Here is a 60,948-nt window from a genome sequence, read left to right as displayed (position 1 = left end):
TAATTTTTCATCTTTTTATTTGAAATTTTTTGTATGATTTAAATTACGTTAAATATTTTATAAAAGAGTAACAGTATAAATTTAAATATGAGACATTTTAAATATAATTAGTAATGATATCTCAGAGTCTCAGTAAACCATGTCTACCTTATTGCAAGGAGAAGTGAGTCAGATATACACAAGTCAAAAGAACCATAGTTTACATCAGTGTTTGAACTCCTTTATAATTTTAAACAATTTAATTATTTTACATTTAAAACTTATAAATATATATTTATAGCTTTAAATTCAAATGGGTAGCAATATGGCAGAGACCTATTAAATAACCTATAGCATAGTGCAAGGAAAAGTTAATATTGGAGAGAGAAGCTGAAAGAGTCCCATTCTTCATCATTTAAAATTTTAAAACTATTCTATTTAGTAAACTAAAATGTGATGCATTTTAAACAGAATGAGTATCGTATGTAGAAACGCATGAAACAATCTCTATCCTAATGCCAAATGGAACATAGAAAGAAAGTTTGAAGGGACTATAACCTCAGAAGGCTTGGATGTCATCATTTATTGACATTTCCAATAAATGACTTCTATTACTGAAATTATATCCACATTTACTCTCATTTCATCGGAGTCATATGGTTTGAGATCCACTTAGAATCAGAAGACACAAAAGTGTGGGGCACCAAACTAGAGCAAACAGAAAAAGTCCAGAATTTCATACAATACGTTTATATTCATTTTCTGTCATAATTTAAATATTTTAGAACAAATATATTATCAAAAAATTAAATTTGCTACATTTTAAACATAAAAAGTGCTTTAACATATTCAAGACATGAATAAATCTCTACCCTGATGCAAACAGAAGTGAGTCGAAAGAAAGAATTTCCTAAGCCGTAATTTTCATCATTTTGTTTGCCTTCAATTAAATCATTTACATTCGTTTAAAATGTATAACCATAAATTAATCAAGCTAAATTTCTTAACTTTTGTAACAAATAAAATTATTATACACTAGACGCCATGTATATAGGTTCTAAACATAAATGAGTCAAATATAGATAAACATAAAGAACCATAGTTTTCACCATTTTATTTTAATTTGTTTCACTGTTTAAACACACTAAGATATTTTGCAATTTTTTTTTCATAAAGTTGAATTTGATACATTTTAAATATAATTAGTAGTCATGCATCAGAGAAACTGTAAGCAATTTATACCCTAAAAAAGTAGAAGCGAGTAAATCATAGAAGCTGAAAGAGCCATAGTTTTTATTGTTTTATTTTTGACATTGTTTTCATTGTCCAGATATTTTTAACTATAATCAGTGCATAAACTTGAATTAGACATCTTTAAATATAGTGACTAGTCACATATAACAGAGCCATAAAACAATCTCTACCCTGATGCCAGCAGATGTGAGCCAAGGAGAAAGAAGCGGAAAGAACCATAGTTTTAATCCTTTTCTTTGTCCGTATTTTCATTTTTAAATAGGTTTAAATATTGTAAAGATGAATCAATATATACGTTGTAGTTCATACCTTTGAAATATAGCTAGGAGTCAGAAGCAAGTAGAAGAGAGCCAATGAGAGAAACTGAAATAACCATAGGCTTGGTCGTTTTATATAACCTTATTTTCATTTATTAATATGTTTAAATATTTTATAAGAATAATAATTCGTTAAAGTTTAATTGTATACCTTTTAAATATAATGAGGAGTCTTATATCAAAGAAATGAAACCACCTAATGCAACTAAAAGTGAGCCAATGAGAGAACAAAAATGTTCAAAGTCATCATTATTTTGTTTTACTCCGCCTCATTTTTAAAGTAGGAATAAGTATTTTATAAAAAAACGTCAGTTCATTAAGTTGAACTTATGCCTTGTAATACAAATTAGCAGTCATTTATAAAAGACTGGGAAACAATATCTGAACTAAAGACAAGAAAAATGACTCAACGATCGAGAAACCAAAAGAATTGTATAATTCATCACTTCAATTGACTTGACTGTCATTTTTAAAAATATTATAGAACAAGATGTTCATATGGTTAAATTGATGCACAAAAACCAAATGAAATAACAATATGTATATTAAAGACTTAGCAGTCAATCTATACCCTAATACTAGTAGAAGTTAATGAAAGTGAGATGATACAAACAAAACCTTAGTTTTCATAAAATTTGAAACAGTTTCCATTGCTGACAATAATAAATATGTTTGAATAAAAATCAGTTCACAAGTGTAGATCTGTGCCACTTTAAAGATAAATAATGACATATATACAAACCCTGGAAATAATCTGTACCCCCAATGCAAGTAGAAGCGAGTCAGCGAGAGAAATCAGTTCATCATGTTGCCTGATCTGATTTTAATTGTTTAAATCAGTTCATAAAGGAAAAAACATATTTTTAGAGCATAACTAATAAATTGGAGACACAACAATTAGTCTCTAACCCTAATGCAAGTTGAAGCGAGTGAAAGTGAGATAATATCAAAGAGCCACAGTTTTGGGGATTTTGTTTGACATAGTTTCCATGCTACATAGGACAAATATGTTAGAATTATAATCAGTTCTTAAAGTAAAATTTGATCCATTTTAAACATTATAAGTCATGTTATAGTTAGACCCTAGATATAATATGTACACGAGTGCAAGTAGAAGTGAGTCAATGAGAGAGAAGATGAATGAAACTAAATTTGCATATTCTTGCCTGAACTGATTTCAATTGTTTATATCAGCTCATAATGCAAACTGTTATACGTTTTAAACATAATTAAATATATATTGGAGACCCAAGAAATAATATCTACTCTTATGCAAGTAGTACTGACTAAAAATAAGAGAAATGTTAACAGAACTATAGGTTTCGACATTGTGTTTGACTCAATTAACCTTTTACATAAGATAAATATATTAGAAGAAACTCAGATCATAATCATAAATTTAAATTTAATATATTGGAAACAGAGTAATTAGTACAAGAAAAAGTGAGTCAAAGAGAGAGAAGGTGAAGGAAGAAACAAAATCATAATTTTGGTAGATCTTATTTACATCGTTTCAATAGTTCATCAAGTAAGATTTTTTAATACCTTTGAAATATAATGATTTCCAGAAAATAATTTCTTCCCTAATACAAGTAGAAGTGACTCAAAGTGAGACAATGTCAAAGAACTATAGTTTCCATCATTTGGCTTCACGGGGTTTCCAATGTTTACATAAGATAAACATGTTAGAAGAAAAATCAGTTCATAATTTTCAACACAATGAGTAATGATGTATAATAAACCCAGGAAATGATATCCCCCCTAGTGCAACTAGAAGTTAGTGAAAGACAGAGAAGCTGAAGTATGGTTTTCATCATTCTGATTGATCTCGTTTCAGTTTTTAAATCAGTTCGCAGGGTTAATTTCAATGATGAGTACTTATAAATCAGCGTGCCAGGAAACAATCTACACCTTTTTTTTCAAAAAAAAAACAATATCAACTCTCATGCGAGTAGAATATCAAAGAGATTGATCGAGAATGTCAAAGAACCATAGTTTTCATTGTTTACCTTAGATCATCGTTTTAAAGCAAGAACCAGCTCATTAATTCAAATTTTGATACCTTTCAAGAATAATATGTGAAATCTAGCAGGATCAGAAAATTCGATCAAGAAACATATAAATTCACACAACTCTTCAACCATGAAACCCAGAATCTCAGCCACAAATTCATGAACAGAAGAATAATTTTGAGAATGAAACCTTCTAGCTTGCTCAAAGTCGAGGGTTACGATTCACCAAATTCATGTGTAAAGAAACTTTTTCTCCGAAAATTGACCCGAATAAACAAGAACAAATCTCCTGAAGTTTTTACAACAGTATGAGATTCATAATTGGCAAGAGAACGACGATGATGTTACCTGGTCACAATCGTCCACCGATTAGATATGTACAGTTTTGGGTAGTCGATGATCTTCCGTTTATCGGAAAAATCCGAACTTCCCTCGCTCGCTCCTTTTCTTGATGTTAGACGGATCGCCTCACCTTCTTTAAAGGAGATCCACCGCAAACTTCAATGTTCCCCAGATGAACTGACACCCAAATCGGAAGGCTGTTCAACTTCTCCAAGAACTCGATCGCCTGGATCATCCACTGGTGATCTTCCCTCCGGGCCAATGATCGGGGATCGGCAGAGGGGGCAATTGACGTGAGATCTGAGCCAAGTGTCGATGCAATCGACGTGGAATCCATGGAGACAGTCGGGAAGAACCCGGAGCATGTCCCCTTTCACAAATTCCCCCAAACAGACCGCGCAATCCGAGCAATCGATTCGATCAACTCCAGTCTGATACGGAACTACGGCAATCGCCTCGATCGCCGACTGCTCCAGCCCCGCCGTCTTGATGCACCACACATGGTAGGGTTCTTCAGCGGAAATCCCCAATCTGAGGTCCCGGAAGACCTCGCCATCGCCAATTTCCAAATCCGGCGGCTCTTCCGCCACAAGAAATCGGCGGCGACGCCGAAATTTCAACCGGAATATGATCCAGATCGAGAATCCGAGGAAGGATACGACGAGGAACGATCCGGCCATGATCAGGATGATCGATCGAAATCTCGTCTTGTCTACTACCTCGATCATCGACGAAGCTACTCCACCAACTCCCGGCGGCGCCGCGATCTCCGCCGCGGATTCCATAGCCGGCGGCGGCGAGAAGAGGATCATCGCAGAGAGATCTAGCGATTTCTCTGCTCAGTGGAAGATGATCTGACGATCTTCCATGGCCCCTTGCTCCATCTCTCTCTCCAAGTCAACTCTTACTGCCGTATTTATAGGCTCAGTTAGGAGATAGAAAACATTTTTTATTCTGGGGAAAATATTAAACAAGTAAAATAACTCTTTGGCTTACAAGATCATGGCTTTTTTATTCTGGGGAAAATATTAAACAAGCAAAATAACTGTTTGGCTTTCAAGATCAAGGCTTTTTTATTCTGGGGAAAAATATTAAACAAGTAAAATAACTCTTTGGCTTACAAGATCAAGGCTTTTTTATTCTGGGGAAAAATATTAAACAAGTAAAATAACTCTTTGGCTTACAAGATCATGGCTTTTTTATTCTGGGGAAAATATTAAACAAGCAAAATAACAGTTTGGCTTTCAAGATCAAGGCTTTTTTATTCTGGGGAAAAATATTAAACAAGTAAAATAACTGTTTGGCTTTCAGGATCAAGGCTTTTTTATTCTGAGGAAAATATTAAACAAGTAGCATAATTGTTTGATGTACAAGATCAAGGCCGGCGTGCTACTAAACTACAAATTCGGCCCGTGGGAGTTTGTTAGAGGCTACGGACCCTGAAATGGGATGCGCATGGCGTGCAAGAATACGAGGGAATATGCCGAGACAGTTCTAGCCGTATGTGTTGATGGAGGATAAAGTCAATGCTAGTGCAGTCTTCAGCCAATCAGATGGACGATGTCACCCAGGAGACGATTAACTTAATCTCGACGGGGGGGGGAACGTGGGACAGATGATGTGTTCTCATTTCGTCATCGTCGCAATTCTGTTATCAGTTCTGTTCAGATATTCGCAGACATGTGTGTTCTGTTATGTTCGTTTAAAACAAACAAAAAATTCACACAAAGGAACCACACAGGGCCATGTTCGTTGTTCTGTTCTCTTTTTGTGCGAAAATTAGAACAAATGTTCGAACAATTCACACAATCCGAACAAAATTTGCACAATTCTCACATGTTGTAAAATTCGCACAATATGACCAAAATTCACACAATTTGAACAAAATTCGCGCACATTGTAAAATTCGCACAATTTGAACAAAATTCGCACAATGGGTAAAAATATGCAATTCAAACAAAATTTGCACAATTCGAACAAAATTCGCACAGTTTTTAAAAGTCACACAATTCGCACAATCCAACCGCACACGGGTCTGTGCGATGTTCTGTGCGAATTCGCTTTTGTTCTATTCGGATAACCGAACAGAACGAACAATTCGCACAAATTTGCACAAAGAGAACATAACAACCATGTTTAGTCATTCGTATGTGATGAAGTGCAGAAATGATTCCCTCCATCTCTCAAGCTCTCTCGCTCCTCTTCCCTCTCGTTATTGATCTTGTCAGTCTCAGTCCCCGCATGATTCCTGAATCACCTCTCACTCAGATTGACAAGTGATGGCCAATGATGGAAATTTATCTTGAGGAAAAAGCTAATTACTCATTTATCTTGAAGAAAAAAATAATATATTATTTATTTTTAAATAAATCTACATCCAGTTAAGAGGATTGCCCCAAAGGCCCTGAAGAAAATGATGTGGAACAGTAGAAATGCATCACATGGAAAGGGTACACAATTAAGTGGTGACCTCAGCCAGTGGAGTAATTACTGGAGATGATGACCATCAATCCGTGCCTGATGATGAGTTCGAAGGATGGACTGTATTCAGAAGACGTGGATGATTCCCATGATGGATGACGGGCCTTTAAACAGCTTGCTATGACTTAAAAAATGTCAATGATTATATCCATCGTTGGTCAACTATGTTATTTTTCAGAATTTTCTTCTTTTAAAATACCTTTGGTGACGACCTATGCGCCCATATCTGTAGGAAAAAATAAATATTTATTATTACCATATGTTCTATGGCATTTAATCTTGCCATGGACAGTACATTTAAGATTGAATAAGAGATGTTTAATGTTAAATAAAGAAATAGTAAATGTGAATTTGATTGAAAGTTGTATACATAAATCTATATTTGTAATAATTAATCCAATATAATATAATTTTTTATTATTATTTCATGATTAAAGTAGGGACCTATTACAACCCAAGAAGTAATAAGCACTTGGGCATGCACTTGTAAACCTCCTATTTGCCAATATAAATGTTGGCCTACTTCTACACCTGATATATCATATAACCCTTTAACTGTGTTAATGGAACCTAATATCACATTCATGCTGTCCCCTGAGAGAAATCTAACTTAAAAAAATAATTATTCTGATTTGATTCAACCATCTCTTTCTCAATTGACCCATTTTAATCATGTGGTTTATTTTGGATACTAAGTAAATAATATCCCGAGTCCGAGTACTTTTTTTTTAGTTTTTTATGAAATACTGGAACTAACTGATCCAATTAATCAAATATATATGGAGTTTATCAAACTTACCATAAAAGAAAATAGATAGACCTTTCTCTTCGTCTCTGGTAGATGGATCTTCTGAATTGGAAAATATCATTTGGGTTGATATTCTCTCATCTCTCTCTAATGTTAGCAGCAAAGTGATAACAGAAATTGTTATTCTCTAATGGTAACGTTAGGTTCCCAATTGTGTGGATTCAATCCTCTCAATTAATTCTATATTTAGATAAATTTTATTTAAAGTGTGATAGATATTATCCCCTTTAGATGGCACGGAAGATGCTTGAGTTATTACAAATCTTAATCAGTTGGATTATGTGTGTATTGACTTGCATAATTTATTACAAATGATACATCAGGTTGTGTGATCTTGATTTATTAAAGTGCTCTGGAAACGCTTTTGTACATATCGGGATCCAGTTCAGCAATGGCAATGTGCTATTTTTTATATAAACGAGGGCATGTAGGGTGATTTACAGTCACACATTGATTTTGTCAAGAACCAAACCTCTGTTTGGACTGTGATAATTGATAGCTTGAGTTGCTGGACCAAAGTCCCTAATGGGAGAGAGGATTTAAGAGTAGGTAGGAGATTCTCTACGACCCTTGAGTGAGAGTTGGGAATAAGGATATCATTGACATAAATGAGAAGAAAAGTGGGTTTTTACTGGTGTGGTTCAAAAAATAACCGAGTATTCATTTTAGAACCAACAAATCCCATATTTTTTTGAATAATATAAGTGAGTTTTAGGACCATTATTGGAGAGATTGTTTAAGACTGTAGATGAAGTTTTAAGCAGACAAACATGAATAATTGTTGAGCCATAGCTTCTTTCAAGTTGGTATCTTGATTCTTACCTGATTAAGAATTAGGGAAGTCATTTTCATCAAATAATACATCCGGTGGGATTATTAACTTACCTGATTTTTGAGACAGGCAGTGAAATGTAGCATGTAGCGAGCTGTAGTGTAAGAAGACAGACCTTTATTATCTGAAAGCCAAATTATTTTGAATGCTAGCTATGATAGCATGTGAAGATTGAAGATCCAGAAAAGACAGTGGTAGATCAAATATGATGAAGAAGTAACACTAAAAGAAGAACTAGAGACCGAAGTATAGGATACAATCAATCGAAGAGATGAAAGAATAGATAATAAAAGGTAGTTGGTGAGAGGTAGATGGTTCACTTAAATGACCAAGTGATGTGATTCAACATTTTCATGTTGAATTGGGATGCTTACATGATTTTAAAGAGAAAAAAGTTGAATATTTTATTGGATTGGGTGAATTGATATTGATTATAATTTTTATGTGAGATAGGGGGACTTAATTGAATTAAAATTGTGATTGAGTTGAGAATTCTATTAGGTGGAGCCAATTTGAGTTTGTAGTAACTCATCTAAATGATTTGACTAATTGATGTTTGGATAAAATTGACAACGATGAATTTATAAGTGACTGCTTATTTATTTTTCCTCCTTACAATTTATAGAAATAATCATATTAAAAGAAAATATCCAAGGAGGCCTAGATTTCTGGATTGATAGTAATCACTATCCTGACTTTTGGAAATTTGGGTATCTGAGAAGGAAAATGACTATTTTAGGGCAGCTTTTGTGGCATTGTTTTGGGGTGCATCCACCTAATTGGTTTGACATATAGACATAAGAGGCAAGATACTTGATAGGGACATTATTAAATGTTTAGGCTCTTGGAAAGGATAAATATCAATATAATCCAAACATGTATAGACTTAATTATATCTAGCTCCTTATCTCAGCTCCTGCGTTATTTTTTTGTTCTTTATTAAGATTTAAGCAAAGGTCAAGGTTTTATAAGATGACTCAATATAAGGAAAAAAAAAAGGAAGATTTTAAATAAAAACCATTTACTCAAATACTTGTTGGATGAATAAAGCAAAAAAAGAACTCAACTGCTTTTGTGGAAGCTCAGTCGGCTAGGCCTTGCAACTGGTATCCATGAGGGTAAAGAAAGTTACTTATTCTATGTGTATCATGTATTTTTATGATTAAATGATTGAAAAATATTCTCATGCAGCGGAGGTTAGTATCCAATTCAATATTGATTTATAAAATAATGGATAATCAAACTACTTAGGGGCGAACATGTTCCACCCTTGACTTGCTTCTTGGGAGAGTCTCTACAAGCCGTTCACATGCCTGGCCTCTAGATGTCTTTGCACGATGAATGTGATGTTGGATATTCTCTTCTTCTCCACCTCCTCCTCAAGATCTAGTTGATCTTCTCACCATCAAAACTTTCTAGTTCAATGATAGAATGAAAGAGAATGAAGAAAAGGGGTGATAACACACATCTTTATTAAGCCAATATGCCAAAATTTGCATATATGTATCTTATCAAGCTTATATGATTAAATCTATTTTTAGAATGATCTTTTGAAATTATTTTTGGCCTTTTCAGGATTTTTATGAAGTTATATATTTTTTAAGTATAAATATGATTTTTCCTGAATGTTTGATTTTTATATTCATGAATATATGTTTTTCAAAGTCAAAAAACATATTTAATTGTATTTTTTGGGAGTCATATTTCATTTTATATTAATTAAATAATGATTTTTCAGGGTTAACTGTTGAGTATGCCATGTGTTGTTGTCTGCATCATCGAAAGGTGATGACTCACCATTTCCACAATGATTCGGGCACGTATAAGTCAAAAACTTCCATTGTGGCATCATAAATCACAATGCCATCAAGGTCACTGACTGACTAAAAATATATATTATTTATGGTAAATTGCATTGCCACCAACATTAAATTCCTCATGATATTATTTTTCAACGTCAGGATCTATATTTTAGTATTTTTTAAGATTTAAATTTTACTTAGTGGAATTTATTTTTTGTCTTATTTCCCTCTTTGCCACATTTTGCCATTCGATTAGATTGAATGGGGACCAATCGAAGGTTTTGGAATGATTAGAGCAGCTAGTCATTACAAAAAGATCCGACCGTTTCATCACTAATTGCCATACCATAATGCCCAATGGCTAGCTGAGACCATTTTTTTTATTGTAGGGGGTGAGGTGGAAAAAACACACTGTTTATTAAGTTCAGTAGCAGAGAATAAGAAAACAATGCTATTTTAATGTGTCATTATATGTTTAAAAAGTAAGAAAAATGGCAGCTCTATATGGCATTATCGATAAACTCAAAATTAATGTAAAATCATGTCGTTGAGAAATTGACTTATTCAGTAAAATTTATAAACCTATACTCATAAATGATTTAATTAGATAGTGACGAGTAAGGGTCATCTCCACAGGAAACATATGTTAGAAAAAGGAAATTCTCTTGCTTGGGTGAAGTTGAGGAGATTAGGAGAATTACATCGAGCCTACAAGTTAGTGAATTAGGGAGAGATAGTGGTTATGACAGTGTTAGGAGTCTAATTAGGGTTTTATAAATTAAGGTTTATGATGGATGAGGCTGAAGGATGAAACGAGGTCATAACAATGGTGTGATACTTAGTGGATACGGTGATGAAGGTGGTGATATCGAGATACGATGATGACTAAAGTAAAGAGGTATTGATGTTTGGCTTAGGTGAGAAAGCTAGAGGTAGGCAATGAGATCATCATGGTGTAAGAGGAGATGTGAAATCGGTGAGAGTGGATGATAGTGGACAAGGATGCAGTGGATGAAGGATGGTAATATATGAATGGGATGAATGGTGAAGATGGTTAAACTAACTAAATGTGTTGGAGATGTGATCGAGTGCATCCAAGCGGTGCCAACGAATCATCAACAGAGCCGTCATCGTCGTCATCAGCATCACAGCCGGTCCGTGTCCAGCCCGACCGGCACGCCAAAGTGTCTGTGAAGACGCTCGGGTTTAAATACCCTGGGTAGAGCATGTCTGCGTCCGTATCACCGTGTTTTAATTATCTGTTTTTCAGTTGTTTAATTTCATGTTCGTGCTCATCATGACGAGTTCACCGTACTCATCATGACATGTCCGTATTGTCACATTTTCATCCATCGTTTTATTTCGAGTCATTTTATTATTTCCCCATTTTTTTCATTTTCATTGTTGTAAAGGGATCCCTTATTGGGCCCCAATGTGTATTGTGTATTGGGTCCACCATGGCCCTTTATAAGGCCATGATGGACCATGTTCTTTCATTTTCATTGTTGTAAAGGGGTCCCTTATTGAGCCCCTATGTGTACTGTGTATTGGGTCCATCATGACCCTGTTCTTGTGGAGATCTGGATTTCCTTGCTTGGCAGTTACTCCTGTTTCCAGATCTCACCCTAGAGAAGAGAGGAAGAAGAAGAAGAAGAAGAAGAAGAAGAAGAAGAAGAGGAAGCAAAAGAAGAAGAGGAATAAGAAGCAAGAAGATACGGGAGGTGCGACCCACTCCGGGTGTCCATCTCGTGGCGCCCCTGTTCTCCGGAACGGTCAACAACACGTCCGGGGTGTTCTCTTCCTTTGCCGGGCAACTCTGCCGCTGAAAGTCTTCACTTGGCGGTCTACACAGTACGCTACGAGTGGGACATCACACTACATACTCAACGCACGGCGGAATGCCTGTGTCCACTGTCGATCACGTCTCAAAAGTGGGGTTCGCAAGTCGTGACCGGTGGATTTTGGTCGATCTGGCTGATCTGGAGGTCGCCTTCACCGTTGGACTTGGCATCTTTATCTTAGACGAGAATTATTGCCGCCACGAATGCTCTCCATCGACCTCCTTCGGCGACGACCGTCGGAATAGCCATAGTGCCAGCCAGGCCCGTTGAGCGTGACCCACCGTGGGTTGAACGAGAAGGGAATGAATTCCCTGTGGCCCCAGTCAGCGCTGACGGCAGACGGCGTTTGACGGACTTCTGAGTCCAGTCAAACGACCCTGCGATGAGTCTGCAAGGTGACCGGGAAAGTGCTCCTCGGCCGATCAGGCCACCCATCCCTTGCGGACAAGCCTTGCCGTGCATCAGTGGACGTTCCTGGCCGCCTTTGTGAATGACCAAGGACTGGCCTTTTACGACCACGTCCGGCTTTCTACTACGGCCAGGTGCCATCAACGAGCGCCAATTCCTGAACTGTCCCATCCGCTCACGCATTACCTGCTCGGGAGCGTGCCGATCCCAACGACCACACCCCTGTGCTGTCGGAACAACGCACGGTTCCTTTGGGTCGTTTACTTGCTTGCATCTGACCAGGATACCATTCCGAACCGGCATACCCGAAGTTGTCCCCAACGGGAAACGGCCGAGTACTGGGCAAGACCTCGCCTCTCTCTCCCTCTCTTTCGGCCCTCGTACTCCTCCAAGTGCTACCCCGCCGCATTTGAGCCGCTAGTCGAGCTATTTTGGCCTCTCCCCGGTGTTCTCCATTCTACTCTGCCCACGACCGCAACTCGCCGCTATTGACGAAGACATTGACAATGAACGAGGCCTCCGACGAGGTACGTCATTTCTCTTGCTGATCAGTTATATTACCTCTTACAGTATATTTTCGACTACACTCCTTAGCGCTCGGGTTAGATTAGGTGAGAGAATCACATCGAGAAAACTATGAATTGAGAGTTTTCCTAGGTTCGGGTCGAGCCTGCCCGTTACGTGCTAGCCCCGATGAAACTATTCCGTTCGGCGCTGTAGTCGCCATCATCACTCCGACGAGGGTCAGATGGTCACCGTCATCGTCATCGGATGCCCACTTCAGAGCTCGAAACTCGATGAACCCCACTCGTTGGCCCTGCACGTACATTTCATCTAGGACAGTCGCATCACATAGTTACATTCACTTAGCGAATTACCCGTCGGACGACGCCATTGTTGACGTCCGACATCAATATGATTCAATTTAAGGCGAAAGGCTAAGCTTAAATTCTCTATATTCCACAGGGATCAAGGCAGCTTCCTTCTTAAGATCAACCTTCCCACTTCTCTATTGAATCTCTCCGAGCACTAGAGACACTTGATGGACCTTCAAAAATTTACTTTCTTTCAATCTGCCTCTCTTGGAGAAAGTGAGCTTAAATATGTTTTTTACAAAGATCGGGGGCTCAAATTATAGATCAACATGGATGGAGAGAGGACATAAAGGGGAAGCTGCCCTTGAAATTTTAGCTAGATCCAAGTTCTGGATCATTGGATATCAAGCATGCAAGTTAGATGATTCCTAGTTGTTGATTTAATTCAAATATTTCTTTCTCCTTGTCCTCGTCAGTGCTATCACGTCATTTGGTTAGGGTTTTTGTCTCATATGGACATTGATTGGCTGAAATTTTACCTCGTCATCCACGATCAACGTCTCTCATCATGCCTATTGGCATGTAAGCGTATCTCTCATCATGCCAGAAAAAGACAAAAATGAGTAATCAGAGTGTCTTATTAAATATATGATAAATTAACCATCTCGCAGCTGACGTGACAGCACGTCAGCGTGCGCCACATTAGGGTGTTCTTTTTTAATCAAAAAGAGAGTGACACGTGTGCCACGTGTACATGTGGCGCCATATGTCGCATGACACACAAGCGCTGCCACACTTTTTGACCATTCCAAAGAAAGAGAAAATAAATAATATTTTAATTGGCTTCGCCTCAGTCCCTATAACACATTTATGGAAAGAAATAGGCCCTTTTTTGGATTGGTCCACGTTACCCTGCGCCTAAAAAAGTTAGAAATGGTTTCATTAGTATTAAAAACAATTATGGCATCGCTAATCGCGATGTCATAACAGCTTAGTTAAATGATTGGTTGATGCCAATCTATACTTAATCTTGATTCGTCGCTGTTCAACGAATCAAACAGCGACACGTGGATTCGCCAAGTAAATGACCTAAAATATATTCTAAATTTCATATTTAATAAAATAAAGGCCAACAGATATAACAAATATATATCTTGACTTAGAAAAATCATATCTTTACAAATTTAATGTCAAAAAATTCCAGAAAATCATATTATGACTCAGAAAATCATGCATGTATAGTTAAATCAAAGCAAATAAACACATAAATATGGTCAGACTAAGCTACTAAATGAATGTTATCAATCATCTGATTAGATGAGAAGGAAAATGACTAAACATGGCATCACAAACCTCCTCACCATGCCACACATCTAATTAGTTGAATATTCACACACTTTTTATTCCCATGGTGACACATGACCTTGCATCATTACACATTACTAATTTATTTAACGTTACTTTCTTATCTCTTTATATATGATGATGTGTCTCAAAATCTGAGTTATCGAATAGGAATGACACAAAACATCAGCCAATGATTAAAAATGAACAATGTGGGATTTCAACCATTAATAAGGAGATCGAAGATATTTAATCAAGTCAACGGCTTGGATTTCATGAACTTCAGACATTGATATTTGATGATCTAGAAGGTAAATTGATCTGAAATTTTGAAGCAAAATTCATCTTTCTCCCTTCATTCCATACATTCCTTAGATCTATGATTGATGTGTGGATATATGTAAAGATCGTCTTTAAAATTGTTTCCTACATTTATTGGGATTTTGAAAGAGAGTGTGTTTTAGAGATCCATCAAGCTTTCTCTTCATGTGTTGGGTAATTGAGGAGAATCAAGAGAGAAGTGGAGAAGCTTACCTGAAAACACAAATCAACATGATCCTGGGGGAATGTAATAACCTATGGTACAATTTTGCATTACATTGTTTCATATTATTAATTATTATTATCATATATTTATATCATCATCACATCTAATCTTTTTGTCACATCAAAGTCCCTTTTCATCATTGCATTATAACCCCTCCTTGTCAATTTGCCTCGTCATCCCATCTGACCTATACTCTCTTCACATACACATCCTCTAATACATTTACACCTACATGTATCTCTCTATCCACCTTCTCATCCTGTCACCATCTTTTTACTTCTTCATCCAAATCACTTCTGTGTTATCTCTCTTAAACCACTATTGTCCATCTTTATCATTGTACTAATCTATAATCTATCTATTATCTTCTTGTCTCCCATTTTACTCATTACCTTATCTCATTTTCTATAAGTATCCCCTCTAATCTCGTTCATCACCACTTAAAGAATTTTAAATTCATAATCATCATTTCTTCCAAATACAATCCTTACACATCACTACCTAGATATATTTCACAATCCAACAATGACATAAAGATATTTATAAATTTTATTAATTAAAATCAAAATCCAACAATGACGTAAAATTAAAACCCTAATTTTGAGTTTGAGTTTCTTAAAGGGTAGGGTGAGATAATTAGATTGGTAGACAGATAGATATAGAGATGTAGAGAGGAGAGAGTGAGATATTAATAGTCATTATATGCATTGTCCTTGTCCTCAATGGTCAGCATCCCCATTGTCAATGGCCATTGTCCCTTGTTGATGGTCATCATCCTCGTCATCTTCACAACTCTATCACCATTGTCGGTGTTGTGTTTTAAGGCCTCAATCTAGATGAAAAATATATTATGATTCACAACAGAAGACTTAAAAATAATTGTAACGACATCAACAAAATATGTAACAAATTACCTCTTTATGAATCTCATTCATGATTCCTTTGATCCTTGACTGAGTCATATGGAGCTGCTCATGCATATAGCCTCAATAAGTATCCACACGACCCTCGACACGTCGAATCTCCTCCTCCTTGATAAACTCCTTTCACCCTCCGTCGATGTCGTTATGTCATCCCGATTGCATCGGGAATAGACGAGCCTACAGGAGAAGGGAAGAGAAGGAAAAGGCCCCTGTAAAATTCTGGCATGGGTGAATTTCATTTATATTCTTACCCTATTTATACTAAGTGGGTGTTTTTCATAAAAAATCCTAGACTTTAAGTGTATCTTGCGACATTCATAAGATCATTTGCGTGTGATCCTCTTGGCCCCTGGATTAGTCTAGTTAATGACTCTAGTAACCCAATAAACTTTATTGACCTTTGATTTTAATTAACTGTATCATCATATATATTAATTAGTGTTGGATCGATTTGTCCCAATTGACAGGTCATGTCTCCAACCAATGGGTTGCCAAGCTACACCTCATGGTCTAGAAGATATAAAGGACTGTGTATTGACACAACCATGGAACCTGGCCAACATTAGTTACCATGTACATATATTCCCTCATATGCTTGATGCTCTTAGGATGACTTAGGGCATGATCAATTATCAAACCCTAATTGATCATCCGAATTAGTAATAATAGATTTGGAAGTCATTGGGAAACTCATCATCGATATTTCAGTGCCTTGGCCTCATACTTCATCGCTTCATCTTCCTTAAGAACTTATACCGATGTCATACAATCCCATCTTGATGACTTAATCATCTTCGTGAACTTCTTGATGCACCCAAACTAAGACTTTTTAGAATCCCATGATTAGGAACTTGTATATCATAAGTATAGTACACTTATGCATCCACAATACATCTTTGTTGTCACATGTCTAAGGACCAGTTATTCAATTGTGACATGAACCAACCTGATTGACAATTTGGTATAATACTATTCAGGGATTTATGTGGATTAATTTAGTGAGCTATTTCCATTAAAGAACACCTACTATATATCCTTAGTGTCTCCACATTAATGGCTACGTGATGGGCCATACTCATCATACGAGTGAGGCTAGATTGTGCTGTGCTATTTGGAAACTTAGTTGTCCTTTTCAAGTATCCTTTGAATATGAATATTTAGACCACATGCAAGAGTTTTGCATTACAGTCCAATCATGTATTCAATGACTTTCATTATGAGCATCACACATGCACATTAATGAATACTCTCTATTATTGAACATCTAACAAGACATGGAATGTGTGATTGGCTTGTTCTCCACATTTATTTCCATTAGTTGATGGTCATCATCCCGGTTGTCCACGATCGTCATCAGTGTCCTCGAAGCTTCTAGTTTGGGTTGTCGATGATCATTATCCCCTTTACTGATAGTTGTTGTCAGTCGTCCTCCATATCGTCACGAATCTTTGTCCCCGTGGTTGGCCAATGTCATCCATGTCGTCCATCGTCATCATCATCATTGTTGTATGTTATTGTCCATGGCATCAATGGTGTTCATCCCCGTCATCGTCAAGCATTGTCTATGTCATCACCAGTCATTGTCCCCGTCATCGACACCTGTAGTCCCCACTATTAGAGGTCAAAGTTTCCATCGTGAATGATCCTCGTCCTTGTCATCCTTGGTCGTGCTCCGCATCCTTGATAGACGTCGTCACCGTTGTGTCTATCTACAAAGGTCCTTTCATATTTTATTTATATTTCTTAAACATTCATCCCCAGTTAGGTCATCCTTAAGGTAATACAAAATATCGTCATCCGTTCAGTCATCCGTCATCTGAGACGGATGGCCGATGACGGAATTCAATTCGTTCAGTTATTCTTCTTCGAACGACGACGGATGACGGTCCGTCGTCCGTCTAACAAGCCTACTCGTCAACTCTTAATAGCCTTCGATTGATCGTCTTCCTCGACGAATCTTCGATTCAACTCGCAGAAATCACCGAAAAGGAAGGATTTTTTCACTGAATTCGTTGGAAAAGATAACGATAAGAGGGTTGGCGTTCTTCGCAATCCTACAAATTTCACCGTTCTCGGCGATTTGCTACCCTACATGCAAATTCCTTCGCTTGCAAGCTGGCCAGCGATCATCTCCATCAATGGCGTCGAATTTTGATCTAGGTTTCGACCCCGGGGAGGCCTGAAAGGGATTTTGTGATTGGGGGGTACGAGCGTTCTTGTGAAGATGGAGTCGACGGAGTCCAGATGGATCTCCCAGATTGATGCAGAGGATTCCGACCGCGACGACGACGACGAGCTCCAGTCCGGGGATGACGACTACGGGGGAAGGCAGCGGCTGATTCGGACTGGGCCTCGCGTTGATTCCTTTGATGTGGAAGCCTTTGATTTTCCCAGCGTTCAGAGGAATGGCTACGAGGTATTTGCCTCTTTTTCTGGCTTTCTGGTTCAATATCTCAAGTTCTAGGTTGAGAAAAGTGAGTTCTTACTTGCAGGAATCTGTGAGAGTGATTTCTACTTGAAGAATCTCCATTTTTCTGGCTGGATTTAGGTCTAGACCAACACTTAAAACTGCTGAGCAGATCCCTTTTTCTTAAACTGATAATTGGCTACTTCTAAGAAACCAACATTTATGTATTGACATTCTTTAGGACCTTGTAAGTTTGAGGTTTGGGCTAAATTTTTACGCTCGTGAAGCTATATAATCTCTCTCAAATTTGAACATTACAGTCTATCTTTAATTCTGTGGAGGTTTTTTTGGTCATGTTTCATGAACGTTATTTTCTGATGATCCTTCTAATAAACCAATATATATGCATTGGTTTTCATTGGAACTTTTAACATCCAAGGATTGGTATAAAATCCACGTTCAAACTTTGCTATTTACTCCTGTGGATCTATCTTCTCTCCCTCAAAATCACTCATAAGACCATCGATTTAAGCTGTGGAGCTTGCCCTTCATTATATTTCATGAAAACTATATTTCTGTGCATCATTCTGACAGACGAATATTTCATGAACACTATTTCGGCTTTTATTGTAGGAATTTACTCTGGGCCGGAAAGTGGCCCTGGCTCTTCAAACGCTTGGTGTAGTGTTTGGGGATGTCGGAACGAGCCCACTGTACACTTTCGACATCGTGTTTAACAAGTCACCAATTCATGAGGATGAAGATGTCCTCGGAGCCTTGTCATTAGTGCTCTATACCTTGATTCTGATCCCGTTAATCAAGTATGTCCTGATTGTCCTACAGGCCAATGATGATGGTGAAGGTCGGATAATTATTTTCTCGCCAGATGCTTTTGTATCATCTTAATCCCACTTATCACTTAATCTATCATCTAAATCACTTAATTTAATAAAGTTAAATTATTGGGTTTTTGCAGGAGGTACATTTGCACTGTATTCATTGATATGTAGGCATGCGAAGGTCAGCCTTATCCCAAACCAGCTGCCTTCTGATGCCCGAATATCAAGTTTTCGGCTGAAGGTGCCGTCACCAGAGCTTGAGAGGTCCTTGAAAATAAAGGAGCATCTTGAATCCTCATCGGCATTGAAGAAGCTGCTCCTTTTGTTGGTTCTCTTCGGTACATCGATGGTCATCGCTGTTGGAGTCGTCACGCCTGCCATGTCAGGTTTTACTCAGGATTCTGCTCTATCTTTGGAGAATTAGTTGTCATCCCTCGCTGATGATTTTAATTCACCATTTACAAGGGGTGATTGAGAATCATGATCATCTTCGTCCACAACCAGGATGACTAGGACCATGACAACTTGTCATCGCCTGCAATATGGTCATCAGGTCAACAATTCCAGAGCTAATGGTATATAATGATTACAATCATATTGAGGATGATGTTCACAATCATATCGAGGATGATGTTGGCATTGACATTGATGCGGTTATGATGGTTGATGTTGACGATGATGGGGTACCACAGCCTGTCTGCGTAGCCCCGCAACATCAGTTTTCCACTTGGTTAAACTCTTGCTTTAAATATTGTCGACACTTTTGACATCACAGTGTTGTCAACGCCAACAAGCCTAGTTGATGATGATGATGATGACGTTGAGAGGAAGTATGGATGGTTGATGGTGACGATGATGTTGATGCCTGTTGACGTTGACAATGCCATCAGTATCCAGTGAACCAAGATAACCATCAATGTCATATGCCAACGCTGTCTCTAGGATCTCCTCTATGACCCTTAGTTCATTTGCTTGGCCTGCTGACCTGTCTTGTTGACTGACCTGCTATGCTGATTAGGCTATCCAAGGCCCATCTTTAGTTGGTCAAAACCTCATTTTTTCTTTAAAATTAGTACAAAGATCCAAAATTCTAAACTTAACTGTGTAGAAAGCCATCCAAATGTTCTTTGACAATGAATAAAATAGGAAAATTTGGGAAAATCAATTTGGAGAAAACAAGATTTCGGATGAACTCACATATGTCATTCCAACAAGTTGATGGGATCTTAATTTTTCTTCTCTTTGCCCACTCAAGGCTCCTGAAAAAGAATTTATTGATTCCTCCCCACTTGTTTGAATTGTTGATTTCTGGTTTAAATCGAGGATAATGGAATCAATACTTCTTGTAGTCTAAGGTTTGTTTAAATCCTTTGAACTCAAGTTAACATTGTTCTTCTTTACATTTGCAGTCTTATCTGCTGTTCATGGCTTAAAAGTTGGAATTTCTAGCATTCAGCAAGGTATTTTCCAAGAATCCTCTATAGCGGGCATCATACTATTTCATGTTACAAGCTCACAGCTTTCTTTGTCTTGTGTTCTAGTTATATTTTCTGATCTAAGTATGATGTGAGTAGAGCACATCTAGGGTAAAAACCTTGTTGCATTCCACATCATGTGTCTTGAATAGATAAATGTACTCATACATAGCTTTATAAACACCAAAGAAGGATAGACGATAACAAAACAACTCGTGTTGTCTCACCGTTCTGTTTCTCTTTCCTACTACTTATTTTTAAAAAGAGAATTGACATTAACTAGAATCTGATCTTCAAATAATTACAGAGGAGGTGGTGATGATCTCAGCTGCTTTTCTGGTAATCTTGTTCAGTGTACAGCGATTTGGATCAAGTAAAGTGGGCCTCGCGGTGGGACCCGCCCTTTTCGTGTGGTTTTGTTCACTTGGGGCGATTGGGATCTATAACCTATTGAGATATGAAACGAGGGTCTTAGAGGCCTTTAATCCTATTCATATTTGGTATTTCTTCAAGAGAAATTCCCTGCAGGCCTGGATGTCCCTTGGTGGATGCCTTCTTTGTGTAACAGGTAACCACATCCTATTTCTATAGTTGCCCTCTTTGTGTAGAAAATTGATCAAAATGGCGTACTTTTTGTTAACTATCGTTTTTCATTCTGATTATTATTAACGCTGACTGGGCAGGTTCTGAGGCCATGTTTGCTGACCTTTGCTATTTTTCTGTTAAGTCGGTTCAGGTAAATTAAATTGCAAAAGAATAATTTTCTGTTCCTTTAGTTTTGGAAAAGTATTTTCCTCAAGAAGTTCCTAACTATTGTTGCTCTCCTTCTGAAAATAATTTAACTTTCATTTTTTTTAGAACATAATATAATTTTTAATTAGCTTTATTTATTCGTTTCAGCTTACCTTCATATTCCTGGTCCTGCCTTCCCTTCTGCTTGGCTACCTCGGCCAAGCTGCCTTTATCATGGCAAATCAGTCCCAAACTGAGCATATATTTTTCTTGTCCACCCCGGGTATGCAATCCATCATCATCTCCATTGAAGCTTGCTCTACTTTCTTGCTTACCTTCTTATATCCGCAGTCAATGCCTTTCATCTGTTTTCTTGGAAATTGGAAAGCCCATATTCCCATCATCAATTATTTGGCGCTATTTTCATGTAATTTTTTGTATAAATATAATTGTTTGTATAAATACTGCAAAGCCCTCACCCACCATTACTTCTCTCCTTTATCCCTCCATTTTCTGAAATGTTTTTTTTTGAAATATGCATTTTCTGAAATGTTAACACTCATCATTCAGTATTTTATCTTAATTCCTCTTTATTTGTTTGCAATTGCCCTCAGGTTGGGCTTTCTGGCCAGTCTTCATCATAGCTAATGTGGCAGCCTTGATCGCCAGTCGAGCGATGACGACTGCTACTTTTTCTTGTATAAAGCAGTCAACGGCTCTGGGTTGTTTCCCACGCCTCAAAATCATTCACACATCACGAAAATTCATGGGCCAGATTTATATTCCTGTCATGAACTGGTTTCTCCTTGTCATCTGTCTCGCATTCGTCGCCATGTTTGGAAGCATTAATGAAATAGGGAATGCCTACGGTATGCCTACTCTTGCTTTCATTCATTAGTTCTCTCTCATTGTCATCCTCTTGGTCTCTCGTTCTCTCTCTTGCACTCATCCCCTTGGTCTTTCTTTCTCTCTCTCTCTCTCTCTCTCTCTCTCTCTCTCGCACGCATCCTCTTATCATTCTCTCTCTCACTCTGTCATACTTGGACTGTTTTGAATTCTCTCTCTATCTATGTCATCCTCTTACTCTCCCTGTCATTCTCTTTCAACCTCCAACTCTCTTTTATGCTTTTGCTCTCTCTACCATCCTCTTACTCTTTCTTTTATTCTATCTCTGTTTCCCTTGCACCATCTCACTCTCTTTTCTGCCACCTCGTTGTTCTTTCTTACATTATTTCTCTCACTCTGCTAGCCTCTTATTCTGTCTTTCATTATCTCTCCCTGCCCCATTCTTACTTAGTCTTTCCTTCTCTACTTGTCTCGTTCATTGATTTCTATTGGATTACCTCTCCCTCTCTCTCTTTTGTCTTTCATTCCATTACTTTCCTTCTCATTCTCTTTCTAATATTGTGAGTCGTCATTTCTCTTTGTGGATGAGACTTGCTGATCTAATCCGACCTCATTATCAGTTTTATATCTGTAAAACAAGAAAAGAACAATTCTTGATAGCAAATGAAAGAGATTACAGGGTTTTATAGGAAGCCCTAATGGGCTGACTAGAGAGGGCCCTTAATGGGCTAACAAGAGAGAGAAAATAAAGACATGTAATACTCAGATCAACACTCCCCCTCAAGCTGGAGCGTGGATGTTATCCACACCCAGCTTGGAACAGAGCTCCTCAAACCTAGGGGCATGAAGCCCTTTGGTGAAGATATCTGTAAGCTGTTCAGCGGAAGGAACATAAGGCGTGCAAAAATCTCCCGATTCAAGCTTCTCTTTGATGAAATGGCGATCGATCTCGATGTGCTTTGTACGGTCATGCTGAACGGGGTCATGAGCAATGCTAATCGCCGATTTGTTATCGCAGAACAGCTGGACAGGAGAGGGAACTGGACACCGTAGCTCACGAAGAAGCTGGGTAATCCAAAGTGCTTCACACAGACCATGCGCAAGGGCACGGAACTCCGCTTCAGCACTCGATCGAGAGACCACTTTCTGCTTCTTGCTCCTCCAAGTAATCAGATTGCCGCCCAAGAAGGTGCAATACCCAGATGTGGACCGACGATCAACCACAGAGCCGGCATAATCTGCATCGGTGTAGACTTCAAGACGCAGGCCGGTATGGCGACGAAACAATAATCCACGGCCAATGGTGCCCTTCAGGAAACGGAGGAGACGATGAGCAGCATGAAAATGGCTCATGCGAGGAGTCTGCATGAACTGACTCAGAACACCCACTGAATATGCAATGTCCGGCGAGTGTGGGTGAGATAAAGCAGTTTTCCCACAAGTCTTCTATGTGGGCCAGGCTCAGCAAGCTCCTCATCCGCATCGGCACCAAGTCGATGGTTCGCATCAATCGGTGTCGAAGCAGGCTTGGCGCCCTCCTTTCCAAGCTCACAGAGAAGGTCCACCGATACTTTCTCTGACAAATAAAGATCCCGCTGGAAGAATAGGCCACCTCTATGCCAAGAAAGTACCTCAACGGGCCAAGATGGCGAACAGAAAATTCCGACGAGAGATACATAGCCAGCTCAGTAATGGTCGTCGTATCATCACCCGTAATAATGATGTCATCCACGTACACAAGAAGAATAGCGACTCCCCCTGACGTGGAATGGCGGTAGAAAAGGGTGTGATCACCATTACACTGACGGTATCCACGACGCTGCATGGCCGTCGTGAAACGACCAAACCAGGCACGAGGAGATTGCTTCAAGCCATATAATGCTTTCTTCAGGCGACAGACAACAGACTGCGGAGACGATGGCACTAAGGAAGTGTAGCCAGGAGGTAATGCCATGTAGATCTCCTCAGTCAACTCTCCATGCAGAAAAGCATTCTTCACATCATATTGTTGCAAAATCCAGCCCCGATCCGCAGCAAGGGCCAATAAGATCCGCACAGTATTCAGCTTGGCGACGGGAGCAAAGGTCTCCTGATAATCAATGCCATGTTTCTGAGTGAACCCTTGTGCCACAACCCGGGCTTTGTGGCGCTCAATAGAACCGCCAGAATTATGCTTCACAGCATACACCCAACGGCTACCCACGAGATGCTTCCCGGCCGGTAGAGGAACCAGATCCCACGTTTCATTGTGAGCAAGAGCCTGAAGTTCTTCCGCCATGGCCTGACGCCAATGCGGAAATGAAAGGGCAATGTCCACCGTCTTGGGAAGGGAAGTGGCATCAAGGGAGGTGAGAAGGGCATGATAAGAGGGTGAGAGGCGATGAGAGGAGATAGATTCCGCCAACGGATAGAGGGGAGAGGAACGGGAAGAGGGCAGCACGGCTAATGAGGAGGTGGTAGGAGGGGTGGAGGTTGAGGTAGACGGGGCAGCAGGAGACGAAGAAGGAAGCCGAGGCTTGCGACGAGCAAGGGTAATACCATAGCGTTTTTCAGGCGGGCAGCGACGGATAGGGAGCGGAGGAATCGAAGAAGGTGCATCAGAAGGGTCGAGCGCAGGAGCAGATACTGGAGGGGGCTCCACAGGAGGGACTGAGACGGCGGCCGGAGGCGGGTCGGGAGGCACAATTGCTGGAGGAGCAACAGGCGGAGACACGTCGGGCGGGGCCGGTGAAGAGGGACGAGGGACGAGGATGAGAAATTCGAGTGGATCGGAGGGAGATGGGGACGATGAGGGTTCAGGAGAGGAGGAGGAATAGTAGGGAAGCAATTCATCAAACGTGGCATCTTTGGTGACGACGAACCGACGAGAGGGTGTATGATAGCATAAATAGCCTTTTTGGGTGGAAGAATAGCCAACAAACACACACTTGATAGCACGGGGATCCAGTTTATCACGACCAAGTTGGTGGTTGGGCGCATAGCATACACATCCAAATACACGAGGAGTAAGATGAGTTCGGAGAGAGAGAGTTGGAAAGGAATGCTGAAGACGGTCAATGGGAGTGGAGTAGTCAAGCACTCGAGATGGAAGGCGATTAAGAAGATGGATGGCGGTGGAGACGGCTTCCCCCCAAAAATACTTGGGCACATGCATATGGAAGAGAAGGCTCCGAGTCATTTCAAAGATGTGACGAAATTTTCTTTCGGCAACGCCATTTTGCTGTGGTGTATAGGGACAAGAAGTTTCATGGATAATGCCTTTGTCTTGGAAGAAGGTGCTTAACGTGGTGTTAACGTAGTCTTTAGCATTGTCGGAGCGGAAGCGACGAATGGATATAGAGAATTGAGTTTGGATAAGGGAGTAAAATTGAGGAATGACACGAGATATCTCCGATTTGTTCTTCAAGAAATATGCCCACGTGAATCGAGTAGCGTCACAATAAAGATGCATAACCACCGAGAACCGGAAGTACTATGAATAGGGGAAGGCCCCCACACATCGGTGTGAATAAGGGAGAATGGGGTCGAAGAATGAGAAGACGAGATAGGATACGTGGTACGATGATGTTTGGCAATTCGACAAGCAGTACAAACAAAACGGTCCACAGAATGGCCTTGAAAGAGTTTAGGAAAGAGACGATAAAGAGTAGCAAAAGAAGGATGGCCGAGACGTCGATGAAGAAGCCACAAACGCTCGTGGGAAGCCGAAAGGGAAACTGCCGCAGCAGCAAAAGCAAGAGAACTCGAACAAGGACGAACAAGATAGAGCCCCTCATGCTCCTCAGCAATGGAAATCGTCCTCCCCGACACCTTATCACGATAAAAACATGAATTAGGAGAGAAGGTAAGGTCTTGTTTCAAGTCGCGAACAAGGCTAGATAGGGAGAGAAGATGATGAGTAAGGCGAGGAACATGAAGAACTTTAGATAGATGCATAGAAGAGGAAAGGGCCACACGACCAATACCCGCCACGGTGAGAAGATCTCCAGAGGCTGTTTTAACTTTGGAGGAGCCAGAAACGGGTGCATAAGTTTGAAAGGCTCGAGGATTTGGGGTCATGTGGGCGGTGGCGCCGGAATCAAGAAGCCAAGTGGAAGAGGAAAAAGAATGGCCAGGAGGGGATGTAGGTGTGGGAAGACTGGTGGACATACCTGCGTGGGCCAAGGAGCATGAGCCCACGACTGGAGGATCAAGCAAGCGGCGTAGACGCTCCATCTCTTCCGGAGTGAAGCTAGCGGGCGAGGCACTAGTCGGGAGAAGACCGTACAGCATAAGCACTTGACCCGGGGGGGGCACGGACGAGGCGGCTGCAGCAAGGTTGCTCGGTTGTGCGCATTTCCGTTGAAGCTTGTAGCACGTCTCCTTAGAGTGACCTCGCTTCTTGCAGTAATTGCAAAACAACGAAGGATCACCCTTTGGAGAATCCTCCGTCCGAGCCGTCGGACCACGTGGCAAAGAGCCGGGTGGTGGAGTCGACGATGGGCGTGCAGACGAAGAGGAATGAGCTACAAGTGCCGAAGCCGAGTTCTGGGCCTGCCGAAAGCGGGATTCTTCAACCCGCACACTGTGGAGCGCATCCTTGAAGGTAGGACCAGTCTCCCGATGAATAAGCTGAGCCCGTACAACTTCATATTCCGGGTTCAGTCCCATAAGAAACTGGAAAACCCGAAGTTGAAGAGTATATTGGCGGTCCACCGAATGGGGGTCGGGCGGCATGTAGTAGTCAATTTCATTCCACAACGAAATGAGCTCCGTACTGTACTCCATGATAGACCGGTCCCCTTGACGCAGGTTAGCGGCCCGATGTACCAATTTGTACAGAGTCGCAATGTTGTGCTTCTTGGAGTGGCTCTCAAGTGCTGCTTCCCAGACCGCTCGAGCCGACTCTAGAGACATGAATTCACCTTTAACACTAGGTGAAATACTGTCCAAGAGCCAACGATGAACTACCCCCTCAACGTCCAGCCAGTCATAATACTTGGGATCGGTCCGGGAAGGTCCGTCTTCTAGAAGGTGGCGCATGAGACGCCCTTTTAAAGTTATCTGGACGTACCGGCGCCATTGCAGGAGATTGAATCCAGTAAACATACCATCCGGAGGCATCCGAGGCAAAGAGGATGGTCCAGAGGAGGACGACCAATTCCCGGGCTCGAGAGGCACCGCAGATGCATGTGGCGTAGATACCGGCGTCGAGTCTGGCGTAACAGTAGAGGTCTGGGCTTCAACCGGGTTCGTCATGATGAAAGCAGAGTAGACCACAGTCAGAAGGCGCCGGAACGACGAGAAGCCGGGACTGCAGGCGCCGAGACGTCAGGTGCCGGGACGGCGGGAGCCAGGACGGTGGGAGCCGGGACGGCGGGTGCCGGGACGTCGGGCGCCGGGACTGCGGGCGCTGGTACGGCGGGAGCCGGGACGGCGAGCGCCGGGACGGCGAGCGCTGGACGATGGTCGCTGGACGGTGAGTGCCGGACGACGGTCGCCGGGCGGCGGAGCCGGGCGGCGCGAGCCGGGCGGCGCGAGCCGGGCGGTGCGAGCCGGGCGGCGCGAGCCGGAGGGCGCGAGCCGGGGCGGCGCGAGCCGGGGCGGCGCGAGCAGGGGCGGCGCGGGCCGGGACGGCGTGAGCCGGGAGGGCGCGAGCCGAGGCGGCGCGGGCTGGGACGGCGGGCGCCGGAGCGAAAGACGCTGGGACGGCGGATGTCAGAACGGGGAGCGCCTGGGAGGCCCGGAGCGAGACGGCGAGAGACCGGAGCGCGAGATCAGGCAGTCGTGAGAACCGTCGAAGGTCGGAGCGCAAGGTCGAGCCCAGGAAACCCAGATTAGGGTTAGGGTTAGGGCTCTGATACCATGTAAACAAGAAAAGAACAATTCTTGATAGCAAATGAAAGAGATTACAGGGTTTTATAGGAAGCCCTAATGGGCTGACTAGAGAGGGCCCTTAATGGGCTAACAAGAGAGAGAAAATAAAGACATGTAGTACTCAGATCAACAATATCAATAAAGTTTATTTTTACTCATTAGATTCCTTTCTCCTCTTTCTACTGCGACTGTGTCGGAAGACATCTATGTCCCACGACATCATTCACTATTTTCTTTTTTGTCTTTTTATCAGGCTCACTTATGTAATCGGATCCTCTTACATAATCCCATTTATGTCCATTTCCGTTAAAAAAAAAAGACCCAAAATGTGTTTATTTATCCTTTAAAAAGGGGAACCTTAATGGAATGAATTTCCTTTATTTGAGTCTATTTTCTCTTCGTTGTTGGTGGCTTGAGCAAGCCCTGGTGGATCAACTAAGAAGCTGACAAAGTTGCACGAACTGGATAATTCCTTCATACTAACTGGACTGAGTGTCTCTCTTTAGTAATGAAAGATGAGTACTTTTTAATTACTTATTCTCTGGGCAATTTTTCCCAGGAATTGCTGAGCTGGGAATCATGATGGCGACAACAGTCCTGGTGACAATCATCATGGTGCTGATCTGGCAGGTCAACTTAATCCTAGCATTGGCCTTCCTTGCTGTCTTCCTGGGTCTGGAGCTGGTCTTCTTCTCTTCTGTTCTGGCTAACGCCGCCGATGGCAGCTGGGTACTCCTCGTCTTCTCTGCCGTGCTGTTCCTGATAATGTATGTGTGGAATTATGGGAGCAAGCTCAAGTACGAGAGCGAGGTCAGGCAGAGGTTGTCTATGGACCTTCTGGTCAAACTTGGGCCGTCGCTGGGCACGGTTAGAGGGCCTGGTATTGGGCTTATCTATAATGAGCTGGTGAGGGGGGTGCCTGCGATCTTCGGCCAGTTTTTGACAACACTGCCAGGGATCCACTCTATGGTCATCTTTGTCTGCATCAAGTATGTCCCCGTGCCAGCAGTGCCCCAGGGTGAGAGGTTCCTCTTCCGGCGCGTCTGCTCCAAGAGTTATCACATGTTCAGATGCTTGGCCAGGTGGTGCCTTGAGTTTGACCCATTATCTTAATGGTCAATAGAGGACGTCTCACTGTTTTGTTCCTCCCCCTGTTTTTTGGGGGTTTTTTAAGATTATTTGGTCGACCTATTAATGGCATTCATCTCCGGCATCATCATCATAATTTTTTTTGTTCTTAATTGTGAGCATCATAACTACCATTGTAATTACCGTCATCGTCTGCTTTGTCCTCATAATTATCATCTTCACAATGAACGTCATAATTTTTTCTTCTTCCCATCTTATTCTTATCATTTTTTGGATTTTCTTCATCGTCATCATCATCATCATCTTCTTCCTCATCCTCATCATCTTCTTCTTCATAATCAACAGCATCATCATCTTATTCACTTCTTTGTTTTTTTCTTATTATTCCTCTTTTTCTTCATCATCATCATCATCATAATCTTCTTCTTCACAATCATCATCGTCATCATAATCTCCTTCTTCGTAATCATCATCATCATAATCTTCTTCTTCGTAATCATCATCATCATATTCTTCTTCTTCATAATCATCGTCATCATCTTATTCTGTTCTTATTTTTTCTTATTCTCCTTCTTATTCTTCCATTGGGTTATTGTTCATCATCTTATTCTGTTCTTATTTTTTCTTATTCTCCTTCTTATTCTTCCATTGGGTTATTGTTCATCATCTAATTCTGTTCTTATTTTTTCTAATTCTCCTTCTTATTCTTCCTTTGGCTTCTTGTTCATCATCATCTTATTCTGTTCTTTATTAACTTTTTTTTTCTAATTCTAGCTCTGAGTCTTCCTCATCATCACCATTGATTTGTTGTTCATCATCGTCATCTTATTCTGTTCTTTCTTACTTCTAGTTCTTCTAATTTTTTCTTTTTCATCGTCATAAACTTCTTGTTCCTCATCGTCATCATCATCTTATTCTGCTCTCTCTTTTTTATAATTATTCTTATTATTATTCCTCATCATCATCATCATCATCATCTTATACTATTCTTGTTTGAAAAAATCATCTTATTCTGTTCCTCCTCATCATCATCATCATCATAATCGTTTTTTTTCTTTATCGACATCATCATCATTACTATTATCTTCTTCTTCAATATCAACATCCACATCATCATCGTCTTGTTCTCAAATTTCTTATTATTTCAATATTTCTTTTTCTTCCTCTTTCTCATCATCGTCATCATTAACTTTTTGTTCATAATCTTCTTCTTTTTCTTCTTCCTCATCATCTTCTTCATAACCAACATCGTCTGTCATCATCATCATCATCTTCCTCATCAATGCCCTCATCATCATCATCTTCCTCATCAATGCCATCATCATCATCTTCCTCATCAATACCATCATCATCATCTTCCTCATCAATACCATCATCATCATCTTCCTCATTATGAACATCTTCACGATCTCTTTACGCATCTTAATCTCTTTCTGGAGCAGATACGGATACAAGGACGTGAGAAAGGAGAACCACCAGGCCTTTGAACAGCTGCTGATCGAGAGCCTGGAAAAGTTCATCCGCAGGGAGGCGCAAGAGCGGTCTCTCGAGAGCGACATCGACTCCGATGACGATGACGAGGACGTCAACTTCTACGTTGGTGCAGAACCACATCATTTCCCTCTCCTCTCCGGCGATCAACTTACCGAAGAAGAGATGTCAATGCCAGATGCAAGGCAGAGCATGGAGAATGAGCTATCATTTGTTCGAACCGCAAAGGAATCGGGGATGGTTTATCTTCTTGGGCATGGAGAAATTAGAGCAAGAAAAGACTCTTGGTTTGTCAAGAAGCTCGCAATCAACTACTTCTATGCCTTTCTCAGGAGGAATTGCAGGCGCGGTGTTGCCTCACTCAGTATCCCCCACTCAAATCTTGTGCAGGTTGGCATGACCTACATGGTCTGACCTTCCTATCTCTCTCTCAGTGCAAGTCAGTGTATCATGAATGTCTGTCTGTGTATGTATATCTATTTCCCTCTTTTTGCTTATTAGGAGGTGAAATTTCAATTCATATTTTAGAATGAGGCTATGGTCCTTGTCTTTTGGGGATTGTGGGGCTCAGACTTTTCCAACTTGCAGTTCTCTCTTTGTTTGCCAGTCCCTCTGACTGTATATTTTTATTTATTTCTTCCTTGTGTGTCCTGTCATCTGTCACATCATTTGTCATGGTGTCAGATTCTTGATGGTGATGGATGAAATTCGTGATGGTGACTGGAATATCCATGATGGGTGGCATAATGGTGATAGAGGGTCTTGGATGGGTGACATGATGCGACGAAATTTCAAACAATGGAAAATGGGGAAAAAAAGAAAAGAAGGATAGTCAAATTGTGTTATATTTCAAATAAGAGAGAGAGAGAGAGAGAGACCAAAAGGTCCAAAACCACCTCTTGATACCCCGTCATCTCTCTCTCCGGTTACTCAAAGCCCACCTCTTGATACCCCGTCATCTCTCTCTCCGGTTACTCAAAGCCCATCTGTTGATTACCCGTCATCTCTCTCTCCGGTTACTCAAAGCCCACCTCTTGATAACCCGTCATCTCTCTCTCTGGTCACTCAAAGCCCATCTGTTGATTACCCTTCATCTCTCTCTCTCTGGTTACTCAAAGACCAACTCTTGATAACCCGTCATCTCTCTCTCTGGTCACTCAAAGCCCACCTCTTGATACCCCGTCATCTCTCTCTCTAGAAAGTGATGTATGGCGAGATGGGTCGCCCTCATCAGAGCTCACCTCAGCGCCGGCCGCCTCGCCGCGTCCCTCCATCTCTTCCTCCAAATGCGGCGCGCCGCCGCCGCCGCCGACCCGCACGCCGTCGCCGCCGCCGCCAAATCCTGCCGCCTCCTCCAAAGACCCCGCCTTGGCTTCTCTCTCCACGCCCTTTCTCTCTCCTCCGGCCTCTCCCTTCACCCCTTCGTTCAAACCTCTCTCTTGAACCTCTACTCTTCTCTCTCCACCTTGTCCTCTGCCCACCAACTGTTCGACGAAATGCCCATTAAACCTCTCCCCGCTTGGAACACCCTCGTCGCCGCCTACGCCAGAAATTCCCAGGTCAACGCCTCCGTTGACCTTCTTAACCGCATGAGAGTCAACGGCGTTGACCCTGACCCAGCCACGCTCTTCGGCGTCTTGTCCGGCGGGACCCATCCAAGACTGGGCCCGGTCGTCCACTCCCTCGCCGTCAAGCTAGCGTTGACCTCTGATCTTCTCCTCTCCAATGCCCTGATCAGCATGTATGGGAAATTGGGCTTGGTCAACGCCTCTGTCTCTCTGGTCAACGCCATGGAGGAGAACCAGCGATCTACCGCCACGTGGACGGCCTTGGTCAACGCTTACGTCACGGCCGGGGATCATGACCGGGCGGCGGAGACCTTCAACCGGATGCGGCGGTGTCGCCAATTTTACCCCCTTGACGAGGCGGCTGTCGTGAGTCTTATCTCCGCCTGCGCCGCCACAGCCGCCGCCCATGGGCTCGTCGTCAAGCTCGGCTTCTGCGGCTGCATCCGGGCCGCCAATTCTCTGATCAGCGGCTACTGCCAGGTCAACGATCTCCGATCGGCAGCACAGATCTTCGCCGCCGTCCATGACAAAGACGTGGTGACGTGGACGGCTATGATTGCCGGGTATGTGGCAATTGGCGCCGCTGCGGATGCGTTGACTTTGTTTGACCAGATGACGTCAGCCAGGGTCAACACCTCATGCAAGCTCCGGACGGCTCTGGTCAATCTGCTGGGGAAGAGTGGCGATGGCATTGACCGGGCACGAGAGATCTTCTCCGGTGGAGGAGAGAGAGATTTGGCACTGTGGAGCAGCATGGTCAACACGTACTCTCTTCGGGGAATGGCGACGGAGGCGATAGAGCTGTTTGAGGAAATGACGGCGCAGGGCGTTGACCCGGATGGATCGATGTTTACGAGCTTGATCTCGGCGTGCCGCCATGCAGGAATGGTGAAGGAAGGGGTGGAGTTGTTCTTGAGGATGAGGGATGAGTATGGGATTGAGCCAACCGGAGAGCACCACGTGTGCATGGCGGACCTACTCGGCCGAGGTGGGCACGTGGGGGCCGCCATGGAGGCGGCGGCGATGGCACCGCCGGGGGTGATGTGGCGGCGGGCGAGGGTGGCGGCGCTGAGTGGCGGTGACAAGGTTGTAGTAGAGATGGGGGAGAAGGATGAGGGGAGCAGTGAGGAGAAGTTGCTGATATTCAGGAGCTTGGCTTTGATGGGAAGGTGGGAGGAGGCTGCAGAGATGAGGAGGAAGATGGAAGAGAAGGGGCTCCCGAAAAAGCCTGCCTGGAGTAGATTAGATATCCCATGTTCTAATTTATGATTGGTTTTTTTAACTAACTCAGATTCTTGATGTAATTATGAGTCTAGGAATGAGAGAGAGAGCTAGGCATTCTTGAAGAAAGAAATATGGTAGCCTTCCCAAGTCTAGGAGTTTGGTATCACTTGATTTGATTGTATATATTTTTTTCAATCATATTTTGGCTCAGTGATATGATGTATTTTTATGTATCTCGATGGTGTGTTTTATTGATCACAGTTAGCTGATGTTTGACTGAGATGATGATGACTTACTGTCATTTTTTTTCATTCAACTTATGGGCTGATAATCTGAATTTTCTTCCCACATCATCTATAATATGGTTTGAGGATGCTTCTCACATGTACCAGCTGTCAAGGGTAATATTCCACATAACATGTGCATTTTTTATCCTCTATTGACTTAGTCAACACCTGAGTGAAGCAGTATGGCTGTGAAATTCATTATGCTCATGTTCTTATATTAATGTTAAGTTGATGCACATCAATTTGTGCGTTTAATGAATAAAATATTTTTCGTTTTGAATAGGTATATATGCAATAAGTTGTTATAGAACGTCTGGTTGAATGTATATTCATGTTGATATATATCATAAATTTTATACAGTTTTTAAAGATTTAAATGTAATAAATGTCAGCTTTTGAAAACCTTTTTTAATGGTTAATATGGGCTTTAGGCCTTGAGACAGTTTGGTGACACTTTTTTAGTTAATATAATACCATAAAGAGCCGAGAGATTTGATTCATCAGTTTCACTGTTCTTTTGGAGTTTCGCTCATTCTCTCGTCGTGCGTGCATTTTTTTAAATATAAACATGTCTCCTTGAGAAATATAATCATGTAGAAACTTGGCACATGAAATTGTTTTTATTTATATATTTAAATTAAAATCAATTTAGAGAACACTAAGTCACTTATGGAAATAAGAATACTACCCTAAATATGAGGTGATTTATACTTAGAAATAACTCAACAAATATAATAATTTGATCTTGTAAGTCTCTCCATGAATAAGGTAAAACTCATACTTCACAGAAACACAAATACCAAGAATAAGGGTGCAGTATTTACTCAAAATTCCTTGATCTAATGGCGATTGGAAGCAAAATGGAAGGATAGCATTGGTTAATGAGAATTGAATATATGTAAGTTGTCAAGAAACTAAGGGAAGAAAATACAGGGCAAGGTAATAGCCACATGTATTGTTGGAGTGAAATATAGTTAAACGAGTGAACACAAGGGACTACAAGGGATGAATAGTGATGAGACAAATAACTCCTAGTAGCTTGCTGCTGGTGCTTTTCAATGAAGTGGTGATGAAGGGGAGCATCAACAACCATGCCTATTAAGATGATGATGGCTAAGGCAGTAGTATTGAGCAGTGGAGAAGGTGGCAAAGACAAGGGCAGATGCAGTGGTAATGGCTAGCAAGAGTCCCAACGGGGGTGTCATGGATTAGATAGAGGTGAACATACATAAAAGTGGTGAAGATCCTGGCGGCATTGGTAGAAAATGATGAACTATAAAGATGGTGACTGTAGAGAGAAAAGAGAGAAAAAGAGTTTTTAAATAGGAAGTAGGAAATGAGTCATTTCCAAAAATATTAGGTAAATGAAGTATATGTTTGACTAAACCATAAATTATGCTTTCATCTGATCTGGTCGGATGATTGGTTGCAAGGTACATCATCAAATGTCATCAAAACTATGCGAACCATAAATTATGCTTTCATCCGATGTATGATGTTACTAAGTAAGGTTTTATCATCATCCTTACCAGGCTTGAGACAGTGGAAAAGAGACATGGAGAGATAGATACCAGAATGTCTTCATTTTATATAAAAGTATAAACAAGAAAAGAACAATTCTTGATAGCAAATGAAAGAGATTACAGGGTTTTATAGGAATCCCTAATGGGCTGACTAGAGAGGGCCCTTAATGGGCTAACAAGAGAGAGAAAATAAAGACATGTAATACTCAGATCAACACTCCCCCTCAAGCTGGAGCGTGGATGTTATCCACACCCAGCTTGGAACAGAGCTCCTCAAACCTAGGGGCATGAAGCCCTTTGGTGAAGATATCTGTAAGCTGTTCAGCGGACGGAACATAAGGCGTGCAAAAATCTCCCGATTCAAGCTTCTCTTTGATGAAATGGCGATCGATCTCGATGTGCTTTGTACGGTCATGCTGAACGGGGTCATGAGCAATGCTAATCGCCGATTTGTTGTCGCAGAACAGCTGGACAGGAGAGGGAACTGGACACCGTAGCTCACGAAGAAGCTGGGTAATCCAAAGTGCTTCACACAGACCATGCGCAAGGGCACGGAACTCCGCTTCAGCACTCGATCGAGAGACCACTTTCTGCTTCTTGCTCCTCCAAGTAATCAGATTGCCGCCCAAGAAGGTGCAATACCCAGATGTGGACCGACGATCAACCACAGAGCCGGCATAATCTGCATCGGTGTAGACTTCAAGACGCAGGCCGGTATGGCGACGAAACAATAATCCACGGCCAATGGTGCCCTTCAGGAAACGGAGGAGACGATGAGCAGCATGAAAATGGCTCATGCGAGGAGTCTGCATGAACTGACTCAGAACACCCACTGAATATGCAATGTCCGGGCGAGTGTGGGTGAGATAAAGCAGTTTTCCCACAAGTCTTCTATGTGGGCCAGGCTCAGCAAGCTCCTCATCCGCATCGGCACCAAGTCGATGGTTCGCATCAATCGGTGTCGAAGCAGGCTTGGCGTCCTCCTTTCCAAGCTCACAGAGAAGGTCCACCGTATACTTTCTCTGACAAATAAAGATCCCGCTGGAAGAATAGGCCACCTCTATGCCAAGAAAGTACCTCAACGGGCCAAGATGGCGAACAGAAAATTCCGACGAGAGATACATAGCCAGCTCAGTAATGGTCGTCGTATCATCACCCGTAATAATGATGTCATCCACGTACACAAGAAGAATAGCGACTCCCCCTGACGTGGAATGGCGGTAGAAAAGGGTGTGATCACCATTACACTGACGGTATCCACGACGCTGCATGGCCGTCGTGAAACGACCAAACCAGGCACGAGGAGATTGCTTCAAGCCATATAATGCTTTCTTCAGGCGACAGACAACAGACTGCGGAGACGATGGCACTAAGGAAGTGTAGCCAGGAGGTAATGCCATGTAGATCTCCTCAGTCAACTCTCCATGCAGAAAAGCATTCTTCACATCATATTGTTGCAAAATCCAGCCGCGGTCCGCGGCAAGGGCCAATAAGATCCGCGATATTCAGCTTGGCGACGGAGCAAAGGTCTCCTGATAATCAATGCCATGTTTCTGAGTGAACCCTTGTGCCACAACCCGGGCTTTGTGGCGCTCAATAGAACCGTCAGAATTATGCTTCACAGCATACACCCAACGGCTACCCACGAGATGCTTCCGGCCGGTAGAGGAACCAGATCCCGTTTCATTGTGAGCAAGAGCCTGAAGGTCTTCCGCCATGGCCTGACGCCAATGCGGAAATGAAAGGGCAATGTCCACCGTCTTGGGAAGGGAAGTGGCATCAAGGGAGGTGAGAAGGGCATGATAAGAGGGGGAGAGGCGATGAGAGGAGATAGATTCCGCCAACGGATAGAGGGAGAGGAACGGGAAGAGGGCAGCACGGCTAATGAGGAGGTGGTAGGAGGGTGGAGGTTGAGGTAGACGGGGCAGCAGGAGACGAAGAAGGAAGCCGAGGCTTGCGACGAGCAAGGGTAATACCATAGCGTTTTTCAGGCGGGCAGCGACGGATAGGGAGCGGAGGAATCGAAGAAGGTGCATCAGAAGGGTCGAGCGCAGGAGCAGATACTGGAGGGGGCTCCACAGGAGGGACTGAGACGGCGGCCGGAGGCGGGTCGGGAGGCACAATTGCTGGAGGAGCAACAGGCGGAGACACGTCGGGCGGGGCGGTGAAGAGGGACGAGGGCGAGGATGAGAAATTCGAGTGGATCGGAGGGAGATGGGGACGATGAGGGTTCAGGAGAGGAGGAGGAATAGTAGGGAAGCAATTCATCAAACGTGGCATCTTTGGTGACGACGAACCGACGAGAGGGTGTATGATAGCATAAATAGCCTTTTTGGGTGGAAGAATAGCCAACAAACACACACTTGATAGCACGGGGATCCAGTTTATCACGACCAAGTTGGTGGTTGGGCGCATAGCATACACATCCAAATACACGAGGAGTAAGATGAGTTCGGAGAGAGAGAGTTGGAAAGGAATGCTGAAGACGGTCAATGGGAGTGGAGTAGTCAAGCACTCGAGATGGAAGGCGATTAAGAAGATGGATGGCGGTGGAGACGGCTTCCCCCCAAAAATACTTGGGCACATGCATATGGAAGAGAAGGCTCCGAGTCATTTCAAAGATGTGACGAAATTTTCTTTCGGCAACGCCATTTTGCTGTGGTGTATAGGGACAAGAAGTTTCATGGATAATGCCTTTGTCTTGGAAGAAGGTGCTTAACGTGGTGTTAACGTAGTCTTTAGCATTGTCGGGGCGGATACGAATGGATATAGAGAATTGAGTTTGGATAAGGGAGTAAAATTGAGGAATGACACGAGATATCTCCGATTTGTTCTTCAAGAAATATGCCCACGTGAATCGAGTAGCGTCGTCAATAAAGATGCATAACCACCGAGAACCGGAAGTATTATGAATAGGGGAAGGCCCCCACACATCGGTGTGAATAAGGGAGAATGGGGTCGAAGAATGAGAAGACGAGATAGGATACGTGGTACGATGATGTTTGGCAATTCGACAAGCAGTACAAACAAACGGTCCACAGAATGGCCTTGAAAGAGTTTAGGAAAGAGACGATAAAGAGTAGCAAAGAAGGATGGCCGAGACGTCGATGAAGAAGCCACAAACGCTCGTGGGAAGCCGAAGGGAAACTGCCGCAGCAGCAAAAGCAAGAGAACTCGAACAAGGACGAACAAGATAGAGCCCTCATGCTCCTCAGCAATGGAAATCGTCCTCCCGACACCTTATCACGATAAAAACATGAATTAGGAGAGAAGGTAAGGTCTTGTTTCAAGTCGCGAACAAGGCTAGATAGGGAGAGAAGATGATGAGTAAGGCGAGAACATGAAGAACTTTAGATAGATGCATAGAAGAGGAAAGGGCCACACGACCAATACCCGCCACGGTGAGAAGATCTCCAGAGGCTGTTTTAACTTTGGAGGAGCCAGAAACGGGTGCATAAGTTTGAAAGGCTCGAGGATTTGGGGTCATGTGGGCGGTGGCGCCGGAATCAAGAAGCCAAGTGGAAGAGGAAAAAGAATGGCCAGGAGGGGATGTAGGTGTGGGAAGACTGGTGGACATACCTGCGTGGGCCAAGGAGCATGAGCCCACGACTGGAGGATCAAGCAAGCGGCGTAGACGCTCCATCTCTTCCGGAGTGAAGCTAGCGGGCGAGGCACTAGTCGGGAGAAGACCGTACAGCATAAGCACTTGACCCGGGGGGGGCACGGACGAGGCGGCTGCAGCAAGGTTGCTCGGTTGTGCGCATTTCCGTTGAAGCTTGTAGCACGTCTCCTTAGAGTGACCTCGCTTCTTGCAGTAATTGCAAAACAACGAAGGATCACCCTTTGGAGAATCCTCCGTCCGAGCCGTCGGACCACGTGGCAAAGAGCCGGGTGGTGGAGTCGACGATGGGCGTGCAGACGAAGAGGAATGAGCTACAAGTGCCGAAGCCGAGTTCTGGGCCTGCCGAAAGCGGGATTCTTCAACCCGCACACTGTGGAGCGCATCCTTGAAGGTAGGACCAGTCTCGATGAATAAGCTGAGCCGCACAACTTCATATTCGGGTTCAGTCCATAAGAAACTGGAAAACCCGAAGTTGAAGAGTATATTGGCGGTCCACGAATGGGGTCGGGCGGCATGTAGTAGTCAATTTCATTCCACAACGAAATGAGCTCCGTCTGTACTCCATGATAGACCGGTCCCCTTGACGCAGGTTAGCGGCCCGATGTACCAATTTGTATGCAGTCGCAATGTTGTGCTTCTTGGAGTGGCTCTCAAGTGCTGCTTCCCGCTCGAGCCGACTCTAGAGACATGAATTCACCTTTAACACTAGGTGAAATACTGTCCAAGAGCCAACGATGAACTACCCTCAACGTCCAGCCAGTCATAATACTTGGGATCGGTCCGGGAAGGTCCGTCTTCTAGAAGGTGGCGCATGAGACGCCCTTTTAAAGTTATCTGGACGTACCGACGCCATTGCAGGAGATTGAATCCAGTAAACATACCATCCGGAGGCATCCGAGGCAAAGAGGATGGTCCAGAGGAGGACGACCACTACCCGGGCTCGAGAGGCACCGCAGATGCATGTGGCGGAGATACCGCGTCGAGTCTGGCGTAACAATAGAGGTCTGGGCTTCAACCGGGTTCGTCATGATGAAAGCAGAGTAGACCACGGTCGGCGCCGAACGACGAAGCCGGGACTGCAGGCGCCGAGACGTCAGGCGCCGGGACGGCGGGAGCCAGGACGGTGGGAGCCGGGACGGCGGGTGCCGGGACGTCGGGCGCCGGGACGTTGGGTGTCGGGACAGCGGGCGCTGGGACGGCGGGCGCCGGGACGACAGTCGCCGGGACGGCGAGCGCCGGGACGGCGAGCGCCGGGACGTCGGTCGCCGGGGCGGCGCGAGCCGGGAGGGCGCGAGCCGGGAGGGCGCGAGCCGGGGCGGCGTGAGCCGGGAGGGCGCGAGCCGAGGCGGCACGGGCCGGGACGGCGGGCGCCGGAGCGGAAGACGCTGGGACGGTGGACGTCAGAACGGCGAGCGCCTGGGAGGCCCGGAGCGAGACGGTGAGAGACCGGAGCGTGAGATCAGGCGGTCGTGAGAACCGCCGAAGATCGGAGCGCAAGGTCGAGCCCAGGAAACCCAGATTAGGGTTAGGGTTAGGGCTCTGATACCATGTAAAACAAGAAAAGAACAATTCTTGATAGCAAATGAAAGAGATTACAGGGTTTTATAGGAAGCCCTAATGGGCTGACTAGAGAGGGCCCTTAATGGGCTAACAAGAGAGAGAAAATAAAGACATGTAGTACTCAGATCAACAAAAAGAGATGTAATACTCAAAGATTTATCATCATCTTCTCCAAGCTAGATAGAGAGGAAGATAGTGAGAGACAGAGAAAGATCAAGATTCTTTTCACTCTATAAATGATATGCACTACACGTTAAGGTTTCCAACATCTTCACCAAGTTAGAGGAGACATAAAGGAAGATAGAGAGAGAGATTCAGAAATGATGATGTGTTTAGCTTCATAAATGATATTTACCCACCATGGTTTTCTCATCATCATGGATAAGCTGGAGAGAGTGAGATAGCAATATCATGATGTCTTGGGCTTGAGAGAGTAAGGGTATTTCTGGTATATGAAAATACTGGAGACGACAAGGGGAAGGGCAGCAAGGCAGTATGGTGATGGCAGCTTGCCATCAAACATCAACTGCAGAAATGCCGTCACTAGCAGCGCTGACACAATCACGAATCCCTGAAGATATTGGTTTATGAGGATGCCACAAGATGTAGAGAGAGAGAGAATAAAAACATAAATAGATTAAGGAAGAACAAAAATAGAATGGGAAAGACACCAAGCATACACAAACGAAAAGAATAAAGGAAAGAGGAAAAAAAAGGTATAGAGAGAAGAGGAGAGAGATGTATAGACAGATCATGGAGAGAGAAATACGAAAGGAAGCAAAGATAGAGGAAAAGAGGGAATCAAAGAGGAAAAAAGAAAGTGTACACAGATGAAGAGAGAGACGACAAAAGAGGAAAGAAGAAAGCATAGACAGAAGAAGAGAGAAAACTAGACGAGAAAGAAACCAAATATTGACAGTGCAAGAGGAAGAGAGAAGTTAGCAGGGACAAAAATGCTAGACAGATAGACGTGGTACTTATACGGTAAGAGGGAACAGGATAGCTAAGGAAGAAATGTAAAAAATGCGACAGACAGAAGAAGATAGAGCATTAGGAAAGAAGGAAAGCGTTGACATTAGAATAGAATAAGAGCTAAAACAATCATTTACAGAAGAGGCAGGAGACATGAGGATAGAAAGAATAAGATGAGAGTGAACTTAGGGAAGACAACAAGCTTAAACAGAAGGATGAGACGGTTCAAGAGAAATATAGAAAAAGTAAGAAAAATATGTCGACAGAGGAGAGAGAGAGGAGAGATAAATTGGGAAGAAGGAAATAATAGATAGAGCAAGAGACAGAGAGAGAGAGAACTTGGAAAAGAAAGAAAACAAGGATACAAAGGAGTGTGAGAACTTATGAAAGAGGTAACAAACAGCGAACATAACAGAGTGAGAGTTAAAACAATAATAAACAGAAGAAGAGGGGGAGAGAAACTAAGCATAGACAGAACGAGATGAGAGAGAACTTAGAAAAGACAACTAGCATACACAGATAAAGAGATGGATAAAGAGAACTACAAAAAAAAAGGAAAAATCATTGACAGAGGAGAGAAATAGGAAGGAACGCAAAGACAGTGTAAGAGAGCGAGAACTTTGAAGAGAGAGAAAAAAAAAGGATGGAAAGAAGAGAGAGAACTTTGAAGAGAAGGAAAACGAGGATAGAAAGAAGAGAGAACTTAAGAAAGAGGTAACAACCAAATGCAAAATGAATGAGAAAGAGAGAGCATAACCCAGACGGCAGAAGAAAATCAGAGACTGAGAACCTTACCTTTCTCACACCACCAGCGTGGGCAGTCACAAGGCCAACCAGGATGCCGCCAAAGGCATTAGAAAGAACCGGAATCTGCAACAGACATTAAGTCCTGAGAATGAAGCCTACAATGCCAACTAGAAGAAGGATTAATTAACCTTTAAGGAATTATTATTTTGCTTCAAGTTTTCAAAGAGACATAGGAATCGTGAAGGGATATGACAAGCCACAACAATATCAAAAATGGTTTCATATCCACAACTCCAACAAAAATAGATCGTTGATTGAATGAAAAAAAAATAGCACTTCAGAAACAGTTCAGGGTCTAACTATGCACAATGATCCTGAAACATAAATACAGTATAGTTGAGATCATAACTTTGACTCTGAAGAAAGAGAAAGAGAGTGACGGTGAAAATAAATAAAGTAGACGGGGAAGAACCCATATCTGAAAATTTTAAGAAAAAAATCAAGACAAACTAGAAAATCAATCTCCGCATCAAAACCTCCAGTTCATTTGGATCCATAACCACATAAGATATCAACCATTTTGAGAACTGGGAGATCAAAGAAATTACCAGAGTCAACGGCGTCCAACCATGAAAAAATCCCCGAGTCTTGATGGCCACTCCGTCTGGGGATTTGTAAGTACTCGCCAGTAAGCACAGCGTCCCCAAAACTGACATCTCAACAGTCATAAAGTATGACGTCTTCTTCACCTGTGGACAAAAAAGTTCTGACTGTCTCAATACAGTGGCGAGGATGTCAATTCATTTGCATTCTGGCTAGAGAAAATATCTATCTGACCTGCGTGGCCCACTGGCATAGAGAAGAAGCGAGACCAGATAAAACAGAAGCAACAAGAACCGGTATGATTCCATCAATAAGAATTTGATTTGAGCCACCTCCTTTTGCATCCTTTGTAGAGCTTTCACTGATGCTAAGGAGCATAGCAGCCATCATCAGAAGACACAGAGCTCCGATTTGTTTTGCCGACTGCTTCTGTCTAGATCACAATAGCTGATGTTGTGAGAACTGTAGCAAAAGTAGGGGAAATTGTAACAAATGCAACTAAGGCTGAGTATTTTGTCTCATTATTATGGTTCTAACCTGAATGGTATTTTTGTCATTTGACTTCATTGTAGTTTCCTTTAAATACTTGTAACATCCCTAAGAATTCATTGAGTTGGATGGGATGTCTTCCCTGAGGGCCTTTGGACACGGATCATAACATGTTGGATTCACACGCTTACTACTGTGCTAAAAGCTATAGCTGATAACAAGGGTTTTACTTTTCATCTTTAAGCAGGATTTGGTTATTCAACACTACACAATCTTTCTCACTATCTCTCTCTTTACCCTTCCAAGTTCATTTTCCAAGGGAGAACTACACAGAATCTCCATCTGTAATAGTTACTCCATTTCTGATGATCATATATTATGGTTACCATACTAGGGATAAAATATATCATATGGCTAAATATCAAAAGGAATTAATCAATTCAGGCCTACGGAATGCGAAGAGCGTACCCCAAGATAAAGAACGTGAAGAGAGCAGTGAATAGAATCTTTGTCTGATTGAGCATTGAAAAGGTAAGTGAGTCAAGATTCTTATAGGAGATCTGCAACAAGCTGTTCTGTAAAGCATAAATTGCCGCAGGAAGTCCCGATGTTCTCAGAGAGTCCATTAATGACCACTGCTTGAACAATTGCTTTAAACTACCATCAACAGTCAGTATTATCAACGCACTAGTAACCTACAATATAAAACAAATGTCAATATTTAACCAGAGAATTAACTAGATAGAAGATACTTATGCGGAAGTCCATACAATACCTTGGCCAGTTCACACGAAATCACAAAGGAAGTCACAATAACTTCTTTCCTGTCAAATTTCACCCGAGAAAAAAATGTTTTTAATGTTAGACCGTATTTAAGTTCGGGGGAGAAAACTTTCGAATGAATTTGTGGGAACACTGTTACGATACCAGCATTGAAGTATATGAAGAAAAGTAAAGAGGAAGGTAAGAGGAGGGGAAAAGGAACCAATAACAAAGGAGTCATCCAGCTTGATTGATAACATGGGCTGGCAGTGGGAATAAACGCCAGGTAATTTGGCGGGAAAGTTGGTGTTTGAATAAAGAATATAAATAAGATGGGAGAGAAGGGAGGAGGCATCCATGGTTATTCTACTTCTTGAGAAATCGGGAGACATCTACTGACATGGAGCAGATCTGGGGGAGGTATCTTCAGAGAGTCACGACTGCATCCAGTTGGTGGCGTGCGGGAGGGACCTCTTCGGTATTGATCCATTCCAGGGAGGAATCCGACATCCATGGGAGAGACAAGGCATCGAGGAGACAATAACTACTGGTACGTAAGGATTCTTGCATTGATTCTGTGTTGATTTCATTGAGAGAAGGGAGTCGTATCAAAAACATGATCGTAATGGAATATACTAGTCAATAAATTAATTCATAAAACCAATACAGTGCAACACTTAAGATAAGAGAAATCTTAAGGCTGGTTCTTCTGCAAAGACAGACACCAGACACTTAACGCAACAGAGAAAAACCATTTTCAAAAATTAATCAGAACATTACACTGATTGATTGAAATTTATACATTTTGTTGATCAGAATTCGACTTCAATTTTGCATCTTGTAACTTTACATATTTCACCCTCTGCTTTTGGCTCTCTCAGTTCTGTGTTTCGGTTTCTGGACTCGATCACTTTCATTAGGGTTTCTCAAGGGAAAAGGAAGTCAGTATACCAAAAGAAGAAGTTAATGATTCAATTCAATAAATGAGACACCAGAAATCAAGATTCATCATCACGTCTGCATGTTAAAACCGCACACAATTTTCCTATTTTTTTTCCTTGGAAAACCGGACAGAAAATGACCAGGCGCAGAAGCTAAAACACAATTCATCTATCACCGTATTGGAAGCGCGCCAAAAGCGGAGGATATTGTAAAAGAATCACCCATTTTTGAGAGAGCGAAAAACTCGATTTCCCACAATTCATCTTTCGCCGTAAGATTCATTGGGTACCAGTGCCCAGATGTCAATATAAAAATTTAAACACCAATTATCACAAAACAAAACTCAAAAAGACCGGCACTAGCTAACCAGAGAGAACAATTCAATCAACACAGAAGATTACAATCAAAAAATCTCTCAGAGAGAAAACCCAGAAAGCCATGGAACAACAGAAGCGAAAGTACCCAGTAAAACTCTTGAGAGAGCGAAAAACTCGATTGCCCGCAATTCATCTTTCACCGTAAGATACATCGGGTACCAGAGCCCAGATATCAATACAAGAATTTAAATACCAATTATCACAAAAAAGAAGTCAAAAATACTGGCACTTAGCTAACTAGAGAGAACAATTCAATCAACACACAAGATTACAACCAAAATCACTCAGAGAGAAAGCCCAGAAAGCCATGGAACGACAGAAGCGAAAGTACCCAGTAAAACTCTTGAGAGAGCGAAAAACTCGATTGCCCATAATTCATCTTTCACCGCAAGATACATCGCCTACCGGTGCCCAGATGTTAGTACAAGAATTTGAACACCAATTATCACAAAAAAAGTCAAAAAGACCGGCAAATAGGTAACCAGAAAGAAAAATTCAATCAACACACTATATAAAAATCAAAATCACTCTAAAAATCACTCAGAAAGAAAACCCAGAAGGCCATAAAACAATAGAAGGAAAAATACCCAATAAAACTCTTGAGAGAGCGAAAAACTCGATTGCCCATAATTCATCTTTCACCGCAAGATACATCGCCTACCAGTGGACAGATGTTAGTACAAGAATTTGAACGCCAATTATCACAAAAAAAAGTCAAAAAGACCGGCAATTAGGTGACCAGAAATAAAAATTCAATCAACACACAATATAAAAATTCAAAATCACTTTAAAAATCGCTCAGAAAGAAAACCCAAAAGGCCATGGAACAATATAATGAAAAATACCCAGTAAAACGCTTGGAGAGCAGCGGCTGAGCACCATACTGCAGCGTAAGAAGAGCGAGATAAATCCAAACACTCGGATTGTTCGTTCCCCGGCCGGAGTTGACCGTTTTCCGGCGTTCCCCCTTCGCAGTGGCCATCGGACAGCTCCGCCTCGTGAAATGGTAAAGCTTTCTATGACTTAACCACCATAGCTCCTTTAAGAGTAAGAAGCCGTTACTTTTGGAATTTGCAAATTCAGTCTTCTCCTTTTTATATTTTTAATTAGAGACTTCTTAAATTCTGTATGCCTCATACTTCTTTGAAGTTGAAGAAAACTGTTACTTTTTGAAATTGCAGTTATGGACTTGTTCTTTTTTTTTGCGAATGTATACTTCTAAAGTTCTGAGACCACATACGCCTCATAGTTCTTTGAAGTTGAAGAAATTGTTACTTTTGGAAATTGCATTTATGGACTTGTTCTTATTATATTTGCGAATGTATACTTCTAAAGTTCTAAGATCAGGTATACTGCATAGTTCTTTGACGCTGAAAACATTGTTACTTTTGGAAATTCTAATTACCCACTAGTCATTTTTAATATTTGCAAATGGATACTTCTATCGTTTTAAAACCACATATACGTCATATCAAATGAAAGTGGGTGTTCAAGAAGAAGGCACTACATTCTGATGCATAGCAGTCCTCATACAAAGCACAGCTTGTCATAAAGGACTTCGCTAAAAAATAAGGAGTTCATTAAAATGAAACCTTCCCACTTGTTGTGAAATGCACATCGATTTGTATGGAGTTGGAGCAACTTGACGTGAAGACGGCATTCCTTCATGGTGATTTGAAAGAAGTGATCTACATTCTGAAACCTGAAGGCTTCATTGTATCGTAGTCAAAAAATTTGTGTGGAGGTTGAAGAAGTCTCTACATGGGCGGAATGATAAGCCTAAATTTGGTGTGTAAAATAAAATTTACACACCAAATTTAGACTTGTCCAATAAAATTTATAATAGCCCTTCATAACTAAATACTATGTATAAAACAAGCAAGGGGTCGAACAATAGGGAGGCACTTTGAAAGAATTTTTATCCTAATTCAAAAAAAATTAATTCAATAATGAATTAATATTTTTGCATTTAATGGACCTTAATTTTGTTTAATTTTATTTTGTAATTCATCAAAATTAAGCAAAAGCTTAACAGTGATCTTAATATTTTCGGTCAAGATACTCTAGATAGGATAATTTTGATTCTTGATCAAGATTAGTTCGTATTATCAAGATTCTTGAATCAATCTGATTTATCACCACAACTTTTTGTGTACTAAAATTGGGAATTTATAAGCAAGAAAGGGATTTTGAACTTGGGCTTGAAGATGGATGAATTTTTCAATGAAATTTTGGATTTAGTTTTTTTATATGTTGAATTGAATTTTAAAACAATCATTTTCTAGATCTAGAAAGAGAAAGTGGATGAATTAACCTAGAGAGATAAAGTAGAAAGATTTGGGAGAAATGAATTAAAGATGAAATTCGACTCTAATCTAGGGATCTAAGATGCAAAATGAGATGAAAATCAATGTAGAACTAAGAATTAAGAGTCAGATTTTGAATCAAATTTAAATTGCAATGCTAATCACCATTAAAATCATCTCCAAGGGCATGTACATTTTGCCCATGCCTTGGGGTTTTAGAATCGTTAAGAAGATGTTCAAAAAATGAAGAAGAAACTTACAACTTTGATGCATGAATCAAGATCTGTCGACTTCAGAAGCAACACCTGTGTCCTTCCTGGCCAATTTCTTGGGGGAGAGCTTCCTCGGGGATTTTCCCTATCTTCCCGACCTTTACTTAAAAATCCAACCATATGGATCATAGCGGGTGAAATGACAAACCTATACTCAAAATTTTAGCACAATCAAACGGCTAGATCTCAAGATATCACCATTTTATTGGCGATTAATCCTAGTTGTTGGATTGCTTTTATCTCTCCTCCACGCATTAAAAAATAGCATTTTCTGACTCGCTGACATATTTTCCTTGCTTTCTCCACCCTCGGATCGCGCGCTGCCACATTTGTGCGTGCTTCCAAAGGGCACAATCATTGCCAAATCGTGATCCTTTTTGAGCGGCTAGGAGGGCACCACATCGCCTATTCCGCTTCTCTATAAAAAGTTAAAAAAGAAATCCATTTTCTTTTTATTTTTTATTATTTCTTAAAATCAATGTGTGCGGAGTAGATTACTGCATGCAAGTATTGCACGCGGCTAATCGATTCCGTGTTCATTGATTATGCAGAATATTCTTACTTCATAAATGCATGCGGAGATTGATTCTTGGTGTGCATTTATTGCACAAAAAAGCCAAATAGGATTAAAAAGTCCAGTGTACCTTTTTCCTCACCGCCGCGCCATGTTGTTTTTCGAGATAATGATTTGATCATTATGGTATCGTGCATTGCAATGCCATAATGACCCAATAAAGCGCTCATTGGATGCATCCAATCATTCCCCCGAATTTCGAGCAAATGACGAGGATGCCACGTGATTTCAACTAAATTTATTTTTTAAAATGTCAAATAAATTCTAAAACATATTATTTTAATTCTAAAAATTATTTCTTGGCTATATAATGGTCAGAAAAATATAAAAAAATATGTAAAAAATCTAGAAAAAATTACTAAAGCATTAACAACCTCTACCCAATTGTTTTATGCCCTGAAAAAACAATTCTTCAATGCACTGAGACTAAATGTCATGTACAAATACTAAAAAATTAAAAACAATCATAAAACTATAGTCCAAACCATTGTCAATTTAATTATGATAACATGCAAATATGGCTCGTAAAACACATATATGTAATGTAATATTCATCAATTTAACATTATAATTTGCAAGTTATCACTGAAGTAGTCCCCGAGGTAGTGGTACAAGAAGTTCCACTCATACATGACTTTTATTAGCTATCTAGGCACCAGTTTGATTGTTGTGACTACATGAGTATGTGTGAGGATGGGTCTCTTATTTATTTGAAGCTCTATGTGGATGGTACGCTCATTGCTTCAAAGAATTAAATGAGATTGCACCGTGATAATCATAAATATCATGCTATTTTTAGTACTATTTTTTACATTTTATGTGCTTATTTGTATTGAAATGTTTTGAAGTTCATCGTATTAATGCTTAAAATTCTTAATTGTCATTGTTACAAATGATTTTCCTATTTTTATTGATTTAATGGAATTTTAACATTGTTTCTTATGTTAATTTCATGAATATAATAATTCTGAAATTCATAAAAATATTCTGAGTTATATTTTAAAAATAAAATTACGCTTTTCTTGTATTTTTATGGAATTTTATGAAGTTAAATTCATAAAGAAATAGTTTATATTAATAATTAATTAATTGACTTTTCACTCCTAGAAGTGTGTGCAACACTAGGATTCTACCATAAAAATCATATGATAGGGAAAATTGAATTGCTTAGATTGCTCCAAATTGAAACAATCATCCAGAAGGAGTTTTGGGGCTGAACTTTTGAGGGTGTTTCCATTTTTTCCTCTTTCCATCTGCCATCCTAATTTTTAAATAGAACCTCCCACCCTTGTGAAAAAGGCACCCTTGGATTTTGTTCCTAATTACAATTAATACAGTGATTTGCTCATTCCAAATCACATTTGGGTCTGTTTTTGTACTCCAGAAAAAGAAGGATTGAAGGAGTAACGTTCAAATCAAGACACATAAAGAAAGATCACCCTAGTACAAAAGACAACTATGTTAGTGTGATCTTCATCTTTTTCTAACTAACATATTTGTCCTTTTTCCTAGATTTCCACTATCACTCACACCACTTGCAACTCCGCTGCTCATCAGAGTGGTCCATCTCTAATGCCTTTCGTGATAGTAAAATCATCATCACTCATCCCTGATGTCCCACTCATCAGCTCTTACTCGCCATCATATGTTTGAAATGGGCACATTGTGTCTTTCATCAGATCCAATCCACTCACATCCATTGCCATCAACATCACCATTCATTCCCAAAGCACATCTAAGGTACTTCAATTAGAATCATTTTTTATTTTTACTATATGTTTTATTCAAATTATCAAAATAACTACATAAATTTGAATAAATTAAACCAACTAAGGTAACTATTTTTATAATCATTATTGAATTAATTTTCACCAAATTTATTTCATTAATTTAGATTAAATTACTAAATAAATATTAAAAACCAATAAAGAGACATTAAAGCTAAAATTCACTCATTCAGTACTTTCTCACTATGGCTTCCACCCTTACTTTCTTTATGCATAAAACAGGATCCTTAACTGACATATTTCACCTTAATTTATGGTCATCACACAGCTAAAAGCATTGTTGAGCACGAAATTTGAAATGAAGGAACTTGGAGCGATGAAAAAGATCCTTGGAATGGAGATATTCAGATTTCATATAAAAGGTAATTTGTGGTGTAATCAGAGGAGTTACTTTGAGAATATTATTTATCTGTTTGGTATGCCTAACGCTAAAGCGCTGAATACTCCTCTAGGTAACCATTTAAGGTTCTCCATTGCTCAGAGTCATGAAGCTGATGAAGAAATTGTTGAAATTAAGTCAATTCCCTATGCTAGCGCTGTTGGGACTCTCATGTATGTTATGTTCTGTACAATGCCAGATATTTCTTATGCAGGTGGACTAGTGAGCAGGTTTATGAGCAATCTGTGGAAGGAGCATTGGAACTCGGTGAAATGGATTCTTTGATATTTAAAGGGCACAACTGTTATTGGACTTCTCTTTGACAGAGGGATTCCACTTTTATTATGTGGTTATGATGATGCTAATTTTGCATGTGAAATCACCAGTCAAAGATCCATGATCGATCATGTTTACAGTGATCGGTGGACCTAAAGCAGGAAATCAACACTTTAGTCTACTGTTGCATTGTCTATAATGGAGGTAGAGTACATGGAAGTTACTGAAGCTGCTAAGTGTAACACCCTAAATTCGGTCTTCATTTCATGCTATTAGCACAATTTTATGCATTTAAAGAGCTTAAAATGGGGTTGTTATCATCTATTTACAGGAAAATACTGTTTTCAAGTGATTTCTGATTTTTCCCTAAATTTCTGTTAATTCTATGAATTTTAAGGGATTTAGTTAAGCTTGAAATAATTATTTTTGAATGAAAATGGCAAGTTTAATTTTTAATTTTGAGATTTATCAGTACGGGGATGAATCAGTGAATTTTCTAGGATTTTAAGGACTTTCTAGGATTTTTCTGCGATTTATTTGAAGAAGAAATGCATTTTTTCTAAGAAAAAAGATATATTTATAAGAAAAAATGAGTATTAAGATTATTTTCAAACTTTGAAGGGCCTTTTTGTAAAATTTTGTTGCAATGATACCCTCAAAACAGTTCTCGGTCGTGGTTGCAGGCGTAAAGATATTATTTAAAATATTCTAGGGTTTTATTGCAATTATATAATATTTGTTTTAATGATTTTAGGAAAAAAACCAGAGGAGAGAGAATGCACAAGGGGTATATACGCAATTATTTTTGGGCGGCGTCGGGCGGCAATTTTTCGTTTTAAAGAGGATTGATGTGTAAAATGACAGGCGACCCTTGTGGCGACGACGTGGCCTCATCACAGCCGTCGGATGAGAATCCGATGGCAGATAGTGATAGCGGCCACTGGGCGGTAAGTTTACCGCCCGTGCGGCGCATGCAAAGTGCACGCACGGCGGTGACATGGCACACTGCGCGTGGATAGCGCGTTGAGCAAATGCACCTTAAGTGCTTGGCAATATTTACGGGTCGGATTTCTCTCACTTTTTTTCTTTCTTTTTTTATTTTCGCCAGGGGTACGTGGCGCAACGAGAATCCACTGGCCTGAAGAAGTTGAAAATTCGCTGCCAATGGGAGGACGACACCTCAGCGAGCGGGTAAAAGAAAAATATTATGAATAAATGATTTAAATCCAATGGCTAATATTGGTTTAAATTCATTTATTCATAACTTTTGATCCAGAAGTCCGATTGAGATAATTTTTTTATGGATTTGCTCGTCTTGATCCCCTCTTTATATCTGTATGGTTGGATCATTGAGATCAAGACCACATTGATAGATAAAAATTAATTACTAACTAGGGGTAAAATGGTAACTTTTACCATTTTACCTAGATATAAAAGCCGAATTTCAAGAGGAGGGGGTCATTCTTGATGATGCTCTATCACAGCTGCAAGACAGAGAGGAGTTCTAGCTTGGATGAACCTATCTGGTACCTTTTTCTTGTTTGTATTTGAACTTTTAGTGTATTTTGGATGATGTTTTAGTCAAATTTCTTCTTCATTCTTCTTGATCTTGGTTTGAACTTCTAAATCGCTAGGCTTGAGCGGAAGTTACAAGCGCTTACTGAGATTGAGAGGAGAGAATGAGAGATTTACCTAGCTATTCCAAGTGCACATTAAAAAACTATAAAAAACTTCAATTTCTAGGAGAGTAAATTTCCCTTTGTATTATCTAATTGTGTAGTTATTTCTGAATTATAAGACCTAAAAAACCAAACAACTCAAATCAAAATTTCTCTCTCAACCTCTCTAATTGACCCCGTGGACCCTTTTCTTTGGATCAAAGAAGCCAATTTAGAGCTCCCTATTTCTTCTATTCATCCCATCTCTTCTACCCCCCTTTCTAAATTTCTCATCTAATTAGGGTGATTTGATCTTCATTGAGGATCAAATTAACTCTAATAAGGGTTGAATTACCAAGAAAACCATCAAATTGAATTCCTTACAAGCTTCCCTTGGACGACACTCGTACTTATCACTATACATATTCAGTAGAGTTTTTATAAATTTTATTGTATAAGCTAAAATTGACAACAACAAGGGTTAAAAATTGCATAAAATTTACCGCTATTTTTGGCTTATCACTAAGGAGGCCTTGTGTTTAAAGTGTTTTTTCAAAGAACACGGTTTTCCTCAAGGTGGAGTTCCTCTATTATGAAACAATTGAAATGTTATTTTCTTGATAAATAGTCAGATCTACCATGCATGGTCGAATCATAGAGATGTGCAGTATCATGAGATCTTTGAGTTGTTGAATTCATAAAAGTTCCAATATTTTTTGGACTTGATACACATTGCAGGTACCTTGACGGAGGTATAGTTCCTGCAACATGGTGAAGCAACAAGAACAAAAAGACTGATTGGGGTGTCTACCAAGGTGGAGTTTGTTGGGAATGTGTCAGCCCCACATCGCAGGAAGCGTTAGAGAGGGGCTTTACTTGTCAACCCCGAAAGAAAGGGGCGTATGAGTAACACAACTACGACCCCTCCCTTTGTTGTCTATGTTAGGAAGGGCTCATTCAGGGCCCATTTTGTTGGTTACTTGAAGGGTATCACCCACCTCTAAACCGTACTTCGATTTACAATTGCCAGGTGAGTTTATTGTTAATTTTTATTGTCTCTCTTCCCTCTCCACCTTGGTTTATTCTCTTATGGTAATCCTTGGCGATTATTCCCTTACCCCAATAATAGAAGATGGAGCTCCTCCATTGCAACATATGATAAACCTATATGCAACATTGGGGACAATCAGCATTGAGGTCACACATGTGACTTACAAAGGTTTATTATTTATCTCTATATATTGTCATATTGATAGTATCTAGATTGGTATATCCCGCATTTTACCATATCATCTTGGGTTTTATCTTTGGTAGGATATGGGGCTATGATCTTGGTGCATGAAATTAATTTCAATGGAATAGAAGCTTAAGATCAATTCAGATCTGATCTATAAATACATCACATATGAGGTCCTTTGTGGGGAAGTTTTTCCACCATTGACTTTCTTCCAGGGAGTGCTTCTTCATGCAGTTCAATTTCCTGATCTCTAGAAGTATCCGTGTGACTAGAAGGTTGCTGGATCTCTTCTCCTTCTTCATCACTTCTTATTAAATATCTTGTAAATATTCTCAACATTAAGGAGGGCTTGTGGAGTGAATGGAGAAACCAGAGAAAGAAGAGGGGGGGGGTGTTAGATCTGGCTTGCATGGTCACCTAAAAAGATGTCCCCCTTTTCATAAAAGATGTCCTTATAATGAAGTATATCACCAACATTTATTGACCAATGATAAGTTCAAATTTATGGGGTTTTATGTCGTTGGTTTGATTCCGACTTAACCAACAATATTTATGGAATTTTCTACTTAAACACTCTATAATTAATATAGGGCAAGTAAGGAGTCGATCGGCAGAGAGGCAGAAATTTCATTCAGAAATTTTCTCAAGCTTCAAATAAAAGAAATGAGTTTAAAAGTGAGAAATATAGTTTATGAGGATTTTATGGATTTTTAGTCAATTTATATAACTTCTTAAGCTCTAAATTGAAGTAGAAATACAAAGAAAAAACACTAAAAATATTTTAGACTAATTTTCATAATTTTAATTGACACTAAAATATAAAATAATATTTTATTGAAATTTATGGAATTTAATTAACACCAAAAACCACTAGAAAATTTTATTGTTTTTTAGAACTAAATATATTTAGTGAAATATTAAAAATGAGAGTCAAATATTTTTTAGAATTTCTATAGATGCCAAAAACACTGAAAATTGATTATATTAATTTAAGATATTTTTTATTTTTTTGGAATTTTTAAATGCATAAAATAAGGAAAATACCTTTTCCAACGATCGCCAACGGCGGTGGCGGAGCGGCGTCGGCGGCAATTGCGGACTTGATGGGCCGCCGGGCCTTGTGTGACCTGTATGGGGCTCGCCTTAGTGGGTCAGCCCATTAAGGTTCAGCCCAATTTGGCTAAGTCAAATCTTAGCCAAATGGGCTAAGCCCCATCGGGCTTGACCCAATATGGTCATGACTTAGTCAATTTGACGAAGTCTTGCACACTCCACTTTTTTTGCCCTAAATGATGGAATTCAAAAACTATTTTTTTTTGAAATTTGAAAGAAAGAATAGAGGATGATCTTGAGAGAGATTTTAATGGATTTGAGAGAGATAAAAAAATTGTTTTAGAGAGAGAAAATGAGTGAAATGAAGAGATAGATAGAGAAAGTAAAGAGAGGATATATATAAGAAGTTTGAAATGGAATTTAAAGGTGAAAATAAAGGGGATTTTTTATGAAATTTCGAGGGCATGAACTGGGGATATGGATGAAGATCTATAGAGATAATGAAACAATTATAGAGTGATAAAGTAAGGAAAATGAGTGTTTAGCGTGAGAAAATTATGTATTTTAAGGGTAAATGTATTGATGATGATGTGAAAATAGAAATCTAGGTTCCTAAAACCTCAATGCAATCTAGTGAACCCTAAATGATTCCTATCAAGTCTGGATCCTTATATTTCACCAGGATAAGGTATTTTTAATGCAACAAAAGACGAGATTGAATGAAGACTTCATCAAATTTACATGAAGCAGGTTGAAGAACCTGGATTCTGAAATATGCCTTGTCCTTCTGGCTAGCCACTTTCTAGAGCACGTCCAGAATGAGGGAAAATGAAGGAGAAAAGAGTATCTATAGATTAGAAGAATTACTAAAATATGCCTTCAGGTATTTTCTATTTTATTTTCTTGCCATTTTCGCCTCTTTTTCTCTATGGGTTTAGAGTTTCCCCTTGTAATCTTCAAGTTATTTATTTGAAGGCTTTTGAGAGCCCAATGGACAGGTCAGTGTTCCATCTTCCTCTGATTTCTCATTTGAAGGCCCAAAACACCATTTTTCTTCTTTCAAGCCCCCTTTTTGAGAATCACTAACCTCTCAAAAATTCTCCAACTCTTGAAGAATTGTATCTTCTCATTCCTATGAATTTCTGAACATCTAAAATTATAGAATACTCATCAGTAATGAAACTTCTTTAATTCAAAGAGGTCAATGAATTTAGTAAAAAATAACCATAATGTACAAAAATTAGAATTTATAGCTTATGCATAAATATTTAGTTGATTCAAATAATAACATGACAAATTCTGAATTAATAATACTGTAATCATTAAAAATGTGTCTAAATATCCATTCATTTATCATGTTATCAACCAACCTTATCAATTAACTATATCAACATATAGAATAATTAATGAATGATGGATTTAACCCAATCAATAGGTTAAGTTTCTATTTTGTTGGGTGCCAAGGTAAACCTCGTGCTTGGACTATATGGAATTGTCTTTAAATTATATTATAATCCTTTTCTATCACTGATTTCTATACATGTATAATCCTTCATCTACAACTTAATGTATGGATAAACTGTAATCTGTCATTCAATTAGTATTGACGCGTAATGAGGATCACTAGAGAATGCCTTCTTCAATATTCTCACTTCCTTGGCCAGTGATTTATCCAAATTTTCTTCCTTGAGGGTATCTTCTCCTACATCGAGGGCAGGTGATCCTGTCTTGACCACTCAATCACCTCTCTATACTTCATACTACATCCGAGCTAAGACTTATTTCAATCACATGATTAGAGACTCTTAAGCTAAAGGCAAAATATAGCCATCCATCCACCAGATGTCCTTGGTATCTCAGATTAAAGGATCACTTATACAACTATGACATGAATTAACCTGATTGAAATTTGGGTATAATGCCATTTATGGGTTCATATAAACCAATTCAGTGAACTTTTTCTCCAAAGAGCACCAACCGTTTGTCCTTAGCATCTCCACGCTAATGGCCATAAGATCAACTGTACTTATCATATAAGTGGGATTATATAATGATATTATCCATATAATTTGATGTCCATATTAATTATCCATTAAATAAGAATATAATTTGATGTCCATATTTCTAGCACATGTTTAAACACTAATGATAATTATATCATGATCTCATCACAATTCACAAGGTCATTGCACGTATTCATAGACTTCATTATAAACTATATTTCAATAAAAATTAAGAAAAATTATAGATGTGTGATCGTCTTGAAGACCACATAATATCCTCCACTTTCAATTTATATTTCTCTTCATCGCTATCCATATCTCTCTCTCTCTTCATTAATTTAGCTCTCCTTTACTTTTTATTTATCTCTCCTCCTAACTATCTGTTTGTCTCTCATTATATATATGTCACTTTTTCTCTATCTCTTTCAGTATATCTGTATATCTAACTTACTTCATCTCCTTATCTTTCACTCTATATATAACACTCACTCTCTCTACCCTTATCTTTTAATCCATCTATATATCTCACACACACTATCTCTATTTATATATAGTTTTATTAATAGATCCATCTATTTCTCAATCTCTATATTATCTACCTATATACTTGTCAGATTTCTACATCAACATCATATGATATTTTGGAATGAAGGGCTCAAACTCGGCTCTTTTCATTTTTCATCCAAGTGTTTACCTTCATTTTAACATGACCCATCTAGGTTAAGATTTTGGATCATCCCGATTGGTCAATGTAGAGACCAAATGATTTCATGATTGCTTCCATCGCTCACCCCTTTATATCATTTGTGTCTTCTTCTTTCATTTAACTTTTGATGGGGAATTATATACCTTATTTATAAAACAAGTTATTACTAGGTTAATGTGATGATAATTACATATTTATTTACACTAAATTGATTTTATAATTTTGTAATCAAGCCTGAATGATTAATTTTTTTTAGAATAATATTTTTAATCTTATAAATTTTGTATTTTTAATATATTTTATGACATCATATTCTTAACAACATAATTTTTAAAATCAGAATATGATTTTCATGATTTTTTGGCATCATATTCGAAGAGATACATTTGTTATATTCGAAAAATATATTTCTAAAATTCTTATGAATTAATATCTTTTTTTTGGAATTATTTAATGGCTCGTTGACTTTTTGAGTCTTTCAAAAATGGAGGAGATAGAAATAGGAGGAAAAAGAAAATTGGAGGGCTAAGAATGACAATAAAGGAGTTTAGGGCAGAAATATTGATCCTACCTTGATTTTTACTTCTTCATTCGATGATGAAGTTATAAAAGAGCCTCAAATATTTTTAAAAATTATCTTTAAATTGATGTTTGAGAGAGGCAGATTGAGAGAAATTGATGTTTTGAAGGTCCATCAAGAGTGTTCTTGGTGTCTTGAGTGCTGGGGACAGATCAACAGAGAAGAGGAGAGGCTGATCTACATCAAGAAAACACCGTGACCCCAGCATACCTTAGGGATCTAAGGTTAGTTTCTTGCCGTTCATTGGTTTCTCTCCTTCACATTCCTTTAGATCTACATCTTTATTTTTATCATCTCATTCTTATCACTTTCTTGCTTCATCTTACCCTACCACAACCATCTCTCATCTCAATCTAGATCTCATCAGCTTCATCTCATATAAAAACCCTAAATCATCTAGTCCATCATCCTCTTCTCCATCTCACAACTGCCTATCCATTATTCCATCAATTCCATAAGTTAGATCATTTATTCCTTCTTCCACCATTCTATTTCAACATCATCCATCCACATCCACTTATATCCATTCACCCATTTCATTATCCTATCTTCTTATTCATCTTCTACATCCATCATCACTTCATGACTTCATCTATCTCACCCTCTCATTTTTCAATTGATCTATCCATATCCTCCTAACTATTCCTTATATTATTATTCATATAATAATTATAAAATAAATAAAATCACCCTCCAACTACCTCGTACTCATCACATCACAATATCTTGCTTATATGTATCTATTCTCATCCCTCTTGAATCATCATTTAAAGTATAATTTAAACCCTAATATCCGTTCCGAGTGGAGATGACCCTTGCTCATCACTAACTAGTCAAATTATTTTATGAGTAAAGGTCTATAAATTATTATTGATTAACTCAATATCAATGAAAAATCAGCACCCTGGTTTTAAGTTCATGAATTATCCACAAGTGCACATGCTTTCAAAGCTTTGATGTAAAAAAGTGGTTAAAGCCTGTTCCTCTGCTAACTTATTGCTTAAGAGTTTTTCAATAGAGAAAATAGGGCACATTTATACCATTAAATAATATCTTTTATTTCCCCCAAATATTCATCCATACTTCATCCTTATTCACTCTTGCGCCACACTCATCCCACTTATTTTTTTTAATCGACTCATTATTCTTCTTTCCTCTATGTAAATTTTCACCCATATCTTCATCAAATTTGATCTACATTTCAAAGTCAATCGCTACATTTCATCTGGATTAGACATTACATCTCACGTGTATATATTTATACAAATTGAGTTTTACTGAATAGAGTTTAATAAAAATTTTAATTAACCTGGATTTGAAATTCCAAAAAACTGCAGAGTTGAATTTTGAACGACTGCTTCGTCTATTAATCCGTGTGAGAATTCTTTATAAAATTACTCTCCTGTCTCTATAGCTCATCAAGTGAAATGACATTTTAACCAAGTTGTGAATGACATCCACATGGATACTCTATCTAAATATCATTTTTCTAATGGACATGATTCATGATGGTACTTTTTGCCTAAAAGCAAAGTGAAGTGCGGGTGGACTTTGATATCATCTGGGCAGAAAGATAAGAGAAATAATTTCAATTATTAGTTATTATTAATTAAAGAATAATGAGTTGATGAGATAACGGTCCGTTTTGTGCCATTCAGAGTCAAGTATTCACACGATGTTTCACATAATTCAGGGACACTGCAAGAATCAAGGGAGTTTGTCTTTGCGTGATGTTAGAGCTGACTTTCTCATTCAGCGCTGGAATTTAGCTTTACTGGTATTAAATTCCATTTTGTTACATTCCATATTTTTACTGGATATAATTGATTAGAGGGGAGATTAAAACGCTGAACTTTATTTTTCCGAGTAGAATTTCAGAATCCTTTCAAAATGGAGAAACTTCTCACTATTTCCTTTAATCCAGTACTGATTTTCCATAATCATCGTAGGATAACCTGAAAGCCCCGATCGATTATAATTATGTTCTTCATCTAATACTATTTAAACCCTAAGTTCTAATCCCCGACCTGTAACTACTGAAGGCCGATTAAGTGTGACTAATTTTCCATATTCCTAGTTGGATAACATGAAAGCCCCAATCGATTATAATTGTGTTCTTCATCTCAAACTATTTAAACCCTAAGTTTGAATCCCCGAACTGTGACTACTGAAGAACGATTAAATGTGATTTCCACTGTTACAAGCAAAATGATAACCATGATGAGGGGTAAACTAATTTTCATGTTTCTTCCTCTGACCTTATCTACTTTATTGAGTATAACTAAATCGCATGAATGGAATGCCAATCCTGTTTAAATGATTTCTCCATCACGTACCACTGGCTGTTTGACCTTACCATATCAAATGACTATCCACATTCCTGGCAAACTACGACAGCCGTGTGAAAAGATCACGATGGGCACAGAGTAATCAAATATTTTTTATTCATCGACAAATATTATTTTATACCATCACTAATTCATCATTTATAACGAGCAATCTGTTACTGCTGCCCTGTGTTGTAGGTTTTGCATTTATCCTTTTTTACTTTCCGCAGTTGGGTAGCAGGAATCCCATCCAACCATTCTACCTACTCACTCACAAAGTTTGACTTGCTGGTTTCCACGATGATTGAGCTTTAAATCTTTTGCCCCATCTTCTTCTTCTTATTCTTCTTCTTCTTCTTCTTCTTCTTCTTCTGTATTCCCGATAATGGCTGGTGGCACCTTCATCAACGCCGTTAGCCCTGATTTTGGGGGCGCGAAGATGACAGCACAAGTTATCATTACCTGCATCATGGCTGCGTCTGGAGGTCTCATCTTCGGTTACGATATCGGCGTATCTGGTAGGCCTCTCTCTCTCCTCTCTTCTCTCTCTCTCTGTCCCTCTCTTGCTCTTTCTCTCTCTATCTCTTTCTATCTCTATCTTTCGATGTACCTTTAATCCTATATCTCTCCCTCTCTCTTGCTCTTGCTCTTTCTTTCTCTCTCTCTCTCTCTCT

General features: G+C 40.2%; 6 protein-coding genes across 7 annotated transcripts in view; 3 read left to right on the top strand and 3 right to left on the bottom strand.

The window, feature by feature from the left end:
- Positions 1-3,792: 3,792 nt before the first annotated feature.
- On the bottom strand, positions 3,793-4,792 carry LOC144711348 (E3 ubiquitin-protein ligase RING1-like). The gene has a single exon (XM_078585328.1). The coding sequence runs from the start codon at positions 4,714-4,716 to the stop codon at positions 4,063-4,065; it is 654 nt and encodes a 217-aa protein (XP_078441454.1). The 5' UTR covers positions 4,717-4,792; the 3' UTR covers positions 3,793-4,062.
- Positions 4,793-17,671: 12,879 nt separating this feature from the next.
- KUP7 (K+ uptake permease 7) lies at positions 17,672-30,998 on the top strand. Its single transcript, XM_078584652.1, has 10 exons — positions 17,672-18,121; positions 18,746-18,974; positions 19,089-19,337; positions 20,361-20,411; positions 20,734-20,994; positions 21,110-21,162; positions 21,327-21,441; positions 21,773-22,027; positions 28,420-28,942; positions 30,392-30,998. The coding sequence occupies exons 1-10, from the start codon at positions 17,930-17,932 to the stop codon at positions 30,852-30,854; spliced, it is 2,391 nt and encodes a 796-aa protein (XP_078440778.1). The 5' UTR covers positions 17,672-17,929; the 3' UTR covers positions 30,855-30,998.
- Positions 25,675-27,439, bottom strand: LOC144711230 (uncharacterized). 2 transcript variants are annotated; one of them, XM_078585161.1, is made up of 2 exons: positions 26,156-27,439; positions 25,675-25,814 (listed from the first exon to the last, which is right to left on the bottom strand). In XM_078585161.1, exons 1-2 carry the CDS (start codon positions 27,240-27,242, stop codon positions 25,786-25,788), a joined length of 1,116 nt encoding a protein of 371 aa, XP_078441287.1. In that variant the 5' UTR covers positions 27,243-27,439; the 3' UTR covers positions 25,675-25,785. The 2 variants fall into 2 exon arrangements, with proteins under 2 accessions (XP_078441287.1, XP_078441286.1); XM_078585160.1 differs by having other exon boundaries at positions 25,678-25,814; positions 25,970-27,439.
- A 228-nt stretch (positions 30,999-31,226) lies between the features above and the next one.
- LOC144710836 (pentatricopeptide repeat-containing protein At1g11290, chloroplastic-like) lies at positions 31,227-33,465 on the top strand. Its single transcript, XM_078584654.1, has one exon. It carries the CDS (start codon positions 31,649-31,651, stop codon positions 33,275-33,277), a length of 1,629 nt encoding a protein of 542 aa, XP_078440780.1. The 5' UTR covers positions 31,227-31,648; the 3' UTR covers positions 33,278-33,465.
- Positions 33,466-40,425: 6,960 nt separating this feature from the next.
- LOC144711239 (Nucleotide-sugar transporter family protein) lies at positions 40,426-46,144 on the bottom strand. Its single transcript, XM_078585176.1, has 7 exons — positions 45,962-46,144; positions 43,811-43,859; positions 43,504-43,730; positions 42,781-42,979; positions 42,552-42,692; positions 41,992-42,066; positions 40,426-40,795 (listed from the first exon to the last, which is right to left on the bottom strand). Exons 1-7 carry the CDS (start codon positions 46,096-46,098, stop codon positions 40,634-40,636), a joined length of 990 nt encoding a protein of 329 aa, XP_078441302.1. The 5' UTR covers positions 46,099-46,144; the 3' UTR covers positions 40,426-40,633.
- A 14,366-nt stretch (positions 46,145-60,510) lies between these two features.
- Positions 60,511-60,948, top strand: part of LOC144710955 (Major facilitator superfamily protein) — a 7,633-nt gene continuing 7,195 nt past the window's right edge. The window contains exon 1 of the mRNA XM_078584811.1: positions 60,511-60,792. Coding sequence (XP_078440937.1) covers positions 60,660-60,792 — 133 coding nt within the window. The 5' untranslated portion in view covers positions 60,511-60,659. The remainder of the gene's footprint in view (positions 60,793-60,948) is intronic.

This window comes from Wolffia australiana, chromosome 13 (assembly GCF_029677425.1).
Source record: "Wolffia australiana isolate 7733 chromosome 13, ASM2967742v1".
Classification (NCBI taxonomy): Eukaryota; Viridiplantae; Streptophyta; class Magnoliopsida; order Alismatales; family Araceae; genus Wolffia; species Wolffia australiana.
This window is presented reverse-complemented; position numbering and strand designations above follow the sequence as displayed.

Excerpts from the sequence above, each read along its gene's own strand:
- LOC144711348 (XM_078585328.1), bottom strand. The coding sequence starts at position 4,716 with ATGATCCTCTTCTCGCCGCCGCCGGCTATGGAATCCGCGGCGGAGATC.
- KUP7 (XM_078584652.1), top strand. The coding sequence starts at position 17,930 with ATGGAGTCGACGGAGTCCAGATGGATCTCCCAGATTGATGCAGAGGAT. Across the intron at positions 20,995-21,109 it reads ATGCCTTCTTTGTGTAACAG|GTTCTGAGGCCATGTTTGCT; the intron begins GTAACCACATCC and ends CTGACTGGGCAG. Across the intron at positions 22,028-28,419 it reads TGAAATAGGGAATGCCTACG|GAATTGCTGAGCTGGGAATC; the intron begins GTATGCCTACTC and ends AATTTTTCCCAG.
- LOC144710836 (XM_078584654.1), top strand. The coding sequence starts at position 31,649 with ATGGCGAGATGGGTCGCCCTCATCAGAGCTCACCTCAGCGCCGGCCGC.
- LOC144711239 (XM_078585176.1), bottom strand. The coding sequence starts at position 46,098 with ATGGCCACTGCGAAGGGGGAACGCCGGAAAACGGTCAACTCCGGCCGG. Across the intron at positions 42,980-43,503 it reads TTCACGTTCTTTATCTTGGG|ACAGAAGCAGTCGGCAAAAC; the intron begins GTACGCTCTTCG and ends ATTGTGATCTAG. Across the intron at positions 40,796-41,991 it reads ACGCTGGTGGTGTGAGAAAG|GGATTCGTGATTGTGTCAGC; the intron begins GTAAGGTTCTCA and ends CAATATCTTCAG.
- LOC144711230 (XM_078585160.1), bottom strand. The coding sequence starts at position 27,242 with ATGACGAACCCGGTTGAAGCCCAGACCTCTACTGTTACGCCAGACTCG. Across the intron at positions 25,815-25,969 it reads AGATCTTCTCACCGTGGCGG|GTGTCGGGGAGGACGATTTC; the intron begins GTATTGGTCGTG and ends TATCGTGATAAG.